At 41.0% G+C, this 58,504-nt stretch overlaps 5 protein-coding genes across 9 annotated transcripts; 2 read left to right on the forward strand and 3 right to left on the reverse strand.

Annotated features, from left to right (window-relative positions):
* The first annotated feature begins 1,096 nt into the window (after window positions 1–1,096).
* On the forward strand, window positions 1,097–12,970 carry LOC120803777 (oxysterol-binding protein-related protein 2-like). Its single transcript, XM_040152653.1, has 14 exons — window positions 1,097–1,233; window positions 1,547–1,693; window positions 1,823–1,934; window positions 3,673–3,748; window positions 4,262–4,396; window positions 4,902–4,999; window positions 5,114–5,296; window positions 5,865–5,972; window positions 6,064–6,153; window positions 6,245–6,371; window positions 6,889–7,008; window positions 8,790–8,913; window positions 9,064–9,154; window positions 10,330–12,970. Exons 2-14 carry the CDS (start codon window positions 1,657–1,659, stop codon window positions 10,430–10,432), a joined length of 1,404 nt encoding a protein of 467 aa, XP_040008587.1. The 5' UTR covers window positions 1,097–1,233; window positions 1,547–1,656; the 3' UTR covers window positions 10,433–12,970.
* A 1,844-nt stretch (window positions 12,971–14,814) lies between these two features.
* LOC120804200 (proteasomal ubiquitin receptor ADRM1-like) lies at window positions 14,815–25,113 on the forward strand. 2 transcript variants are annotated; one of them, XM_040153479.1, is made up of 10 exons: window positions 14,815–14,903; window positions 17,229–17,453; window positions 17,537–17,653; window positions 18,888–19,011; window positions 19,159–19,245; window positions 19,366–19,465; window positions 21,408–21,649; window positions 22,494–22,651; window positions 23,135–23,237; window positions 24,690–25,111. In XM_040153479.1, exons 2-10 carry the CDS (start codon window positions 17,244–17,246, stop codon window positions 24,791–24,793), a joined length of 1,245 nt encoding a protein of 414 aa, XP_040009413.1. In that variant the 5' UTR covers window positions 14,815–14,903; window positions 17,229–17,243; the 3' UTR covers window positions 24,794–25,111. The 2 variants fall into 2 exon arrangements, with proteins under 2 accessions (XP_040009413.1, XP_040009414.1); XM_040153480.1 differs by having other exon boundaries at window positions 14,822–14,903; window positions 17,190–17,453; window positions 24,690–25,113.
* A 91-nt stretch (window positions 25,114–25,204) lies between these two features.
* LOC120804199 (CDK5 and ABL1 enzyme substrate 2-like) lies at window positions 25,205–35,185 on the reverse strand. The gene is made up of 9 exons (XM_040153478.1): window positions 34,627–35,185; window positions 33,962–34,054; window positions 32,084–32,161; window positions 31,829–31,928; window positions 30,606–30,774; window positions 30,404–30,501; window positions 29,050–29,156; window positions 28,668–28,872; window positions 25,205–26,997 (listed from the first exon to the last, which is right to left on the reverse strand). The coding sequence occupies exons 1-9, from the start codon at window positions 35,178–35,180 to the stop codon at window positions 26,857–26,859; spliced, it is 1,545 nt and encodes a 514-aa protein (XP_040009412.1). The 5' UTR covers window positions 35,181–35,185; the 3' UTR covers window positions 25,205–26,856.
* A 3,047-nt stretch (window positions 35,186–38,232) lies between these two features.
* Window positions 38,233–44,872, reverse strand: xkr5l (XK related 5-like). Its single transcript, XM_040153175.1, has 3 exons — window positions 44,337–44,872; window positions 41,842–42,041; window positions 38,233–41,577 (listed from the first exon to the last, which is right to left on the reverse strand). The coding sequence occupies exons 1-3, from the start codon at window positions 44,870–44,872 to the stop codon at window positions 40,622–40,624; spliced, it is 1,692 nt and encodes a 563-aa protein (XP_040009109.1). The 3' UTR covers window positions 38,233–40,621.
* A 2,131-nt stretch (window positions 44,873–47,003) lies between these two features.
* LOC120803735 (ras-related protein Rap-1A) lies at window positions 47,004–57,558 on the reverse strand. Of its 4 annotated transcripts, XM_040152560.1 has the most exons (10): window positions 57,440–57,558; window positions 55,831–55,995; window positions 54,107–54,149; window positions 53,621–53,708; window positions 52,758–52,826; window positions 52,572–52,628; window positions 52,334–52,474; window positions 50,985–51,128; window positions 49,711–49,818; window positions 47,004–47,730 (listed from the first exon to the last, which is right to left on the reverse strand). In XM_040152560.1, exons 4-9 carry the CDS (start codon window positions 53,675–53,677, stop codon window positions 49,729–49,731), a joined length of 558 nt encoding a protein of 185 aa, XP_040008494.1. In that variant the 5' UTR covers window positions 53,678–53,708; window positions 54,107–54,149; window positions 55,831–55,995; window positions 57,440–57,558; the 3' UTR covers window positions 47,004–47,730; window positions 49,711–49,728. The 4 variants fall into 4 exon arrangements, with proteins under 4 accessions (XP_040008494.1, XP_040008491.1, XP_040008492.1 ...); XM_040152557.1 differs by lacking the exon at window positions 54,107–54,149 and having other exon boundaries at window positions 57,440–57,557; XM_040152558.1 differs by lacking the exons at window positions 54,107–54,149; window positions 57,440–57,558 and adding an exon at window positions 57,276–57,432.
* Between the last annotated feature and the right edge of the window lie 946 nt (window positions 57,559–58,504).

The raw sequence follows: 58,504 nt of genomic DNA on the forward strand, positions 1-58,504 counted from the left end.
GACAAAGGGAAGCACAGAAAGTCGATAAGCTTTTATTTTTAAAACTCACCATTTTTCTTTTCGGGTCCATCTGCGAGTCCTTTGTTGACTTTACGCAGCGGAGTGGACGTCGCTGCCAGACACAGCTTCCACTTTCTGCTTTGAAAGTCTGATCAACTCTGCATTTGTCCCTCGGTGAATTCAACTGTTTATTTACTCCCTCACCGGTTCGATGAAATACTTACCTGACTATATCCCAACAGTCCAAAAAACTTTTTGCTCTCTGCCCATCAACGGATCCTGGAGACAGCATGTGCAATATTCGCACATAAGGTCCCTAAAATAGGATTCTTGTTGGGATTTTAGATGTATTCGCTGTGTGTATTTCACATTTAATTTCGAAATAAACGTCCAGATTTTGAGTCCATTTCGGAGTTGACCGATCACAGGTGTAAAGCTGCCACCTTGTGGATTACTTGAGCTGCATTTAGTAGTTTTCTAACTTCAGCGCTAATTCATCTAAAGTGTGGTCAGAAATTACAGGGTGACTTTGGCTCAGCCCCCTTTATCTGCTGGTTTATTTACAGTGGTGTAAAGTAAATAAGTACATTTACTCGAGGTCTTTGCTTAAGTACAAATATGAGGCACTTGCACTTTACACGAGTACTTTCTTTTCATGCCACTTTCTACCTCTACTCCACTGACAGCTTTAGTTAATTTACAAATTAAGATTTTACATGCAAAACATACGGAGAGCTTATGAAATATGACGCCTTGTCATAAAACATACTCACTTATTTGAGTAATTTTAGGGGCCCATACAAACAGAGCTGAAACAATTGGTCGATTGACAGGAAATTACCTGGCAACTAGTTTGATAATCTCATTTAAGTCATTTTTCGTGCAAAATGCCAATCATTTAAAGTACAAGTACCTCAAAATTGTACTTAAGTACAGTACTTGAGTAGATGTACTTAGTTCCTTTCCACCACTGGTCACGTCCTCCCGGTCTCTCTCAAAGTCCTGTGTGGCCTTTTTTTAATGTCACATTATTTATTCGGTGTTGAAAATAGCCGCTGGACTCAACATCTGCTCTTCGCCTTCTATTTCTGGACGGCTGCTGGCTGCGATCTGATTGGCCGACGGGCCCGTCAGTCGCGGTGTCCTTGCCGCCCACTTCCGCCCCAGGTTCGCAGGCAGTCCACTCCTCGATTGTTTATGTCACTAGCGCACTGACTTGACCTTAATTCACAGGTACATCTCATTGCATTGTGTTTAAATCTTCGTGTTTGTGCTGGTATGTGTTTGTCGGTGTCTGTGCCGGTAACGTTAGCTAATCTGCGCCGCCCAATCCCCAGCTGACGTTTTAACTCAGTGCAGCAGCAGCAGCAGCGGCAGCGGCGATGCTAACGGCTAGTCAGCTAGTCGGACAGCTAACCACCAGCTCCGGGGAGCAGAGCCAGTGACAGCTGTTACTGTTTAATTCACAGCATGCACTAGAAAATGTTTGGCTTTGGCGACCACAGCCAGCTGCCCTGTTCGGTGTAACGAGCTGTCCGTGTTGCAGGTAGTGTGTTTGGCTGTCTGTGATGCTTGGAGAGAGGCTGGCTCTGCAGGGACAGGCCGATGGTGGAAAGATGGCTTCTGAGTAACGCTTAGTTACTTTCTCTGCTCAGTATGAACAGCGAGGAGGAGTTTTACGACGCGGAGACAGGTGAGACGGGCTTACAGAGGTCTCGTGCAGTTAAACATACTTGCTTCTCGTGCCCAACAATGGATGAAACGTATTTTCACTCTCTTCGTCCCCGGCCCCTCCGCTCTTGTCCCCTCTCGTCCCCACCAGGGCTGGAGTCGGATGATTCCTGCGAGGTCAGCTTTAAAGATGCCCTGGTGTTCGACGGCAAGCAGGTGACCGACGGCAGCACCACGCAGGAGAATGGAGTGGGGGAGCGCAGGTGAGGGACCACGCAGATGTCTGGCACAGGTGTATTTGGACAGTTTACAGAAGTGCAAAGAAGTAAATACAACCCCCGCAGCAAACAGACATTATAAATGAGCCTCTACTCAAATGTTAATGCACACTGCTTGTGAAACACTCATTAGGCCTCAGTTAATTTGTTAGTACTAAGGCAGGTCAAGAATTGTCATTAGTAGTTGTCAGCTGATAAATTCTCAGACTCTTCAACCACGGAGTTCCTTAAGCCACCGAGCGAGGATCTGAAAATGAAGCGAACCGATGCCTTCAAGGCGGGGGAGGCTAAAAAAAAGATATCGAAGTGCTTCCAGCGTGAAATTTCAGTTGTCTGAATTGTCATTAAGAAATGGCAGCAAAGGGAGAACTGTGGTAGTCAAGACAAGATCTGGAAGATCAGAATAACTTTCAGATAAAACTGCACGTCTGCTGAGCAGGAAAGAAAAAAAAAAAAACCCCAAAAAACAAATTAGACTGCAAAGGACCTGCAGGAAGGTTTAGCTGACACAGAAGTGGTGGTGCACCATTCCACTTAGCAGCGTTGATGACCAAACATGGAGGAGTCATCAGAAGGAAACCTTATCTGCGACGTCATCACAAAAGTTGACGTCTGAAATATGCAAAACAACTGGGTAGGAGTCATGTTGAAAACAAATGCTGTGGATGGATTCAGTTAAAAATGAGCTCTATGGCTACAATCAGCAGAAAAATAAAAAAAGGAGCAGCATTTGATGGAAAGAACAACTTGCCAACTGTTAAGCATGTGGGTGCAAATACTGTGCTGCTTTAGGGTTGTGTGGCAGCCAGTGGCACAGGAAACGTTGCACAGATAGAGGGCAGAGTGAATTTTACTTAATATCAGTAAACTCCTGATGCATTATGTCCTGCAGTCAGTCAAGAAAGTGGAACTGAAAAGAGGCTGGTTTCTACAACAGGACAATGATCCAAAGCATATCTCAAAATCCACCATACTGTGGTTCAAGACATGTAGGCTAAAGCTTTTGGAACGGCCCCCACCGTCCCCTGACTTGAACATCGCTGAAAATCTGTGGTTAGATCTTAAACATGCTGTGTGTGCAAGACAGCCTAAAGATATCTCAGAACTCAAAGTGATCTGCAGGAAGAGATGGTGAAAATCCCTAAATAATAGAAAGACTGTAAGCTGGCTATAAAATCTGTTTGCAAGCTATGATGTCTGCCGGGGGGTGTGTGTGTGTGTGTGTGTGTGTGTGTGTGTGTGTGTGTGTGTGTGTGTGTGTGTGTGTGTGTGTGTGTGTGTGTGGGGTGTTTACCAAGTACCGACTTAGTGTGGTGTCCAAATGTCTTTTGCTGCAGGGATCGTATTTACTTCTTTTCCATTCAAAAATCGACGAAATATCTTACTTTTGCTCAGGGGTTCCCAAACCTTTGCGTACAACTGTATGAATGCATGCATGTATGTTACCACATGACCACTGTAGTCTCTAGGTGTGGGGTGTAAGGATTTCATCACGCATCCACTCACAGGTAGAGGCAGACGAGGACAATGCAACCACATTTTTAAGATGTTAGTTAGTGAGCCCCTCCTCTGCTGAGCAGGTCGGTGTAGCTACAGCCGTCAGTCACATTACTGACTAACAGCCTTCAGCCATTAAGATCCAGCTGTTAACAGATACACTGTCAAAGGTTTTGTCTGATTTCACGAGATCTTTTAAATCTGATTTGGTCCAAATGTGTACCAGGAAAACCCTGCCTGCTGAAATGATCTCCAGAAACAATTTCAGTGTGTGGAGTATACTGAAGAAATGCATCGGCATGGTGAGTCCCTAATGCAAGTATGAGAATAGAACGCTATTCAGGTAATCCGACAATCTAATCTGATTTTCTGACATCCAAGTTGATACGAACAAGCCGTAATCAGATTCTGGCGTGGTGCAACGTGCGTTTTTCAAAAGAATTGAATAACTTTCATGTTTCAGCTTTTAACTTGCCGCAACAAGATCAGTCTTGACTGAACTCTGTGCTCTTTTCTCTGCTCACATGGCTATAATTGGTTTGGGAAATGCATTCTCTGCAGCTGTCAGAAAGAACCAAAACAACTTAAAAGCTGAATAGTCATGTTTTTGTCATTCCCAAAATTGAAAGGGAGTGCATTTATGTTGCTTAGTAGCTAAATAATACGACGCATGAGCTGTTTGAGTAAAGTATTTTGTTCAACAATGCTAATTCACTCGCCTCAGCTTGTTAACTGCTTATTTTTCTGGTCTGTTTTTCGACTTGACTCCTCTGATTATGATTTTTTTTTTTCTTTGATTTGTTGGGCGCTTACAGGAGCTGTCCAAAATAGCGATGCCAGTTGTGTTTAATGAGCCGCTGAGCTTTCTCCAGAGAATCTCAGAGTACATGGAACACACTCACCTCATCCACAAAGCCTGCAGTTTATCTGACTCCATAGACCGCATGCAGGTAGAGGGAACAGATGACTCTGATGTCATGTATTATTAAATTATTGTATTAATTTTCATTTCTGCTGAAGTAAATTCCCTGTGTGTATTACCATTGTTCTAAGTCCACCTGGATGTATAAATGTAATAGATCTTACTGTAATTGAGTGTGGCAACTAAATATTATTTTCTTTATCAGTTCATCTACCAGTTATTTTGTTGGTTAGTTGATTAATTGTCTGGTCCGTAAAATGTCACAAAATGGTGAAAATTACCCGCACTATCTCATATAAACCAAAGTCAGATCTTCAAAATGCTCCTTTTGTCTGAGCAGCAGACCACAACCCAAAGATATTCAGCTTATTAAAACGTAGAAAACAGAAAAGTGGCAAATCCTCACAAGCTACAAGGGAATGTTTGGCATTTCAGCTTAAAAAAAAATGACTTCAACGATTAAATTTCTGTCGATCGGTTAATGGAGTAATTGTCGCAGCTCTATTCTGATTCACTTCACGTCTCTGTGACAGGTTGTTGCTGCGTTTGCTGTTTCATCTGTCGCATCTCAATGGGAAAGGACTGGAAAGCCATTTAATCCTTTACTGGGGGAGACATACGAACTCGTAAGGTATTAGAGAAGATTGTTGACTCTGGAAACTTAAATTGCGTAGTACAGTCTTGCCTTGATGATAGAAAATCTTTTTTTACTTTCATTTATGAGAGATTTCAAATTTTTTTTAAGAGAGGATGAGGGATACAGATTGATCTCGGAGCAGGTGAGCCACCACCCCCCTATCAGTGCCTTCCATGCTCAGTCTCTGAAGCAAGAGTTCGAGTTCCATGGCTCCATCTACCCGAAACTCAAGTTCTGGGGCAAAAGTGTGGAGGCTGAGCCCAAAGGCACCATGACACTGGAGTTACTGAAGTGAGTATTTGTGTCATTAATGTGTGTAGATTTCTGCATGCTCGCACTCTCTGTTGTTGTTGTTGTTGTTGTTGTTCTTTTAACTGCATTTGATGTTTTAATGATTTCTTAGTACTCAATGGCTGCATATGGGAATACTTTGAATGTTCCTGGCTTTTCCCCTAAAATTTAAGTTTTTCTTGTTTTCCCGCTTGATTTGGCATGAAAATGTAAAAATTCAAGCGGCCACGACATCAATATAGCCAAGTAATCTTTAAAGGAATGGTTCCACATTTTTAGCAAATACGCTTATTTTCTTTCTTGCCAAGCATTAGATGAGAAGATTGATACTAGCCCCGTATCTGCCTGTTAAATACGAAGCTACAGCCAGCTTAGCTTAGCTTAGCACACAGACTGGAGACAGACGGAAACTACTAGCCTGGATCTGTCAGAAAAACTTGGCTTCCTATTTAAGTGACAGATGTGAGAGTGGCATTCCTCTTCTCATCTAAATGTCGGCAAGAAAGCGAATTAGTGAATTTGTCAAAATGTTGGACTATTCGTCGACGAAGCTGTGATTTTCTTACAGACATAAAGAAGCGTACACGTGGACAAATCCAATGTGCTGTGTGCATAACATCATCTTGGGGAAACTCTGGATTGAGCAGTACGGAACTGTGGAGATATTCAACCACAGGTACAAGGACAAATACTTTATTGCAGGATTTAAACTGTTTATACCAGTGCCAATTAACTGACATATATATTTCTTCCATTTATTTCCACAGCACGGGAGATAAGTGTGTGTTGAACTTCAAACCATGTGGGATGTTTGGGAAAGAGCTGCACAAAGTAGAAGGTCATATCCAAGACAAAAGGTAAGAGCGTGACCACCACAACACTTTGAAGAGCCAGTGGCTGGGATTTATTTTCTCTGAAGTGAGATTTTTGTCTCTGCTGTGAAACCAGTAAGAAGAAGCGGCGAGTGATCTACGGGAAGTGGACAGAGTGCATATACAGCATGGACCCCAAGGATTATGAAGCATACAAGAAGTCAGACAAGAAGACAGGAGGAGACTCAAAAAAGCTGAAACAGGTGAGTGAAGCTCAGATTTGACTGAAAACTGATGAGCAAACTGACATCTAACCTTCCACTGAGATGAAATGCTGCTTAGAGTCTGTTCTCACATTTGTCTCTGACATGTTTTTCTGTCTTACAACGTGAAGTAACGTGTGAATTTTACTCCTCACTCTAAAATGTGTTTCTCAAATGGTATCTTTTCCTTTCACAATAACATGCAGTGGCATTAGTAGAAGGTAAGGTAAAAGTGTATTTGATATCTGTAGTGTGCTACTGCTGTTGTCTAGTTCGAGTTATGTTCAGAGTGCAGTGTATGATTAGATCATTGCCAGCACTAATCCATAATGTCTTGCAATGACATGCATTGTTGCTTGAGAGACGTGTTGAATTTGTGGCAACTGTGTAAATCACCTGTTTGCACATGTACTCTATGTACTGTAAGCTTTAGCTACTTGGTTCATATCTGATAATGTCATTTATCTGGATGGATGGATGGATGGATGGATGGGTGGGTGTGCGTGCGTGTGTGTAGGAACATAGTTGTGAAGGTGAGGAGGCAGATGAGATGCCAGAAGCTCAAGAGACTGTGACTGTGATACCAGGAAGTGCCTTACTGTGGAGGATAACGCCGCGGCCTGCTCACTCAGCACAGGTCATTATCTCTCACTCAATCACTCACACACACACACACACACACACACACACACACACACGCACACGCCATGTGCTGCACAGTCAACTCAGGCTGGAAAAACCCGAGAGTTGAGAAGTATCATTGTATAGCTTTGATTTCTAGCTCAGCGTCGGATTTCCCCCGTTGATATCAACAAATACAGATAACTCTGCATGGCAGTAGATACAATCATGGAGGATTAAAACACAATAAAACCTAATAGGCTCATTTCCATCGTGGTCCTCCAACATACAACAAACATAACAAAAAAATTAACCCATATCACCAGGGACCCATTCTTCAGTTGTTGCTTAACTAATTCAGGATCAAACGCTGTTATCAGGTTAAAATAATCCTGTTCATTCCCGTCCAGCTAGTTTGGTGCCCTGAATACAGTTTCAGGATTCATGTTTTTTAATCCCGGATGACCCTATCTTGCGCTATAAATAAAGTAGAGAGCTGTAAACATGATCAGCATTCATTTGATTGGCCGTTACACGGGTTAGGTTTATTGCTGTGACCCTCCCAGCATGCACTGGGGGATTAGATTCATGGATGCAAGTATAATTTTATCTTTTCACTGTCACTGTTAAAACATTAGATATTACCAGTGGATGTGGTCAGACGACAATTGATCTTGGTGCATGACTGGTGAAGTTCTCCTGATGGACATGCAAGAGACTTCTTAGTTATCATCATTAGCGTCGTATGAAAATGAAACATTTCTAAATTCTCTTAAAAAGAAGATTTAAATGCATAAACAATTTCCAGCAAAGTGAGTTCTGCAGTTAATCACTAGGTAAGATTCAGTGTTCAAAACACTTATAATGGACAGTTTGCCATTTAATCGTCAAATTAAGTGCCATGAGTTTATTTCTTTTTGCAAACACAAGAAACGAGTCACAGATTTTGCTTTCCTCACGTGGTATCTTTGTACCAACTGTGTCCTCGCCGTGTAGTTACATTTTTGAGGAGGTGCACAACAGTTACACCTAACCGCATAACTTACAACTATAAATACAACTATACATACAGCTTTAGAAGATGGGGATAAATGTGTAATAAATGCCTTTTTATAATTTCTTTATTCACTGACTTACTTCAAGTCTGCTAGATTTGTATTTATTTCATTTTCAAGATCATTCTGTATGTTTTTTCCTTATAAGTGGGCTCACCCAGTGTACAATAATACATATTTTCTCACTCACTTACCTCGAGTGGTATCTAGCTGTGTAGATAGTTTTGATTTTATCTGCTCAGATTTTAATTTATACGCCTTCAGCCCAGTGCAGTAGAGGTAAATAGGATTTGATTTACATTTTAAGATTTAGCCTTGACAGGCCTCGGAGTTAGCAGTTTTCGCTGGAAGTGCTTTTCCTCATGAAAAAATAGTTTCTAGGAAAACTGTTGATAAAGTGGATTAACCAGTGTAATAGGGACATCGGTGATGTAAAAATTTTTTTAATGTAAATCTTTTTAATGTTATAAATGCTACAAACAGAATTCATGTTTTTTCATAGTTTTTACGTGAACCAACGCTTTAAGAGTGGTTATTAAACTGTTTGACTTGTAGTCAGAGCTGCTAAAACACTTTCCTTGACAAGTTTGTTTTAAATGTGTGTTTTGATACACAGAGATTTATAAATGTTCTTGAATAATTCTTTTTTTAAAATCCATATGATGTCACAAAAGTATTAAAAATATATGAATTAAAGATATTTATTCTCAATGTAACCTTTGCTGTGTTTCCTCCTGTGTAGATGTATAACTTCACCAGCTTTGCCATGACACTAAACGAGCTGGAGCCCGGCATGGAGAGGCTAATGGCACCGACAGACTGCCGGCTCAGACCCGACATCAGAGCCATGGAAAATGGAGACATAGGTAACACCAACCTCACATGAACATGAGGGTTTTGACTTTGAAATGCTGAGACAAGCTAAAACTCTTCCTTCCACACACACATTGAGGGCATTACCAGGACCCTGACACGATTCCGTAAGGGCTTCTTCATTTTTTTTTTTTGTTTTACAGACACAGCAAGTACAGAGAAAGAGCGGTTAGAGGAGAAACAAAGGGCCGCACGTCGTGAACGCTCTAAGGATGAGGAGGATTGGTCAACCAGGTGTGTGTTAGTTATGAATCTGTAACTTTTTTTACAAGGTGTATCCTCAAGAGCTCGTAACTAGAGCCCCTCTCAGACATGCACCTCGTTACATAAATGTGATGGCAATTTAACGTGTCGTCTCATGTTGGAATAACACCCGAGTCGCTTTTACATAAAATGTACGACCTACAGTAGCAACATTTCCATATCACTGGTGTGCATTAGATGCTGTCAGATTAATTTAAAGGCTGCAGCACAACATTAAATACACAGACAGAAATGAATTAAATAAATTTAATAGTCCACATAACACTGTAAATTTTAAGATATTGAAGATTTAACCCCTCATAGTGTGGGAAAGAAGAGGTTAAAAAATTTAAAAATTTGTTCAGCCATACTAATAATCAGACCAGGACTCCCTCTCAATATTTTCAAGTTTCACTCATACCAGTCGTACAGATGAATGAATTGCTATCCAGCAACATGCATTACATGCAGCGTGTGAGCAGATAGGCATTAAACAAAAGCCCCAAATAATAGTATGACCACGTAAGGCCGGTTAAATTTGTAAACGCATCTTTTTCTCCATTTTAACCCTCCGTCCAGACTAAAACAGCATTTTTCTTGTCTCCAAAACGGCCTCCAAATTGTGTAAATCTCATTTAACCAAGGAGTGACTGTTTAATTAACTGTATCATCTGCACACAAATGAATCTTTGCTGACTGTATGTTCTCTCCAACATTATTAATAAAGCTAGAAAACAAAACCGGTACCAGTAGAGCCTTGTGGGGATATCACTCCCTCTGAAATAAGTGGCAAATATTGCACGAGCATCGTTGCTATTTCTGTCAAGAATGTCTGAATAGAACCATAAGGAACATGAATGTAAAAATCAACTTTGTCTCAATGACAAAAAGTCTTCATTCAGCAGATGGATGAAACCAGCACCGTAACGTATTCCACCTCTGAAAAGGGCTAATGAGCGTCTCCCAATTCCTGGAATTTTGCCATTGCACATAAAATATAATTTCAAAAAACGTCCTAAAACGCAGCCTTTCCCAAATGAATGCAGAAAATGCTCCACAGACCATAATTTTAAAATGCTCCCGGGAATGTACATTGCCCCTGTTACGCAACATTTCCCTTAATCCTGTAATTTAAAACAGGTCGTGCTTGTTTTATGTCTCTTCAGGTGGTTCCAGCTGGGAACAAACCCCCACACAGGAGCCGAGGATTGGCTGTACACAGGTGGATACTTTGACAGGAATTACACTGACTGTCCCAACATTTATTGACACAGGAGGGGCTCATTGTGAAGATCTTCTCTCTGATAGGATTTACTTTGTTTCTCTCAGCATCTAAGATTTGTGTCTTTGTGACATCCAGACGTTCACTGGTACTCTGTCTTTGTTTGACTCAATGAAAAGCTGATATCAAAATGTTATCAGACAGTTTATCAGACTATCTGCAACTGACTGTGAACGTTGTCCACAGGAAAGAAACCTAATAGTAACATTTTTAGAGTTTACTTACTGTAAATGTTGACATCAAACATCTTCATCTTTATATTCCCTTATCATGATTCTGACAATAATAGTCCACATGTATGTTACTCACCTGTTGAGGGTTTTAAACTAGTCACCTGTGTGATCTCAGTGATGCTGCTGCGGGACACAAAGCTCTGACTTCTAAAGGATATATTTCCAGGTTTAGTTCGGGTACTCAACCATAATCTTGCCTGTAGACACACCACACACTTCTGTCAAGTTGCATTCAGATATCAGGGGTTATTTAAACACATCTTCTACTTTTATATATAACCTATTTGAATATTAGATGTCTATTTTAGTTAGCACTAAACATCCCTAAAACATCACAAGTGTGATAGTTTTCTGTGAATAGAGAAATACAGTAATAATGAAAGCTGCTTATAACCATGTTTACTGCCACAGTAAACAGTTATTGTTGGTACATTATATCGTTGTCTGCTGTAACATAGATAATGTGTATAATAACTGGTGCATGCATGGTCACCAAGATGATTATTTACACACGTTAAAGCCATAAAAACCTTTTCTGCACTGACTATAATACTGTAAATGCATTCACATAAAACTTTAAAGCAAAGGGATACAGAGCGTAGTGGTTTAGAAAACAGGGGTTTTCAAAGTCTGACACTGCGGGCTCCACCCCCAGACAGTTTTAAATTGTCAGTCTTTTTGTCTAGATGTTCACAAGTTCTCAACACACACTCAATACCTGTACATGAATGGATAGAGGAGAGTATCAGTGTTCCAGGAATATAAGAACCATGTTGGTGAGACATTCTGAGCCTTAGTACTGTCAAAAATATTAATAGTGAAACACAAAAGAAGTTAATATTATTGGATTTTGTAACTCATGTTATTATTCTTTGCCTTACTTGATTTTAGGGTGTAGTAATGCAAGTTTTGAGCATTACAGCACCAATAATGTGGGGGCTTTAAACATTAAGTATAATGTTGCCAAGGATACAGTTGGTTACCTATTTTTTTATCCTATATTTGTTTTCATTTGGCAAATTGGCACCATTAAATGTATGCCAAATTAGATATTAACAGTTCCTTTTTGCAATTTACCCATGGATATACTGACCTCTATTACTAGATTAATTTGATACTGAAGAAAACTTAAAAATGTGATGATTCTCAGGCAAGATCTGGGGGTTACAAGGAGAGTCTTTGTTCTATCATTTCTAAGCGGACTTTTGGACATTTTATTCGCAGTGGATTAAATGATAAGTGATATCTTCGGAAAGTGTAAGTCAGACTGGATATAAAAAAATGTGGGTCATGTCTGTGTGTTCAGATTTGACTGCTTTATGACCCACACCCTCAACCCCTCTTTGGGGAGGTGAGGTGCGCCTCACACTTTGAAAATCTCTGGTTTAAAGAGAAAGCTGTGTCATATTGACTCCTAATTACAGCCATTGTCTTCACACATGGACAAGTAACTCTTCAGGTCCTCAGCCATTTTTCAGTAACTCAAAGCTGTGGTTTTTTGGACTAAGTAGGAACAAAAAGACAGGACACTGTGGGCATCATGAACCTATGCAAACTGATCCACCCAGTCTCCCTTCCTGAAATGTGAAAAATAAAATTAAAACACTTAATTCCTGTTTAGCTAGTAGCCAATGTGTGCTTCAGACACTACAGATGCAGCACTTAGTGAATGTCGTGCGCTGATGATGTGACGCTTACATACATACTGTACAGCTGTGCGGTTGTTAGACAGTGTAGAGATGTTCCTTTCTGTTTCCGAGCACTAACCCTGCATTAAAGTGCACACGTGACCGCTCACAGTCCTGTGCACATATTGTGTAGTGAAATGTTCAACATCATGTGTCGCCCCCCCCTCGACTGCTCTCAATTTTACTCTGAATTCAAAGCACTTTGCGACGCCTGCAGACACTCAAAGGTGCAGGTTCAGTCTGATGGTTCTTCGAATCTCACACTCTTTACCCTCTTGTCTCTCTGTCTAGCATCGATTTTGAAAATGTTTACATTGTATGTTCATTGAATTCTGTTTTTTCTCCTCCTCATACTGTTACCCACACATAACCATATAAGTACAAGGTATATTTAAGAATTAAATTATGGACTGTTGAAATTACCAGCCATGTCATTGTTTGAACAGTCAGATTTTGCTTTCAGTATATCACTTTCACAGCATCGTATGACACCGCTGTTGTTCTATACCATTGCTTCCCAACTTAGTCTTTACAAGATGATTTATTGGACATGAAAGAAAACAAAATATGATTCTGCTACACAACAATGCTTTTTTTTCAGGCCTCTGAAATTATCAAAAAGAAATAATTTGAGAACGACAAACTACTCTCAACTCTTTGACAAAATGCAGCATGTGACAGTAGAGCTGAAACAATTAGTCGTTTAATCGTTTTAAAAATAATCAGCAACTATTTTGATTATAGATTAATCATCTTCAAGCATTTTCCAAGCAAACATAGTGAAAAATGCCAAATATTTGCAGATTTCAGCTTCTCAAAGAGAACATTTTCTTCCTTTCTCTGTCATTTATCATTATGAACTGAATATTTTTGTGTTTTTGGACTTTTGGCCCAAACGAAACAAGACATACAGTGGGGTTTAATTGGTCTCACACTTTTGGACCCCACTGTCTGAAGATGTCACCTGCAGCTCTATGAAGCAGTGAGGGGCAATTTTTGACATTTTTTTGACATTTCATAGACGAAATGGTTTAATTGATTAATCGAATTGATAAAGACTTTAAGGGATAAGGCTGGAGTGACTATGTTTTGCATATTATGAACAAATCCCATGAAAGGACCAAAACCAACAATGTGTCAGTCCATCTTTAAACACATTCTGACTGACTATAGATGTAAGTCTTAAGAGTCAGAAAAATATAATTTCCTTTTTAAACAGGTTGAATAATTTCCTACAACAGAGGGATACTGTAGTTTTTAAACATTATTCCGATAAGAAAAATAGTGCATTTCATATGGACTATTTTTTAAAGTGGATCTGATGCAGTAGTGAGTATAAATGGCAGACCCGTGTATGTGGGATTGACCTAAAATAAACACCACTGTGTGTGTGTGTGTGTGTGTGTGTGTGTGTGTGTGTGTGTGTGTGTTCCTTGTAATGAAGTTACATGTCACTCAGTGCAGCAGTGTGGTTCATTTGTGTGTTTTTAAAGTTCTAAAGGAATGAGATATATCGGACTTTGACTGGCCGCTCAGACAATTTTTGTTAGTTTGATCATTGGTTGGTTATGGTCTTTTCATGGGATTTGTCGACAATGAGGAAAAATGTACAATATCATCAGAGTCATTCTTTAAGGCTGTTCCTACTTTATTCCCTGATTTTGCAGTTTGCATTTGAATGGATAAAGTCCCTGTGTTAAGAGTCTAGTTTTGAGACTATTTTATTACTTTGATTTAAAGAGACACACAACTATGGCAAAGATTCAAAACAACCAAAACTACTAAACACAAAACTACTACAAAGACACAAAAACAGTTAAGAGACAAAAAAATGACTACAACGATACACAAACCTACTTCAAAAAGACACAAAACAACCATTAAAACACAGAACAACCACAACAGCATCAAAACAAAAACAGAGGCAAAAAATCCAGTTTAGAGACAAAGAACTAGATCCAAGACACAAAACCATTACAAAGACGCAAAACACTACCACAAAGGGACACAAAACAACTACAAAGAGGGGGGAAAAAAAGTTGAGAGACCCAAAATGAATACAAAAAGGACACAAAACTACCACAAAGAGACAGAACGACTACAAACAATGCAGCCGCTTCTTGCCTCTCTTTCAGTCTGGGTGTCTGGGGGCTTTTACATGTTATTGCTGGTGTCTCATAATCCATCCCTGCTTCCTTTTAATACAAAGTTTGTACACCTGCTTTTAAAAACTATAATAGATTTCGGGTAAGTTTAATTTATTATCTGTTTACTGTTGAATCAGACTATTTCAAAAAAGTCTTTCCTTCGTCGTGTATCTGATCCACATCTATGTAAAAAGCACCGAACATGCAGGTTTAGTACAATAAACAGGCGGTGTTGTGTCATCTCTACCGAACATGCGTAGGGATTTAAAGCCCTCCTTATTGATACACGGTTCGACCAATCGCAGTGAAGCACCGGCGCCAGTCAGCCAATCACGATCTTCTTCAGTGAGTTTGACCGTCCTGCGGCTGAACGATAATTCAGAGAGTAATGTAAGTACAAACATCTTATTTTTTTATCTATGTTTTGAGTTCGCAACATAGAAACCGGATGCATGTGTAGTATGTGTGTGTGAAATGTAAATTTGTGGCTCAGTCGTGGCCACATTGAGCTGAAAACAGGCTGCTGGCTACAGGATGCAGAGTCATCTGTGGTGCGTCTGTAGCTGTAGTCTGTTCCAGTAGCTGTTTTACTATGGGAGCACTGGGATGAGCCTTGTTCCAGTTACAATTTCCATATTCAAATCGGCTTCTGGATAATAGTATCTGTTCATTTCATTGTTCTAGGAGAACCTTCGTATCCCTGAAGTACTGGAACAAAAATAATAGCTCTACATTCAGTATAAGCTTGAAAATTGTCTAGAATGAATTTCCAAACAGGAGTTTCCATTTGTGTTTTACATAAATCAATCTGCTGGATGAATATGTTTATAAATAGAGTGGAGTGACACGGCAGGAAAAAAATAGTCTAAAATCTGGGGCCAGAGCTACTCTCATTTCTTGGCTGTTTGATCAAGAGTGTTCTGTCCTCTGTAAAGCATAAGTTTAAAGATCATGGGCTGCATTACCATCATGTTTAAGGCCCTGATTTCAATGTACAGTGTAACAAGTATTCTGGGATCCACAATACATAGTTCCTTCTACTATTGGTGTGTCACAAGGGCGTCCTCATATATGGATTGCTGATTGGGCGAAACCGGATCGGAGGGTCATGGGGCTCCTTTGACCAGACCATATTTAAGTGACCATTAATATTTCTTGTTGTTGAATTAATCACACGGCTACAGAGAGACGTAAAATGGCTACCAAAATGCCTAACGAATACAGCGACGCAAAACAACCACAGAGAGACCACAAAAAGATGCAAAGCACATTGAATGACATTGAGGTTTTTTTGTGTGCTTTTGACTTCTTCTTCAACTGCAAAATGACTACAAGTGTCTCTTTAAGTGCGGAGGTCTTTCTATTATGTAGGTGGGGTTCGGGGGACCTTTACATGTCTGAGCTCAGGGGACCATTGTCTCATAATATGTCCATGGGTTTCTTTTGTCAGCAGTTCCCAACCTGGGAGTTAAGACCCCCCATGAGGGGTTGCATTATGATAACCAGGATGAGAAAGAAGAATAGAAATTGTTTTCTACATTTGCTATATTTCTACTCTTCTGAGTTTCCCTAACCTATGCTTTTCTGGGAAATATTGCATAGTATTATTGCCTTATATTATGGGGTCACATGGGAATCACTGTCCTATTCAGTGTTTCCTCTTTTTGCTATTTGTACACTTAAACTCCCTGTTTAAGTATCTTTATCATAGGGAAGATTGTTTCCTGAAATGGCTTCATGTTTTAATCTTAATGGCTGACATTGTGATTTTGGAAACATCAGAAGAAAAATGAATTGAAACACTTGAACGTGATGAAGCCTATCACAGCAAATATGGCATGCTTGTAAAGGAGAGCAAAATGAAGTTCATGCTAATTTTGGGCTCTGACAAAAGTTGGCTGTTTTTACTATCAGGTTTTGCCATAGGTTCTGCTATCTTGGTGTTACATTCACTTGTGATGGAGTGACTTTGTTGAAAGTACATGTCGATGAGGAAGCAAAACACTTGAATAGACTAATGATCCTTTTAGTCATAATTCATTCCCCATTTATTGTTTAAAAAAAAAAGCTGCCTTCTCCTTTGCTGTTTTGTATCGACATGAGGCTTGGCTCAAAGCTTTGACAAAATCTTCTGAGTCCATCTACATGGCCAGGGGGGAAAGGTTGGAGTGAGGACCTCCACAACCTGACCTGTTGGTTAGAGACAGGGCTTCCATCAGCACCGGCTTTAGTGGGAGGGAAAACAGGCCAAATTTGTAGCACGGGCATTTGGTTATGTATCCAGACTGAAAAATAAGCTCAGTATGAATTCAACTCACACCTGGATCAAGTGATGGAGTTGACTGATCATAACAGTACTGACCAAGAAGAGATGATAAAAAGGCTATGAGCTGAGGAGGAAAGCAAATACCAGATATCTTGTGAAATAAATCCCGTATTAATCATCAGTCCACTGTATACAAACAGGTGCGTACCGTTATGTCCTCAGACTCGTAAGATCTGAGTAAACACTGAGCATAATCAACTTCAATCTTAATTCACTGATTATAGACACAGATTTAGTCTTTGTTATGTTGCGCAATTGCCTGAAAATGTTGGAACATGACCATGTTTATAATTTTATTTATGTGCTTGTACATCAAATATTCTTTGGCCCTAATGTTTTTACTTATAAAGTCAGACAGCGCCCCTCCCCCCCATCTGTCCCCACACCAGTGTGTCCGCTTCATCATGGCCTCTGGAGCTTTGTTCCCAAGCATGGTGTCAGGGTCCCGTGGCTCCTCCAGCAAGTACCTGGTGGAGTTTCGGGCCGGTAAGATGACCATGAAGGGCAGCACGGTGACCCCTGACAAGCGCAAAGGTCAGGTCTACATCCAGCAGACCGACGACTCCCTCATCCACTTCTGCTGGAAGGATCGGACGACCGGGAACGTAGATGATGTAGGTGACACTGTCTGCATGTAATACTGGCTGGTCTGTGTTTGACCTTTTTAGTTTTAACCATTTTCATCTCCATAATTTAGGACCTGATCATCTTCCCTGATGACTGCGAGTTCAAACGGGTGAACCAGTGTACCACTGGACGGGTTTATGTGTTGAAGTTCAAAGCTGGCTCCAAAAGGCTCTTCTTCTGGATGCAGGTATGCAAGCTGGATGATCTACTCCACACACTTAGGTTTTCATGAAGCTTTTATTTTCACTTGATAAAAGACAGTTATAAAGGCACATTTACTAGAGATAAACATTTATTATGCAAGCACATCCTGTCTTATATTCAAGCATATATTTAAATCTTTGGAAAAAATCACCTGTGGGTATGTAGGAAGATGCACAGGAGTGTATTTTGCATCATTTTACATCATATATTAAAGGATAGAGTTTGTGATATTCAGTATTTTTCTTACTGTCAGCAAATCCCAAGAAAAGAAAAGTCCAAACCCAACAATGAATCATTTCTACTAACAGCTATGTGTCTGTGTAGCCAAATGCAGGATATATCTTCTTCCCCTGTGGCACAGAGCATTATTGTTGTCCAAAAGCAATTAAACACACATAAATGAGCCACACCATTTCACTGGGTGACATTCATTCATTCATCTTCTGCTGCTAATCCGGGGTTGGGTCGCGTTGGCAACAGATTAAGCAAGGCAGCCAAGACATCCCTCTCCCCAGCAATGTTTTCTAGCTCCTCCTGGAGGATCTCGAAGTGTTCCCAGGCCAGATGAGATATATAATCTCTCCAGCGTGTTCTGGGTCTACCCCGGGTCTCCCATTGGTTGGACGTGGAAGGCGCCCAGGAGGCATCCTGATCAGTTGCTCAAACCACCTCAGCTGGATGCTTTCAGTGCGAAGGAGCAGCGGCTCTACGCTGAGATCGCCGCGGATGTCCTAGCTCCTTACCCTATCACTAAGACTGAGCCCAGCCTCCCCGCAGCGGAAACTAAGTTCAGCCACTTTTATCCGCAACTTGATTCTTTCAGTCACTTTCAACAACTTTTCAACATAGATCAACTGGTAAATCGAAATTTCTGCCTTTCGGCTCAGCTCCCTCTTCACAAAAACAGTCTGGAACAACGCCCATTTACTGGTGGCGGCGCGCCGATTCGCCCATCAATCTCCCGTTCCATCCTACCCTCAAGACTCAGAGATACTTAAACTCCCTCACTTGGGGCAGACACACTGTCCCAGCACGAAGGGAGAAATCCACCATTTTCTGGCAGAGAACCATGGCCTCAGACTTGAATGTGCTTACACTCATCCCAGCCGCTTCACACTTGGCTGCAAACCGCCCCAGTGCACGCTTAAGGTCACAGTCTGATGAAGCCAACATCGGGCTGGGGTGTATTGTGAGCTGTTTTCTGTTTCTGATCCCAGGAGCCAAAGACTGACAAGGATGAAGAGTATTGCCGCAAAGTGAACGAGTATCTGAACAACCCGCCCATGCCTGGTGCTCTTGGTAGCGGCAGCAGTGGAGGACATGATCTGTCTGCTCTGGGAGGTAAACCATGCTCATATTCCCCTAATCATGCTTTAACTCTGTCATGGGTAAAAAAGAAAAACAGAAAAATGGCATAGAAAAAGATCAGAAAACAGAATTTCACTCTTACGCTGGGTGTGACATGTTGTCCTCTGTTTTCATGTAAAGGGGAAGGCGGTCTGCAGAGCCTTCTGGGAAACATGAGCCACAACCAGCTCATGCAGCTGATTGGACCAACTGGACTGGGTGGGATCGGTAGGTATCTTCTTAAATGAGTCCTGAAGCTGCAGTGCTGACAGTGTGAAAACATGATCCGATATATCAGTTCTTAAGTGAAAAACGTCTCGTTAGATCCTTTTTTCTTCTGATTATCAGGGGGTCTAGGAGCGCTGGCCGGTCCAGGCTTAGCCAACCTCCTGGGCAGCAGCAGCAGCAGCAGCAGCAGCAGCGTTCCTGCAGCCAGCTCCTCAACAAGGTATATCGTGTATATTCCAGTTAAATATCAAAAGAAACCCTTTAAATATTCCCTTCAACACTTTTTGTTCAAACACAGCTTATTGGCTATGTACCTCAAATTTTTGAGCCTATTTGCTTTTTTTTTGTGTGTGTGTGGGGCATATTTTTCTCATCACTGCTGCTAAATAGTCAAACACAGAAGACGAGATGTTGCCAAGAAATATCTGAGGGGCAGCTATGACAGACAGGTGGTCGGTGAGCATAAGCATTATCCGCTGCCTAAAGCATGAGGAGTAAACGTTTTAGTGTCAGGACAACAGGGAGAAATCGTCAGTATCAACCTTGAAAATAGCAGTTTGAAAAAGTAAATACTGAGCACAAACTCACCTCCCTGGAAGGTGTCTGGAGCTTTTAGCTGAGAGATTCCTGAAGAAACTGAAAGCTCCAGAAAATTTCCATTAGGTGGATCTGCTGCTGAGGATTTATGTGTTTAAAAAGGGTGAATTTTTTTGGGAAAGAGCAAATACCAGTTTCTCCCAAAGATTTACGTCTAGGGCTGCAATCAACGGTTTTTTACATTATCGGTTAGTCTACTGATTATTTCCTCAACTCAATGATTAATTAAAGCCCAAGGTGATTGCTTTTTTTGTCCAAACAACAGTCCAAAAAATATTTTTTTACTGTCACACAATACAAAGAAAAGCAGCATAATATAATGTTTAGCACTTTTGTTTAAGAAAAAAATTACTTAAAACTATTCTGCCCAATGCGCACACAGCGCAGTAACTGCAAAGGCAGTGAAGTTAATAAGATAAGGATTTAAGGTTTTAAGGCTGGAAGACAAATTATAAAACAGATTAAAAGGTTGTAATGCTTTCATTTTAAGTCTTCTCAGGCTAATTATTTCACTCAACATAAATCATTGCCGTAGAACCCACACATTAAGGAATCAAGTGTTTGTGTGTGCAAGTTTCTGTCTGTCTGAACACTATTAATATTTATATTGAAATCATTTGAATACATTCACTTACAATTTAATACATTTAAGTATGTTATTTAAAGGTAGCTTAAGCATCAGATCACATGAAATTCACTAGAATCAAAAAATTAGATGGCAGATACTGAGATCTGCTAAGCTAGCTACCTTTAGCAGGAGTTTAGATGTTTTTATTTTCTCTTCTCACTTTAATCAATTTATGTGCTGCCTTATTTAATTATTTGGAACGGCAAACTGAATAACCAAACTGTCAGTTCATCAAAATGGATATTTTTTCATTTACAGATAACAACTAGGGCAAAATTTAATAGCTAAACTTGGCTTTGGTTTTAGCTAAGACTCGCCACTGCTATCTCACAAGCTAGCTTTCATTTGACATTGTCCTCTGATTTTAGATGTGTAGTAGCTGTGTGCGTGCGTGTGTGTGTGTGTGTGTGTGTGTATGTGTGTGTGTGGGTGCGAGTGTGTATATATGTGTGTGCTTGCGTGCGTACATATGTGTGTGTGCGTGTGTGTGTGTGTGTGTGTGTGTGTGTGTGTGTGTGTGTGTGTGTGTGTGTGTGTGTGTGTTTGTTTGTGTATGTGTATATACCAGAGAACAAGATTTACCAGTTGCCTCCTGTGAATAGTTTATATTTGTAGGGTAGAATTGTCAAAAAGTCTGCCCTACAAATATAAAGTATTCACAAGAGGCAACTGGTAAATCTTGTTCTCTGGTTTGCATTATATCACTGTTGTTCTCTACAGCCTCATCTACTAAATATATCCAGTTCACTCTTCCTTCTCTGGTGCTGTTGAAATGCATTCCTGCAAATGAAGGAAATAACTGAAGCAGAAGTGGATTTGGTTCATCACAAAATAACTATAAAAATCACAGGTTGATAGTTTTTATCAGAGCCTCGTGGGAAATTTGATTCAATAACTGTTCAGTGATAGAGAAGGTGTTTTTTCTCTCTCTCCTCAGTCCGTCCACAGCCGTCACCCCCACCTCTACCTCTACTGCCAGTCGGCTCAGCTCCACCCAGGTGCCCACCACCCCCATCACTCCCTCTGCCACCTCAGCAGCCTCCCCCACAGCCACCACCCCCTCCACCCCTGCTGTGTCCTCCCTGGCAGCTGGGGCAGCCAACCCCACGCAGCCCATCCAGCTGAGAGACCTGCAGAGCATCCTGGCCACCATGAATGTGCCTGCCAGCGGCCAGGGAGGTGAGGCACCGACCATAGAAAATGTAGCCTCAGGCAGACTAAAAACTATTCTCCTCAGAGCTGAGAATAAACTTAAATAACCACCAAAGGGAAAATGCATAATTAGGCCTAATTGGTGTAATATAAATTAAGTTATGCAGGAAATAATTAGCATTGTGAACACAACAGTTTCTGTAATACTGTGTAATTTTAACCTAATAAATTCAGTTTGTTGCAGAAGCAGGATCTCCCTGCAAACACTGCAGTCTGTTGCAGTTTTGAATTATTTTTATTGTGCCACACTACATGAAGCACAACTCTTCATTCTTCTTGTTTCATTTACACTGTTTATCACCATGTCCCTGTGTCGCTTTCAGCTGCAGCAGGCAGCAGTTTTCAGAGAAAAAACTCTGATGTACATTTGTGTAGATATATGTATGTGTATGTATATGTATGTATGTATGTATGTATATACTTATGTGTATACGTGGATGTATATACATATATATGGATGTATACATGTATATGTATGTGTGTGTGTGTGTGTGTGTGTGTGTGTGTGTGTGTGTGTGTGTATATATATATATATATATGTGTGTGCATGTGTGTGTATGTATGTTTGCCAGAAATTTTGATGACTGTTACAGCAATACTTGCATTCTCTTATTATATATATGTGTGCACTCCTAAAACTACGTTATTGTTTAAAGCTCTGTGTCTAGAAAAATTGAGATTCTGATTGTACTGATGTTCATGAAAATCAAGCTGCCAAGCCTGAAATGGAAAGAAGTGATTTATAACTGTAGGCAACAACATGTGGAGGATATGTTTTTATTCAGACTGACTAGCTTTTGGTTACCTGTAGTGGACCTCGCCAGTGTCCTGACGCCTGAGATCATGGCTCCAATCCTGGCCAACCCTGAGGTGCAGCAGAGGTTGATGCCCTATCTGCCCTCTGGAGAGTCCCTCCCTCAGAGCTCAGAGGAGCTCCACAACACACTCAGCTCGCCTCAGTTTCAGCAGGTAACGTGTTCGCCCTTTTCTTCTGTAGTTTCAAATCACCTTTAACTCAGTATCATTTGAAAATGGATTTCCTCCATATTTCTGGCAAAGTTTGTGTTTTGAATTTGAGTCCTCATATCCTCATTTGCCAATATCCTCAATTCAATTTTTAGAGATAATGTTTTTGGTTTCTAAGTGTTACTATTACTCAAAAATGAGATTAGAGGTCAAATATTATTATAACAGTTCCATCAAATTAGCCTTGTATTTATAGCTTGTGTCGCCCTTTCAGTCTGTTTATCTGATAAGCACACAAACCACTCTTGGCTCTTTTTTCCAGCCTGGTACAGTGTTTGACATTAAACATTTTACTCTCTCTCAGCACAAAAATCGCATGTGAAACGCGGGACACTGTATTCTCCTTTGAGCAGAATTCTGCTCATGGTGAGGCCACCTTTTGTTGGTATTTTGCCCTTACTCTTGATATTTATCATCTCTCTGCAGGCTATGAGCATGTTCAGCAGCGCTCTGGCGTCCGGGCAGTTAGGGCCCTTAATGAACCAGTTCGGCTTGCCTGCAGAGGCTGTCGATGCCGCTAACAAAGGAGGTCAGTGTTTTACCCACACAAAGCAGAGACACCGTAACCGTATGTTTCATTGCTAGAAAATTCATTGTTTCTTTATATCTACACAGTAGATGCAATGCACTGAGAATACTGAAATGTTACGGTGACATTACTTTATCAGAGATGGAACATTACATTTACTTTAGTGTTGTACTTCAGTACAATTTTGAGGTACTTGTATTTTACTTTGGACTTCTTAATACTTCACCAGACGTCAAGGGGAGATATTGTGATTTTTAATGCACTACATTTATTTGACTGTTTTAGTTGCTAGTTACTTTGCCGATTAAGATTTTACACGCAGAACATTTGATCATATATAATAAATTCTTACACACTAATGCACCAGTTTTAATTACTGAAATATAAGACATAACAAAGCACTGATAAGGGCAATTTTTTTTGCTCAAGAAGTACTTTCACTTTAACACTTTAAGTACATTTTGCAGATACTTTGATGTACTTTTACCTGTAGTGGAGTATTTTCGACATTGTGGTTTTACTATTTTACTTAAGTACAGGATCTGAATACTTTTTCCACCACAGCTTTTAATGGCTGACCAAGGTCAGAACACAACTGGGGATGACGGACAAAGGGTGGCGACCCCTTAGGTTGACTCAACTTTCTTGAAAGTATGAATTGAGTATGAGGTTTCAACACCTCAGTGTCTCAGAGAGACTGAACCGGAACCGGAGTCTCAGATTTTAGGCTTTTGTTTAACTAGGTAGACTCCGCAAGTCTGTTGAGTGCTATATGTTCTGAAACAATTAATTTGATAAGGAAATCAGAAATATTTCGGCGACAAGTAATTTTTCAAGCAAAAATGACAAAATGTTATTGGTTCCAGCTTCTCAAATATGAGACTTTGCTGTTTTTGTTTCATATCATTGTAAACTGAAATATCTTTAGGTTTAGGACTGTTGGTTGGACAAAATCATTTTATGTAACAAAAAACCAAGGGTGAATACAGTGATCCCTTACTATATTGTACTGATGTTTTATAAACTTTAAAGGATAAGTCTGGTGTTATTCCATATTTTTCATATTTTATTGTCAATGCATCCCATGAAAAGGCCAAAACCAACAATGTATCGGCCCCTGTCTGTGGTTCTCAGCCCTAACCCCATTGATTCCAACTGACGACATAAATCTTTAAAAAACAGCTAACAAATATATAGTTTCAGGTTTTTAAAAAAGGCTATATTCTTCCCTGGTTTTTTAGCAAACATTGCTCAAACAGGAGTAAATGTTGGGAACTATTTTCACTATTTTAAATACATGTCAGTCGGATCAGTCCATTGTTGGGATTTGTTGACAGTAAGAAAAATATAGAAAATCAGCTTTATCCTTTTAATGATTAATTGGAAGAATAAATAATATTGAAGACAGTCGTTATTTGCAACCCAAACTTCTGGACGTTTTTGTCTTTGCAGATGTGGAGGCTTTTGCCAAAGCCATGGAGACGGAGACAAAGTCAGACCAGGACGGAGACTCCAAAGACAAGAAAGATGACGATGAAGACATGAGTTTGGACTAAGAACTCTTGACATTATTATTTAATGTATTTATTTAGCTGCTTCTGCTGTTTTATTACTATTACACATTAAGGAATGTGGTTAATATAGAAGAAACTGTGACTAAGACTCCCTCTCAGCTGATAGTGCTGTGTTCATCCTGCGACAGTGTGTTAATTTAATATATACTGATTTATCTGAATGAACATGTATTCTTCCTGCATGTCAGCTAGTATCCCATGCTGTCCTAACACAAGGGAACAGTAAAGTGATGAGAAACACACTCGTCTGTTCTGTTTATTTTCCAGCCAAGTCTACAGTAGACTTTATCTAGGATCTGTGTCGCCCTGGAGGGATAAAAACTGCTGTATAAACACTAAATTATCAATGGTTGACTTGAAAAAAACAAACTCAAACTCCCATGTCTTTTCAGTGTCTGAAAATATATTTAGAAAAAAAAATCACTTCACAATATGAAAACAACAATGAATACTTAGTAATTTGACATCAACCGTACAGATACATTTTCTGCAGTGACACAACTCTATTTGAATTTGTATTGTGACACATTTTTCAACACTGCGGACACACAGAAAACTGAATCACCATCTTGTGACTATAAAGACTGTCCAGTAAGTGTTTGTGATTATCTTTCCCAGACAAGAACAATCTCAACATTTAAAGATCTCTACAGCAGCAAGACAAAGAAATGTCAACGCTAAATATCACTTATGATAAGATGGTTAACCGTTTCACTGGCACTGTAGTTTCAGGCACTTTTTTTTTTTTTCCTGTTATTACTCCACCTAATGGCACAAAAATCTGAAGAATTACAACACAAGACGTACTGCAGTCAGGTTAATACCGTCTGGTATTTGCCCAAGCAAATCCATTCACGTCCATTCATATACTTCACATTAAAACGACTGGATTTCCCGTTCCATCAAAGCACTAGTTACCTAAGTTACCTTACACTGGCTTGCAATGGAGAGCAGGTGTTTTTAGCGATGATAGCTACGGTAACAACTTTTAAACTTTTCTTTGGGTTAGATTTTATGAGCCATTCAAAGATATGCGAAAGCAAAATTCCTGAGAACTGAAAAATACGACAACTATTGAGGAATAAATTCCATTGCATTTAACAAAAACATATCCCTGGGTAATGACATAAGATTAAAAAAAATAAATAAATTTAAAAAAAAAAAACAAAACAAAACACCTTTACCATAAATACTATGCCTCCATATCCTGTTCCCTTGCATGTGACACCACAGACACTGTATATTTGCAGTTTTTCAACCATCATCAACAGTCTCAACACAGAGCTGCCACATAAATATTCTTTCTATTCAAGAACAAGATAAATGAATGAATGCAGCTGGACTGTGGTGGGACATACCGTACAAAAGAAACAAATTCAAGGCCACTTCCTTCTCTTAAAAGACGAAAAATTAAAACCAGGTTTCACACCCACAATCTACAGTTTCATGTTTAAGTCTAATGGCTAAATATTTCAATGTCACAGTGGGTTTAAAAGGCATTTACAAAATCAACAGTGTGGATTGTAATTTGTAATAAATACTATACAGGCTGTATAGTAATGAGAAAGGTGCAAGTGAAGAGTTTTCCCACAAACACAAACATCACAGCAATTCATTTTAACAGAGATGAAGATTACTAGGACGTACCAAAAAATGGGTCACGAGGAAAACCAAAATAAAAGCACAAGTAATGTGCTCATTGAACATCTCTAACATAGAGCTCATAACTGGATCAACATCAGAACGTCACACGTACAAACGCTTAAAAAGACACTCAGATAGACACACATGCCATCAAGTCTTAAATATTTGCCAACGAGTGTAAACTGGTTATTCTTTAGATACAGTGAGTGGCTTGAGCCATGACTGACAGGAAATAAATAGTACCAGAATTATTATTTTCACACACATAACAGCTTATAAACTGGTCAATCCACCACCCACACACCCACACCCACAGTTCTGATTGAAAAATGACTTAGCCACACATAAATGCTGGTGTTATTAATGAAACCAGCGGAGTGTCAATCATCACCACATCCCGTCTAACCCTGCTGCACCAGTCTGCGGTAGTGTGGCATGACCTTGCTCTCGGGGAGGTAAAGTCCCATCTCCAAGGCAACCAGCACAGGAAACTCCAGGGGAATCAACTCCCTTCTGTTTATACGGAAACGCTCCTCCAGCTTCTTCTCATCCACGGGGAGAAAAATAGAGGAAGGGTTTAAAGGGATACATGTTACGATGTGGTTAGAGTCTAAAAATGTTAAAAAGATGCAAGTGATCATACTCAGTGAAATATTAAAAGTGTTGAAGTAAGTTCTGGTGTTTCTCTGTCTCTGTTTGATGCTCATGCAGAGTCCGTATCCAATGGAAATATTTTTTTTGTCAACAGTAAACGTGATTTGTGATACATGGACAGTTGTGAATCAGTTTTTTGTACGCAAAGTTTGAAAGAAATATAAATTCATTGACATTGCGCTAACTGTGGAGGAGCCCACCACAGCTGCATAAATATGAAGTGTAGTGTTTGTCCGATCAGAGCACTGAGGTCACACTTGTATTTTTATTTCCTTAACATTAGTGTCTCTGACCAAAGTTAACTGTCTAATGTTTAAGTTATTTATGACCAGCAATTTTTAGCAATAGCTACTGAATGTATTTACATTCTATAATTACCTCTCTATATAGTAGATTTCAATGTTAGTGGCGGAGTCCGCCACTCAGATTTGCCCTCACACGCACAAGGGATTCACAGGAAATGATTCATGTCTGTAATACATTTTACCGTTTTGCAATTTTATCTCTGACATCAGCCTCAGTGCTTACCGTTGACTTCCCTCCAGTCATATCAGAGCTAGATTAAGTTACTGCTGAGGATTACCAAACATTTCCTACTGCTGCTAGTTCACATTAAAAGCATTCAACTGGCAAAACATGGAGTGGCTTTTATTGTGAAGCAGTCACAGGAAATTCAGTGCATCTGTCAATGAGGGTGGTTGCAGACAAAAAAATGCCATGAAATTTAAGTTGGACTTTAAAACAACATGAGTTTGTTTGACTGATCCGTAAACCAATATACCAGTTGCCTGTCTTGTGCTCAACCTGTAGTATTGATGAGTAATACAGGGGATAATACAAAACAACAATAATTTTCTATACAACAAAACACAAAATATGTGTAAAAAAAAACCAAACAAACAGCCTTTTCTGCTAAAAATTAGCTTGAATCTGTTTACATGGATTTGAAAGTTTGGTTCAGCTGAATTCTCTCGTCCCTCCCTAACTGATAAAATAGGCAAGACTCTGAGGTCTACTACACCGTAACCACAGGTTTCACTAAATAAACACCACCAAACAGGTGTCACCAATTCACCACCTGTGGATTTGGTGATCTTAAGGATTGCAACTGAAAACTGTTTCCTCTCCATATGTAAAGTATACATATGATCAATGTTTAATGGAAACCTTGTTAAAATTTAAACGTGTGGTTACATTTACACGTCAGTCATCAGCAGCTGAGTTAGAGAAGCTGCTGTTCTCAGTGTGCTATTATGAACACATTAACCAGCTTCCATAATTCAACTTCTATCCGCACGCTATTTACTAACATGGCGACATTACGTAACTTCTATAACATAATTGTGAAAAACGTGATTCCCAATTGCGACCCTGAATAATATGAGGTGTTGAAAGCATAATGTTTGGTAAACAAACTGAGCTAAGTACTGCGAGTGTTACAGGTATTTCAACTTTGTCCACACCTCTCTGAAAGGCTTACAAGTCACCACGTCCTGCTTTGTTTTAGGTTTCTACTCTCTTTAACAGTGAGATCTGTGTGTGTGGAAACTTTACTCACATCAAAGAGCTGTTTAACTTCTGACTTCCGCAGATCGCTGCTGATCTTTGCAGCCAGTAGCACGCATGCCGCTGCCACCAGCTTCCTGTTCTGCTTGTTGAGACGACCCTGCAGCACCAACTTCTCAAAGTAAACAAAGGCCATCGCTATAGTGACCGGCTGTAAAAAGGACTCTTCACTCACGGCCCGCATTTCCCTCTTCAGGCTGGTGGAGAGAAGGGAGGACAGTTACTGATCAGTTTTCTAAGAAAGACTGAATTGTGACTTCTTTGAACCAGATTTAAAAACCACAAGGAAAACGTGAGGAGGCACAACAAGGTTGAACCTTTAAAAGGCTCTTATAGTAAAGTTTTAAAATCAAACTATTTTAGTATATCAGTACCTTCTTATCTTGCTCAGTGTCAGCTTAATGTGTGGAAACTTCTCCTTGAAAGTCTCATTCATGTCCTTCTTCAGGTCAGATGGTTTCACATACCCAATAACAGTCGTCTGCAGAGATGGAAAAACAAACCAGCATGTCAGTACAGAAGTGCCTAAGGTCAACATGAATTATAGCACAACAAAGCTTTACAGTTTTGCTTTCAAACCGTCTCTTTAAAGCTTGATTCAAACACACTCAAGCTAAAGGTTACAGTCTTGTGACGTGATCCACTGAGCAGCAATACAATCATGTGAATGGGACATAATGGATGTATTTGTACTCTCTAGTAGGGCTGGAGGTAGGTTCAGATGTGGAGAACTGCTTCTTTTTACAAGATAATATCAGAACAAATTAAATGGCCCTGTCCCTGATTTCGGAAACCAAGGACAGCCCGTGTGAGACAATTAGCATGTTAACATGCACTTCAAATCAGGTTACTTACCAGAAAAACCAGGTTACACAGGTAAACAGAACACATTTGAATGCACTGTAGTAACCTGGTTATTGTAAATCCATGTACACATTGAGCAGGGCAGTCAGTCAGGGATCACATGAAGAGACAGAAGACACTGAGACAGCCTAAATCCACAGGAGAACGGAGGCACGCTCTCAAAGATGCTTGGAACAACCTACCTCCCAAGTGGCTTTAGAAAAACTGTGTGCAAGGGTACTGAGAACTGGTGCTGTTTTAAAGGCAAAGGGTGGTGATACCAAATTTTGATTTAGGGTTTTTCTGTTTACTGCACTTTGTATGAAGTTAAATGATACACTAAAACTATTCACCATTATTTTTAAAGCATCCTTACTTTACTTTTAGTATAGTACCTAGGGAAATCAGGTTTCTCTAATCCCCTACCCCAATTATGGAAACCAGATTTCTCCTTTACATGACATTTAACATTTGATGTTGTGGCAGCATTAGTGAAGTGTGTCTGTGCTTCTTACACTCTGCTCAGGTTGGGAATATAAGGCCTGTGGTAGTACCTTTTGTATGGAAAACACTTTGGAGCCAGGGCCACAAGTCTGAAACATTTCTAAGTATACAGCTGTTGCAGTGACATGGGGATCCTAAAATGCACAGATAGAATCAGGAGACTTAGAGCTTCAAACAATGTATAATGTGTCTTGGTTATGTGAAGATTGAGTCCAGTACAGACCAAAACACACCTAAAGTAGCACTACCAAGGCCAGAGTGTCCCATGGGCGTAGGACGGTGTATTTTAAAGGGTTAAGGGATTAGTTTACTGGAGAAAGCTGACTGTAACCTGGTTACTTGGGTGCATGTAAACGCACTGAATGAAATTTAAATTCTCACCACATATGATGCAAATGTAAGAACCCTCTTGTGTCTCCCACAGGGCCACTGAGGGTCACTGAGCAGGTTAGGGTCATACTCTGCCACCTCTTCTATATCTAAAAACACACAAAAAAAACAAACAGTGTGTGTAATAACATGTGAGGTCAGTTAAAGAGTGAAGGAGCAGGTGTGTGTCTGTAAGATTTAATTTGAGACATACATGGGTCCTGTGCCACGCTGTTGTTCAGACGAGCCGGGTTGAAGTTCCTCTGCCCGTTGCCACGGAAACGGGACTGAGGGGTCTGAGTCGTGCAGCTCTCTGGCATGCCGCCGCTCTTCTGCCTCACCAAGGCATTGGTCGGATAAAGAAACTTAGCGTATGACACTGTCTGATGAGGAAAAACGAGACAGTCAATGACATTCAGATCAGGCAGATTTGTCTGAGTAATGCCAGGGTTTCTCTTTAAAGCACTATACACTCACTGAGCACTTTAATGGGAACACCTATACACCTGCTTATTCATGCAATTATCCAATCAGTCAAACACGTGGCAGCAGTTCAATGTTCACATCAAACATCAAAATGGGGAAAAAATCTGATCTCAGTGACTTTGACAGTGACATGACTGTTGGTGCCAGACGGGCTGGTTTAAGTGTTTCTGAAACTGCTGATCTCCTGGGATCAGCAGTCTCTAGAGTTTACTCAGAATGGTGCTAACACAAAAAACATCCAGTGAGCGGCAGTTCTGTGGACAGAAACGCTTTGTTGATGAGACAGTTCAGAGGAGAAAGGGCACAGGCTCACCAAAACTGAACAGTTGAAGAGTGGAAAAACATAGCCAAGTCTGATGAATCTGGATTTCTGCAGAGGCACGCAGATGGTAGGGTCCGAGTTTGGCATCAACAGCATGAATCCACGTACCCACCTGCCTTGTGACAACAGTCCAGGCCGGTGGTGGTGGTGTAATGGTGTGGGGAATGTTTTGTTGGCACACTTTGGGCCCCTAAATACCAATCAATCGTGGTTTGAATGCCACAGCCTATCTGGGCATTGTTGCAGACCATGTGCATCCCTTTATGGCCACAATTTACCATCTTCTAATGTCTACTTCCAGCATGATAATGCACCATGTCACAAAGCAAAAGTCGTCTCAAACTGGTTTCATGAACATGACAACGAGTTCAGTGTACTTCACAGCTTTCGGATGTGGTAGAACGGGAGATTGGCAAGGTGAATGTGCAGCTGACGAATTTGCAGAAGTGATGTGATGCAATAACATCAACATGGAGCAGAACCTCAAAGGAAATTTTCCAACATCTTGTCGAATCCATGCCACCAAGAACCGAGGCTGTTCTGTGAGCTGAGGGAGGCCCTACCCAGTATTAGCATGGTGTTCCTAATAAAGTGCTAGGTGAGTTATTATATATTAGATAGACTTTAACCTTGCCATAGGCGCCCAGCTCTAGTCCTTCCAAGGAGGGAAGCAGGTCCGCAGCCACCACAGAGGACAGCCTTTGTCTTTGAGCCTCCAGCTTAGGATCACTGTTAAGAAAGAGTCACATTTATTTGTCATTTTCGACCAGATGCTGCACACACACTGACCTTTTCGGAGGATGATATGGATCACACAGGAGGATGATGAAAACATGAAAGGGAGGAGTGGGTGCGCTCTACTTGGGATGGTGCTTTCTTTGTACCTGAGGTGAGCACTCTCTCCATAGGGCAGCACTGAGAAAGCAGCATATAGCGACCGCTTGGCACAAATCAGCATGATCCTGCAGAACACAGCAAGTACAGGCAGACAAAACAGATGGTGTGTCAGTCTACAAGCAACAATGATAGTCACTGCTACTCAACAGCTACTGTACACATGATATTCATCAGTGCCGGAGCTGCAGTGACAGCGAAATCAGTCACAGGGCCACTTCGGTTTTGACCAATACCAAAGCTAAACAGCTATCAACAACAACCTAAAGCTTAAAGTGGAGGAGGGAAATCTGAGACCTGGACGAGCCCAAGTTAGTGCCTCTCAAGAATTTCATTTACATTCGAGTCACAAAGATAAGTAGAGCTGAATGTTTAGTCAACCAACCTAAAATTAATTGACAACTATTTTGATAATCAATTAACTGTTAAAATCCATTTTTAAGCACAAATTCTAAAAATTCTCTTGCTACAGCTTTCTTATTCCAAATGTGAATATTTTCTGGTTTTCTCAGTTTTCTATGATAATCAACAGGACATCTTTAGGTTCTGTACATGTTCTCATTATCAATTAATATGCTGATTATTTTCTCAATTAATCAATTTGTTGTTTGCTCTGTAAAATGAAATAGCTTTTATTGTTTGACCAACACTTTAAAAACCCAAAGATAGTCACTTTACTATAATGTAAGCCTGGAAAAGAGGCAAATATTCACATTGGAGAAACTGAAACCATCAAACTTTTGGTCATTATTCATGGAAAAATGACCAAATGGCAACCCAGGCACAAAGTGGGTGCTAAGAACTGGACTAGGTAAACACCAAGGGCAGGAAACTACCAAGACACAGTACACTTTTTTCACTAGAACTGACAAAAATGTGGATAAACTGATTGCTCACAGTCTACATAACAGCACTACAACCAGTGAATACAACAATGCTTTTTGGGACTAATAAAACTGCACAAACACCAGGGGCTTCAGCTCCACACAAAACACCAATCAATAACCTACAGTCAGTAGTCTCTGCTGTGGACACTCAGCAGTAAACACCCAGGTCAGACCTTGAGGGAAGGGTATCAAATCTCTTTACAGGGGACAATATTGCAGCAAAGAATCGATTGGTGTTAATTAGCTTAGTTATATAACCTAGGTAGCTTTGCTTCACACAGGCAATGTGTGACTGCCTCAAAAGAAAAACAGAAAGCCACACCTTTGGGGCCCTACAACATTGTTTTGCACACACCAGCAGAAAACACATGACACATTGACACATAGGTGGATATGAATAGGAGGTTGTCTTAGATGTTAAAATGTGGAGGTGAAATTAAAAATGGGGAGACAAAAGTGGAGAAAAGAAAAATCCATATGACATGTTTTTGTCAGTGACTAGACAGTAATCATTTTCCAGAAAACAGAATCCCGACAAATACATTACACCACTCTTGTTTTCTTCTCTTGGTTTTTTCTTAACAAACAACCAGCAGTGCGATATTTCAGTCCAGTCTCGCGTTGGGGTTACCTCACTGTTGATGCAATAGACTGTTACATTTCAACACTGCACCTCTTTTGGCTTTTGCTAAGCTTCCAAGGGTGATTATATTCACTATTTCAATCGCCACTCGGCGGCTGTGCCACTGTTACTCGTCTGCAGGCCAAGCTATGTCTCTGCTGGAGTTAAGCAGCTTATTACAATACAAGCGGGAGAAGTATAACACTGCTAGTGAAGGCCTATTTCAGAGTCTGAAATAAAACAGCCTTTGTTTTTTGAATTTTTCCGACAGGAAAAATTGGTATAGTAATTCATGTATTCCTTCACTGTATTTTGTGTGCAAATGTATTTGTATATGTAAATACATATTGGAGACTCACCTGCATCCTCTGGTATCATACTGCCTCATACTCTTGATGAAGTGGACTTTCTTTGGCACCTTGGGTCCAGGAGAACCAGAGACATTTCCCAACCTGAGCAGAGTGTAAGAAGCACAGAGACACTTCACTAATGCTGTCACAACATCAACTAAACAAATACCTTCACATGATATATCTCCCTCTGCAATCCAGACTTTTAATAATATAAATCTCTTTATATTTGTTTGGAGGTAAGACCAAAGTACAGGGTCAAATCCAACCCTCCTTATAAAAGAGGGGCAAGATTTATTATGTTTACTCTCCAGACAAAACCTCACATAATAAAGCTGTTAACTGATACAAGAGTTATCTTATTTTAAAGCAGGCAAGTGACTGTGATTTATATCAAATACAGCAATAATACGGGACACAAAGGAGTAGTGTTCACCAGAGGAAAACCCTATAGTAAATCTACAGTGAAATGTTAAAATATATGATATTGTGCTTACTATAAGAAAGATAGATAGATAGATAGATAGATAGATAGATAGATAGATAGATAGATATTACTATAAGAAAATGAAAGTGAATTCATCTGACAATAAATACTGATGGTTTCATTTTATGCGAAAGTCAGTAGCCTGATTCAAGGCCCGTGGTGATACCCCGGCCACCAACATGCTCACCTCTGCCGTGAATCCTGAGAACTAACGGCCGGGACCGGGCTCAGTGCGGCGGGCGTTGATCTGACACGGGAGCAGGGCTGGTGTCCGGTGGAGACAGGAGACAGAGGGGTGTCCGGGGTTAGCGTCTCAGCCGCACTGCCACCTTCCAAAAATACTTCGCTGGCCCCCACAGCACTTGCCCCGGCAGGTCCCGGAGACATTACCAAAGAAGGTCGGGTAGGGCTAACTACCCCCGGAAAACTGGAGGACGAGCCACTACCGGCCGCGGCGGGTTCCGTCACCTGGGCGACCGGTCCTTGGCTATCCGCCGGCGGGGGCACGACCGCGGCGGCGCCGTCTCTGTCCGCGAGTCGGTGCTTCTCGGCGGCTTTTTGATCGGTACTTCCATCGTCAAGCTGACACTGGGGCCGCCCGTCGAGTGAGATATTGTTGAGGAACAACAGAGCCGCCTGCCTCCGTCTGGAGTCCCTCGCTTTCCTCCGGTGCTCCCGGTGTATCTTCGCCGGTTTACTACTACCGCCTGTGGACTGAAGACCGCAGACAGCAGTCGCCATTCTAGTTTGAAATGTGGCCGTTGAACGCGAAGGCAACGAGTGACCGGTACCAGAGCGTCGGCCCCGCCCACTCAACGTGCTGATTGGCTGTGATGTAAATATGCAAATTGTAATACGCTTATCTTGTAAATACTCGGAGGCCACTTGACACAGTTTTTTTTTTTTTTTTTTTTCCTTAGTCTTACCCTAATAATCCAAATATCTGATTTATTCTTTTCTTTCCAAATCCAAATGAATGTCTCAAATCTGATGAATGGTATCAAAATCCTTTATAAAGGGTTTACAAGTGGTAACTAATGGCTCTATTGATAAATAGTCCTTACTGGGAAAAAGCACTGTTTCAAAACTAGTCAAATGACTATGGATAAGATCAGCCTAGAACTAACGCTTTAAGGAAAAGGTTCCTGTACAGGGTGGAGATTTAGTGGAATAATTCATTTATTTAGAGAATTTTATTAGAGAATCTCTGAATAAGTCTGCTTGTAAAAATCTGTTAAAGAAGTCCTAAGTCATAAATAGACTTAAGACTATACTGGGAAGTGTACTGTTCTACAGAGACTGTTTAGTCGTGAACATTAATTGCAGTGTGTATGCTGCTGTATTTTTACCTTGTTTTATTCTATTACCCTCATATGCAAGTTCATGTATTTATATATGCTCACACGCATACGCGTATGTATGTAATCTTATTTTTAATTTGCCTCTAATTTATATAATTGATATAATTTCATGAATTTGTCGTAGCTACTTTTTCCCTGCGGACCCAAGGAAGCGTAGCCGTTATATCAGTAAAAGCTCATTAGGATCCAAATAAATAATAAAAATAAGAATGAATATATTATTAATGTAAGGGTGTAGTAGTAAGGGGGAAAAGTGGAACTAAGTAGCTAGGGCCCCAACATGGGTAGGGCCCTCAAAAAGCTTGGAAATAAAAGATTGTTTTTATCTGCAATTTTGAAATTTCACAGTATTAGCATTCATAGTAAACTATTACTGTTTACTGAATAAATTCTTTGACAGATGATTTCTTGTATCTAAAACAATAGATCCAAAAGTCAGTCAGTCTGAGAGTGATAACAGCTTCTAATCCTGTGTTTTCAGTTTTACTACTCGGGCCACCTTTTTCTGTATTTACATGAATACCGCCTTTAGGGTTTCTCAAGTTTTATTATACTACTTCTATGTTGCAACAGTCTGGGCGAGAAGTTGATGGAAGCAAATAAAACATGATTCCTGTGACGTCTTACCATGTTGTCTTTGATTATGAGATACAGTAATCCTTTCGCAGTGTAGGACCAGAGTTGTCTTATGCCCTGGGTCGGATAAAGACCTAAAAAAACAACGACACTAATAATGTTCTATGATGTTGTAAAACATCGCAGTGAAAGTTTCACACAGTAATTACGGTATGTTGAGAAAAGAAGGCTGAAATATACTGAGATTGTGCAGAGTGTCCTAAGTTCATTGTACAGGCTTCACTACTGATTCTCCCACTAATCAGTACAGATGCGTGTGTGGAATTGCTTATTCAGTTATTGGTGCAGGCGTCACAGTGGATGTATTAAAGGAGGACGGAACACACTGAGGCCGCTTGTGCACAGGACCCAGATTTTTGCTCTACACCACTCATTAATGGTTATTAAATCATTTATTAGTGCTTTATACATCAGTTATAAGCCATTAATAAGGACTCTTATGGTTTGCAGGTTGCGAACAATCCCTTTGGTTAATTTTCATGTTTTTTATTTGGTAATAATGCAGTCATAAATTTTGGTTATCCATAAATAAATTCTCATGGGTTTCTCACTTTATAATAAGCTCTCAAGTCGGTGTTATTTATGAGTATTAATAGGTCATTAATAAAGGGTTTTTGTAAACAATATTTCATCCAGTCTTCTGTTGTACCTTCAAACGGTCCATTTGAAGGCTCTTTCTGATGAATTTAATAAAAACTCATTTTGACAACTTTTCAACCACAAAGTTGTGCTTATCAATGGCTTATAGCTGATCTATAAAACATTTGTAAATTTAGTAAATGTAGTAACCATCAATAACCCATTAGTTGGTACTTACAAATCCTTTAGAAAGTGTCTTATCATAATGAGGAATCAAAAATGACTTTCACAAACAAATGAACATTGCGAGCTACACAAAGGTAATATTTACTATAACGCATTGCATCTGATTGTACTCGTGTTTCTATTATTTTTTTCCACCTCCTGTGTTTCTGGCAGCATAAGAGATGCAGTTTATATCTATTATTAAAATTTCTCCTCCTCTAAATGGGTTCCATTAATTATGATTGTCTTTTTTTTTTTTTAGAACAAAACAGTTTAATTGAACACAACCAACTCCAACTCTCTCTGATGTTTTCACATCAGAGAGTTTTCCTTTTGAGAAAATGGCACCAGCTATTCTACCTATTTAGCATTTGTGAACGAATCAGCGTGTGATCAAAGAGGAGCCCCAACAAACAGCTCGGCTGCTTGTTCTCTCATTTTACCACCGCAATAGGAGTTAATGGGACCGTTCGCGCAGGGTATTCATTTTTGCTTTCACACCCCATTGACGTGTAAACATGAGGCTTGAGTGGGTCTGTTTCTCCGAGACAGTCCCTGAAGTGTGAAAGCTTTTCCATCTCCTGTGTGGGATAGACTGATGGAAACCCCGCTCCTTATTTCCTTCACAGTTTTGAAGAATTACAATGATAGGAGCGTGTCAAAGAGTCAATTTTGTATTAGGGAAAAGGTTCGTCCGCTGAGAGGTCACTGACCTCCGTGGATACAGTCGGTAGCGGTGACAAGTCCAGTGCTGCTAATCCACTGATCCTTTCAGTCCAGTCTCAGTCTAATCAATCAGGCAATCAACCAGTCTATCTATCTAGTTGTCTCTCAGTGTCTGTGTGTTCAAAGTGTCTTGTTTCTCTGTGTTAAAAAGGCAATCCCAGCAAAAGTCAGGTAATCACATTGCTCTTTATTGTAGCAACAACAACACAATGAAATTGTCTTCACCTTCTTGTTGACCCTTTTTTTTTTTCCTGCTCTGAACAGCAACAGTCTGGTGTGACCAGGTTAAGGCTTTTTGATTCTAGCTTTGTGTTTGTGTTTGAGGTACGGCCCCCCGCCCCACTCCTGCCACAGCAAGCTCATTTTATGGTTCACTGTGTGGTTTTTTCGTGATGGACTCAAACAGTTAGCACCATAATCGAAGCCTCTCTGGCTTTGTTTCTGCAACAGGGGGCGGTAAAGGTGCTCCGCGGGCTTTACTGTTAACTTTACTGCTATCTGGGAAAAACCAGCTGAATGGACAGTGTTTACAACAAAACTGTCATTTCTCAGTGACACAATTTCAAATTAACTTAAATGCACGTGGCTGGACTCTTTGCACCCCCACATACACCCATACACATGCTGGTATGTGAGCTCACACACACATACACACAGACACGCAAACAGTCACAGACACACACACAGTTAAGAAATTTTCCTCTTCTATAGAAAAACAACCCTGATAAAGTATGGAAGGGCTTTATTTTATGGGTCCATAAATCCCTAATACATTTCTAGAAAGGTTCCTGGAAGGAAATTTGTATTTTAGAGCCAATTATATGTACTGTATATTACTGACAATAATAAATTGGTAAACTACTAAATAATCAATTCCAATTAGGGCTGCATCCAACAATCATTTTCATTATTGATTTATCTGGAGATTATATATATATTTTTTTGTGATGTTTCATAGACTTTTTTCGAAGTCTATGAAACATCACAAAATTGTAAAACAATTTCACTGAGCTGAAGGAAAAGTCACGAAACCCCCAAATATTCAGTTTATAATGATATATGACAAATCTTTTCTTTTGACGGGTGGAAATCTGCAGGTATTTTGAATTTTTATCATAAAAGTAGTTGCAGATTATTTTTCTGTCGATCTACCCTAGACTCTTTTTGTCAGCTGAACAGGCAGAAATGTGCAACTTGTCTACGGGCAGGTATGCAATTTAACATTTATGGAGAATAAAGTTTCCAAGAATCAGTGAATGATGGATAAACTTTTTCTTGAACTTAAATGGAGCAGTTATTTTGACGAAATCAACAACTGCTGTTAAATCTAACGCATTTAACTAATCAGTGGTCAAAATTTGCCCCCATTTTCATTCCAAAGGACATATTTCTTTCTAGGAAGCTTTTGAGGAAAATATAAGGAAATAACGGACCGGTAAAATAAAGTGTTACCAAAAGTACCACATGCCTGTACCATCAACAATATCAAAGCTATTCTGTTAGGGGTCTGGATTCTGCAGCTAATTCTATTTTTACATTTTTCAGACAACACAGTATGGATACAGTACAATTACAGACAGTGCTGTCCCTCTGTAACTTCCACGTCATTGTACAGTTTAATTTACATGGAAATGAATGTCTGTCCTGTTGCCTTTGCTGTGTAAGCTGGGTACAGTATGAAAATACAACTGTCGAAAGTCCTATCTGTAGAATACATCCTGCCAATGTAATGGAAATCATAATGTAGCTATTGTTCAGTACATACACATTCTGGAGGAAGGTGCATCTGGCTAGAATAATAGTGATGGCATGTCCCAAAATCAACAGATTGCTTGTAAACACACACAAATCTCTTTTTTTTTTGTTCAAGCTTACCTCAAAAAACAAATATAGTACCAAAGGAATTTTGTAAATCCCACGAACAGCATGGAAATGCTTGAAGCCTTGTCACAAATAATCACATTTTCAACTGTTTTTACATTCAACTCAAATGTTGCTTTTGAACTGCCCTTCACATTTGAAGCAGCATTTCCAGAGACCCCTTCAACATGAATGAATAACTATGGAAAATTATGATTACGATGATCTGTGGTACCTGTGTTGTATTTATTGTAGACTGTGTTTAAAATGACAGTGCCCATCTTTAAACGCCTCCCCTCCAAATCTTGTTCAGTGATGTTTCATTTCTAGCTGCCATAAGTAATCATGCATGTTGAAGGCTGGCCTCTGCTGTCGACCCGCCTTGAGAGGACGTGCTGAAGCAACGTCACTGGGGAGGACTTTCCGCCTCTGATTGATAATCACACAGCTCCACTTCTCTGCCTGCCTGTGCTCCTCTCTAAGTACGCTGGACAGCGAGCTTTGCCGCTGACCTCAACCTCTTCCTGTACCACATCCTGACCTGAGAAAATGATACAGAAACTAAAATATGCACCATCATCAGACAACATCACAGGATTTTTCCTTTGTAAAAAATAAAGACGCCACACTCCGTCCCTTTCTGTGCCCGTTTGTCTCCACATCCTGACAGTACAGCGAGCGATCAAGTAGGTGTGGAGCTGAAACAGACTGCTCAGTGAGAGTCATCCGCCTGCCATTTTATTTAAGGCAGGATGACCACATGGCAGCGAGCTGAGTCACAGCGCCTTCAGCACGTCACACGGTGGTCTCGTACTCCATCACTTCTTTGGGTGTGCCCAGACAGCGGTACTGAATCCTCGGTGTGACCGGGGCAGCGCTTTCGAGCACCAGGATGGTTTTACGCAGCCGGCGGTCAATGAAGTGAGCGTCCCAGGCGGGGTACTTCTTCCTGGGCAGGTCTATTCGGATGACGGGCCCCTCTGTCCTGGGTGTGAGGTGTGGCACTGGGGCCTGAGCTCCCCGAGGTGGTCGTACCTGAAACACGTCTCCATCTACCCCAGGCCCCTGCTCTCTGTCTGTCCCTTTAGTTCTCTGAAGGGTCCTGGGGGGGCTGCTCACCAGGTCAGGGGGGAGGCTGGAAGCCGGTGAGGTCAGCGACTCCACAGGCACCTCCTTCTCCACGATTGAGCCCCACCCTGAGACCGGGCCATCAGGGTGCAGCAGACAATAATACACAAACATGAAGAAGGTGCCCAGAGCGTAGCTGCTGGCCACCACGCACACCATGATGACGGCATAGAAGTCTGAGGTACGAGGGCCGCGGTACAGGTACCAGGCAGTGGTGAGAGCCACATTCTCGGCGAACACAGTCAGACTGTAGATGAGCATCCTGCAGTGAGTGCGCCCCTCTCTCACACTGAACCAGCAGAAAACGTACACAATGCCCACCATCATGTTATAGATGATCTCCTCCCATTTGGACATGCAGAAGTCTGTTTCGCCTTGAATGATCCAAAACGTCATGATGCACCAGTGGGCCACGATGAAGATGCCAAAGTAAAGCTGGAACACGGAGGCGAACAGGGCAAAGGCCAGAGAGCGGGCCCCGATGGTGAACAGGTGCCACAGAATCTGAACTACGACGGCCTTGTACGTCATGGGTAGCTTATCGTCCCGGGAGTCCCTCAGGACTTTCTGATAGGAGGAGATCATCCAGGAGAGGGATATCAGTGAAGCAGAAGCTGAAAGCCCTGAGGAGACAGTGAAGAGGAGGCAGGAGGAGAGAGATGGAGAAAGAGAAGTTAGACCGGATGGAAACGGCTCTGGGCTAACTCGTCTTACCATTTAGCACAGCAAAAATATACATTCCCCTGCTCTGTGTGGGCCTGACGGAGGCAAGCACGAGTGAGTCATCATGCGCAGCGTGGGCTGCAGACGAGTGATTGACTGATGTCGTGATTTATTCCTGACACGGTGATGATGGCTGTGGTGATTGGTCGTTTCGGGGCACTCACCCTGAAGGGGCAGCACCTGACTGGCCTGGATCATGATGCTGAGCTGCAACACCAGCTGAGGGGCGCTCTTCAGGAAGGACTCAAGCAGGCGCAGCATGCTGATGTCAGCACTCTCAAACATCATGCGCCAGTAGTAGTGACGGCGCTCGGGGTCTCTGTGCCAGCGGCTCTGCACACCCAAATACAAGGCGTGGACATACCTGTGTATCAGAGGAAGACGCAGTTCAGACACTGTCATCAGGGTATTAAGTTTTGTTGAAAAAAGTGAGATTGAGCAGAATTTCAGGTTTTAATACTCTGCTTCAAAAACTTTTGGACATCAAACACAGACTCTCAGAAGTCATAACTCATTATTCAACACTCTGGGAGCAGTCAGTAGTTCTTGCCAAAAAAGCTGGTTGCATACTCCTCTGGGATTTAGATTAGACTGAAACTGAACTAAGCAGCTCTGTGGTTTTAATTTTAGTACAGGCATTGGGGGTTGGCGGGTGCAGAGCTTGTCTGCAATCTCTCTTCGGATAAAATAAGTCCGAGGGCTGCAGCAAAGGCAACGTATGATGGGGTTGCGGAGAAAAGAAATACAAATAAATGCTCTCAATCCAGTCTTCAGATCGAAGGTTAAAGAGGAAAAGCTTGCTGTTAATCCCTCGGTGAACTCCTGGGCTTTGCTGACATGTATCGCCACCCCCCCTGTCTCAACTTGTCCTATAATGACCTTGTATAACACTCGTGTGCGCTGTGCAAACATATTTCTCCACAAATGTGTTGACATGTGACATCTATTTGCGCTATGCATATATACAATGTGTAAATCATTGGCTTGATCATTACACTTAACTGTTTGAGAAAGACTGGCGGTTGCCACGGAGGACTGAAGCTATAAATGTCTCAGTAATTGCCTCAGGGAGAAGGGTCAGTCGAACCTGGTGTCAACAAGCTCACTGAACCACAAGGGAGTTTGTGTAATTTTTTTTTTTTTTTATTCTGGCTTGCGCTACACAAAGTGTGCCTGGGGATGTAACACACTGAGAAAATAGAGCATACGTGCAGTAATGAGGGTCAAAAGCTCAGCCACACAGGAAGACACACACGCAGCTAAGAGTTTTCGTCGCGCACACTCCGTCTGTAACACAACCCCATATCCCAGCTCGTGTGCGCTGACATTTAATTCGGGTAGCCGGCACCAAACTGATCTCGGTTCACCTGACTAACAGTGTATCAGTGACGGATCACTCCTGAGTTAACAGCTGAGGGTAAAACACACAGTGGTAATCCTCTTAATGTGCAGACACGCCGGTCTGAGAGCAGCGGCAATAAACGGAGCGCGCACAACAGCTTTAATGGCATTACCGGTAATTCTGTGCTGCCACAATTTTTTAATGTGCTCCTGGACACACTCACAGAGTCCCGGTCTCTGGGAGGAAATAGGGAATCAATATGTATTACCCACAGGGCGGTCTAAAGTGGCAGGAAGGGAGAGCCCACAAGAAAAAGACACAAAGATTATGCTGTCTACAGATAAATCAAACAATTGGTGTTCATCTGATTTCATCATTACGCGAAATTTGTCCTTCCGTAGCATCCCTATATGTCTATAAAACACAACTCGCCTTTGACTTTGACCATATGTCTAACCCTCCTCCCACCACGGTTCGGCTGAATGCCTCCTCCGGGCTGGCAGCAGTTCAAGCCTGTCAAAACCTATCAGAGCACTCCAAGCTTGAGCACCGCCTCGCCATCACCGGCTGAGTAGCTGACCTACAGACCTACTACCATCCATGTGAGAGGGATTGCACAGAGTGCACACCGGTTTGTTTTTAGTCTCTCCGAGCGTGCCTGGTAATTAAACACATTTTTTGGGCTCGGCTGTGAGGAAGCAGACTCTAAGGTTCGGGGAGGTTTGAGAATATGGATTTTACAAGTATAAGAGCAGGAGCCTCAAGCTAAGAATTGGAAATGCACACACACACAGACAAAAAAATAAAATAAAATAAAAAACAGGGAAAAAACTCTCATGACTTCTATGGCTATTCATATGTCCTCTTCGGCTGTAAGGCTACTTCTCGCCCAAACCACAAAAGACAAAGGGATTTTTTTTTTTCTCTATATAAGGCGATTGGTGTGGATGAGTTGATTTTTTTTTTTTCCTGGGAGATGATTGACCTAAAAGCGCGTCAGGGGGTTGGGGGAGTGGGTGGGTGGAGTCTATTTCTCCTTTTCCAAACCGAGGAGAAACGTTAAAAAAAAACACACACACACACACACACACAAAAAGACATTCTGGCATTTTGGGCACAGTCCTCCCTGAATGATTACGTTTCATAAGCGTTTAGTTAGAGGGAGTGATGCTGGGCTTTGGGGGACGCATGTGCACACAGATGCACACACACACACACACACGTACACACGCGCGCACGCACACAAAGGCAGAAGCAAAATGTGTAGTCCCCCCCCCTCCCCTCCTCTCAGATCACGTTATGAGCGTTCAGACTTACCTCCAGACCTGTGCCAGCTGTAAGATGTGAATGATGGCCTGGAAGAGCCACATTAGGGCTCTGCAGCAGCCCCTGGCTCCTCCCGCGGTGGCCGGCCCCGGCTGCACGCCGGCCCCGGCAGCGTAGCCAGCGCCCCGCTCGCCGCTGTCCTTGGTGCTGAAGTCGCTCTCCTCCGCGCCCGACGCCGCCACCACGGCCGCGGCAGCCGTGCCGCTCTCGACGGTTTCCGAGAAATCGTAGGCGAACCATCGGAAGCTCAACACTTGCACGACCACGGACGGGACTATCACAAAGACCAGAGTTAGTGCAAAGCACCAGTAGTACCTCCTTAGGTAGTAGTCCGCGGCCAGCCACAGGTCTGAGGCCCCGTCCGAGAAGAAGACCAAAAGGGCGCACAGCGTCCAGCAGCAGTCCGGGAGGGAGTAGCGCTGCTTGGCGGGACGGCGCCGGGGAGGCCGCCGGTCCGACCTGGAAGGACACTCGGGTGGGATCTCGTTTCGTAGAGAGACAGGTGCACCATCAGATTTCGCGGCCATGTTTGTTGTAGGGAAGAGAGTGAGTAAGAGATGGGAAAATGATGGAAGGGGGGAGGGGGTCGCGTAGCCTGACGGTCTGTATGCGTGTGGGAAAGAGGGAGGGGAAAGGAGGCAGGGAGGAGGGCCAGGGTAGGTGACAGGGAGACGGGGAGGCACCGCCGCTCGTCAGTCAGCGGGGATAATGTAGAGAAGTAAGATTGAAATGGCGATGAAATGAAAGCTGCAGGCCTGCTCTGATGCCTTCAGAGGGAATATTGCTCAGCATCAAGGGTGGGGGCGGGGGCGGGGGTGGGGGTGGGTTAATTGTTTGGCTACAGCTGGCGCCCGAGGTTGTTCTCGTTTCAAGAGGATCAGAAATTCACTTCCCTGTACCCGCGGTGGAAGAAGTACTCAGGCCCTTTACTTAAGTAAAAGCACCAATTCAGCAGTCTGAAAGCACTCCATTACAAGCAAAAGTCCTGCATTCAAAATCCAGCTCAGGTGAAAGTACACAAGTAAAACGAAAATGTACTTCAAGTATCGAAAGTAAAAGTACCCATTCTTCAGAAAAAGTGGCCCCTGGGAGTGATTTATTATTATATATTGCATTATTAATCATGTGTCAATGTGAATATTTAAACAGCATTTGACTGTTGCAGCTGGAGCTGTTTTATCTACTTTAAGGTTAGTCAAGTGGATCCCAGCCTAGGGGCTGGTCCCCCACGAAAGGGTCACAAGATAAAGCTGAGGGCTCGAGAGATGATTCATGGAAGAAAGAGGACAAAAAAAAAATGTTCTGCTACACAAATTTGTAGTAATTTTTTGTACTTTTCTTTAACCTTAGCTTTCTTGTGAAATGTTGGCTACTTAGATTTGAGTCTTCGGGCCTGACAGATATTCGAATGAAAACAATTGAGAAGTTTTTGGGGTCGAAAACGTGTCTTTGTTTGAACTGCTGACAATTCAACAAGGAACACGACAAGGGGCCCCACGCGGACGCTGCTTTTTCCGTAAGAGGGTCACAAGCCAAAAAAAGTTGGGGAAAAGGAAGTTTCACCCAACTTTCTTTTGCAGGAACACCCTGACCACACACAGTTACACACCGGGAAGTACATCCACAGTCCGACTTGCTTCGGCCTCACTGAAGCAGTTGGGGTTAAGGCTGGACTTCCAACTGGGCAAATCGGGCCACTGCCCAGGATCCCTGAAAGCCCCTGGTTTGCTCCATACCCTTTCTGTCTACATAATTTGCTTAAGCACAACTTTGTTAAAAACTTGTGCCACTGACGTTCAAAATACACTGCAAAGGCTTCTCCATCTTCTGGCCCCAGTCCTGCAGAGGGACCCTGGAGTCATCACATTGGGCTCTTGAGAAACCGGGATGGAGATTTTTCACTATTTTCTGACATTCTATAAACTAAGCGATTAACAGAAAAAATAATCAGCATATTAATTCGATAATGAAAATAGTGTTTAGTTGCAGCTCTGAAAGGCACATAATACAATTGGAACTTTTCACGTCAACATGTCTACAGATATTCAATTTTTAGCTGAACGCTCAAACGCTTTACATTTTATACTGACCGGGATTTTTTGCTGTTATGTTTGGATGTTATCACATTTTAAAGAGGCCTTTTTTTTGTCTCACCATCACTCTGAGGCGGAGCAGCTGAGTGAACCTATTCCACCTTCACTTGCCCAAGTCTAGCATCTGATCAGTTTCTGTTCCGCCTTCTACGGCCTTCACTTCACTTCACTTCCTCGGTGTGTCGGCCGCTGAGAGTCTGGAGTCACGGTTCCCCTTTCTCTGCTCTGAGTCAGCTGAGTTCACTCCTCTGCTATAACTCTCGGGACTTTGGCTCAGGCAGTCATTTCTGCCAACAGGAACACACTCTAGTTACACTTTTAGCTTGCCGAGGCTCTCTTGGAGACATCGATCCTCTCACATATGCGTGTGTCCTACAACAGCGAGACAGGAACTCTAACAGTACGTTCGCGACTTTTGTCTGCTGTGGAGAAAACACGATTAAAAAGAAAGTGGTTTTGTTCGTACCTTGCAGCTTTAGCCCACATACTTTGAGCAAATCAAAGACTTACTAACAATAAAAACAATTAACACTTTCAATAAGAAAAAAAACAAGACCAAAAATAATGAAAATGTACTAAAATTTAATCATTCATAAAAGCTGGAAAATCATCTGTGACAGGGTAACACAAGAAGCAATATTAGAGTTGGTTTAGTACAATATATTTTCAGCCTCAAGACACAAATCGGAACGCACCATTTTCCCCCATCAGTCTATAAAATACTAATTTCCTTAGCTTTATTATGCAAAAATGGAAGAATATATTATGGGAAATATGGAAGGCTTGCAGCTCTCAATATAAAACAAAGTCACTTAGGAAAGATGTTATCTCGTCAGTACACATCCTTGTAAGTAGGATCAAGTAACTTACGGACAATGATGCATCTCCGTATACACCGTTAGTGCGGAAATGTGTGAACATTTCACATGGTTTCTTTTGCAAACGTATCGTCACAATATGCCAAAGACTGATGTTACTTACTAATAAAACATTTTAGTTCCCATATATGGATTTTATGGTCTCTTCTTTTACATTGATATTTCCAAAAGAGAGAGACTTTGAACAAGAAAAAAAAGACAAAAACAGAGTTGTCATCAGGCTGACAATACAAAAAAAAAAAAGAGGCGAATTTCTTTGCCATTCAAAAGCAGAAAAGAGTATTTGAAAGTATGTGCCTTCTCCCGCCATTTTGCAAGTGGTGAAGTATCTCTGTCAGCCTTTTTCAAAACGCTCTGGAGAGGACTTGGAATGCTGGCACGATCCACTGGGAAACAGTTAATCATTACGAGTTTCTGCAAATAAGAAAAAGAAAAAAAAAAGTCAGTACATATCGTCAAAAAATGTGTTTGCATAGCCTTGGATTAGAGCAGAGGTCTCAAACTCAAGGTTGTTCTCTACTAGGTGTGCCACTTGAACACCTGAAATAAACCCAGTGCATTTTAAGCCTTTAATAATTCTTAACTTTAACTTGAGTTAAGTTGAGCAGGTAGGGTACAGTGGGTCTTTAGAGCCTTTTCCATTGAAAACGACGCTATGAGAGCGGGGCAAGCAAACTAAAACACTGAAGTTGCCGTTTGGACAGCTAAACAATGAGCTGAAACTCAGCAGCAAGCCCAATAACACTTACAGAACAAACGGTACTAGATGATCAATGCCCAAGAATGGACAAGCCATATCTGTCTCAGACATCTGTCAATTAACCTGTTATTTACCTTACCAGTGTTTTTGCACATTTTAGCCCCTTCGTACCATTCATACACTTAAAGGATAGGTTCACATTTTTTCTGTCTTAAAAGAGTAATGAGGTGCCCATATGAACATTAAAAACTTTACATCACAAAATCCCTTTCTAATGTGCTTCCATTGTGATGAGGGACAAAAATCCCAGGCTTTGTTCTGTGGTTAAATGTAGCGCAAAGTTTTATCTGAAGCTAACCTGAGACTTAGGCTGACAAATCAAGTGGTTATCTGCCCGAGTCTTTTTTAGTGCAAAAATCCCTCCTGGTGTTTACCCAGACAACATTTCCTTGCTGAGGCATTCTAACAAGTAAGGAATTTTGTACTAAAGAGACATTGTTGTAACTTTGGAAGATCCCCACGAGGACTGTGGATTCTGTCCATCTCTTACACTGGAAGTGCATTAGGAAGGGATCTTTTAACAGCCAGTGTTGACTTAACGAATGATTACGGCAAGCAAAACTTGTTTCGATGTTCATACAGGGATCTGAGTATTGTTTTAGGACAGAATTGAAAAATAGTGAACCGATCATTCTCTCATTCCTTAACCTATTCCTTTATCCTATCAGAGTTTGTTTTTTCTGCCCTCTGCGATTTGAACCTGGTAATCCATCGCAGGGAACGTTACGTCGACTGGAGGGTTTAGGGATAGAGGTGTTGTATGCTGTAAAGTCCCCTGAGGCAATTTGTGATATTGGGCTATATGAATAAAAATAAAATTGACTGTCTGATTTTACTGATGTCAAGGTAGGATTATTAGTGTGTTGCAATGCACTACAGTTTAACATAATAGATGGATTACATACTCAACCGACCTTTAAGTCTCCAGAGGCTGATTTTGATATCAAAGTGAGAAGGCTGTAGGTCAATCATTCGCACTCATAAACATGTAAATTAAAAACACACACACACACACACACACACACACACACATAAAACACTATGATATGCTCTGAGAAACATTGGCTGCTAATGTCAAAAGTCTAGTAGATAAGTGCAGTACATTGTTTGAAGTAAATAGGCCTTAGCGTGCATGGTTCAACTGTACAATTACAGTTACAATGCTCCGACAGCAGGTGGAGCAACAACATTCATTAAAGGCCTACAACTTGACAAATTTGCATAGAACATTATAAACCAACTTTGATCAAATTAAAAGGTGAAGCCGTAAAATGGATTTGCCCACATGTAATTTATGATGACGCTGCTTCTAACTTTATCAGTACATCTTCAAACGGAAGATGGTGCAACCGACTGGCACCACGTTACTAAAAGACAATTGAATTAAACAATTCCCCCCAGCTTTTAAACCCACAGAGATACTTTAGAGTCATTATTTCAAAGACACCAGGGGTACTTTCAGTTCCATTTGCTGAGTTACCCTGTTACTGCAACACACTATTTGCTAGCTTTCTGTCATGATTAAAGAAATTACCTTAATAATTATTGCAATAGATCCCTAAATGTTCAGAGCTCAGTGAGCCGCGGAAGCCCTGCACATGTCTGGAATAAATTTTGTTCTAACAACCACTCACCTGGCCTGGGTGGGCATTTTAGAGCAGTGTGCAACCTGACTTCTTTTTTGTCTTCTCCTTTTCCATCGGCGTTTTTCTGTTGATCTGTCGCACCAGATCATAGAAAATCTACGACAGAGAAAGTTCAGTGGTCTCAACATTTTTTCTGCAGCAACTGCAGAACTAACATCTGCCAGGGAAAAGTCACGGCTGCCATTTTAGCCTCTTCCTCATAAAATGGAAGTGGAGTACATTAAACGTTAATATGAAGAGAGTTGCAGCTCTCAATATAAAACAAAGTCACTTAGGAAAGATGTTATCAATACAAATCCATTTTTGTTGACACACTTAAAGCAGTATGAGACATCCGACATATTACATGGTTTCTTTTTCAAATTATCCAACTCTTTGGTCTCTCCAATCAAGCAACATCTTCAACAATCCGGTCTCTTATGATGATGTATAATCGTATAATTATAATTCTGAACAGAAGCCGATAAGATCACACCACTTATATTCCCAAGAAATAAAATTTGTTAAGCTTTAGTCACTTCAGTAACACATGGCTCATCTGTGGGGAATTATAAGAGCCCTTTTGTAAATCCTCCTTTAGACAGGTGGCTTTTTTTCAGTGGAACATGTGGAAATCTTTACCAACAGAACTTAAAGGGGATCATGACGGGATTAATTTAAATTCAAACTGAGTCTGGAATTATCTGGTGCATGTCATTGAGTTTTACAGTGATTGTATTTTATCATTGTTTCTAAGCTGTTTTGTGCTGTTGAACTGAAAGACTAAAAAAAATGTTTGAAATGTAAATACTAAAACACTAAACAGCACCATCCTCCACTTTAAGGCAGTCTCTTCAGTCTGCTCACTAATTCGTCCGCTCCTGCTGTTTGTTTTTCTGGAAACGGGACTGGACTTCAGGCCAATATCTCCAGACAGCTAGTGTTACCTACTGCACCCAGGAGTAAGGGAGGGACAAAGTAGAATCCCCACACTGTTCAGCTGACCGCGGAGGCTTTGTGATAGCCAGAGGCAGCTAGCCAGCTGGAGTCATCACAGTGCCATAAAATGTGGCGTGTCACACTTCACGAGACTGTCATGACTCATGACGGCTGATGTAGCCAGATATCATCTACGTTACTTTTGTGAAAACTTTTATGAAAATTGTAATAACTCAATTTTCAAGTTCAAATTAACCAAATTAATTTGATTTATCCCCCAACCCTACCCTATAAAAATAAACATTAAATATGTCACAGATGCTTTATGTAGTACTGGAACTTACCTCATTAACATTGATCTTTGATTTAGCTGAAGTCTCTAAAAAGGCACAGTTGTTCCACTGACGGGCCAGATTCTGACCCTGCTCCTTGCCAACCACACGCTCATCCTCCAGGTCACACTTGTTTCCCACCAGAATCATGGGAACCTGATTGATTAATAGAAGCGTCAAACGTTCAACCTTGTTCATGGCAATGTCTTGACTTATACAGCAGTTACACCGCCAAATATAAATCAATCATGTCTAAAATACAAAGTTTTCATCACTTTCATCATTATATAGAGCTTATGTTTTAGCAAAGTGAGACCTTAACCAGGGCACGCAGATCAATCAAGCAACTTGCTATGAATAAAGAAAAGCACGCGCTCAGTGTGCTGTATTTCCTCGCTCTAAATCAAGAGATGAAGAGACCAAGAATGAAAGTGGCAGATAGTATCTAACAAAAGCTCTGACATTTCCACCGTGTCACAATGTTCCTGCCCCCCCTTCGCTCTGCCCTCTCTCCCACAGAGCCGACTCTAATGAGGCAGTGATGAGTCTTGAGAGGTGACACAGGCAGATTATACAGAGAAACACCAAAGGTCATCACTAAAGAGAAACTCACTGACACACACCGAGGTAGTGTCTTATAGCCACTGCAGGGCCGAGTGATTAAAAAAAAAGATAGCAATGTAGTAGTAATATAGTGTTGTTAACATAGTAATATAAAATATAGTGTTAGACGTGTGTAACATAGTGTTAGATGTACTACTTCTATGGCTACTACTCCCATATTAGTTACTGTTGTTATTTCTACTACAGTAGTAATACAAATACTGGTAATATACTGTATAATTGAGGACAAGGTGCAGGTTTATGTTTGTAAAGTGCCTGCTACAATGTGCAACAGTAAGCCAAATAACGTTAAGGATTAGATGTTCCTTTATGGGTTGAGGAAATTCTCCTACTTTTTATGCAAAATAAAACATTTAAAAACACAATCTGAAAATGTGTCGTCACAAAGCTGAAAACAGATCTTTTTTTCATTAACTCATGAAAAGTTGATGTTTTGGACATACATGCTTGACGGTGCAAAGTAATGATATGCAAAGTAAAGTGAAAAAAACAATTTAACTGATGCCAATTTTTAATTTGTTCTAATTCTTCACATTTCAAAAACTTGATTGCCAATCAAGACAGTAGTATTTTAATGTGATACTACTATGATGCCATGTTTCATATTTCCTCTGTGCAACAACAATCACTGTTTAAAAGCACATCATCATTTCTTGACTATAATCACAGAAAGTGTGAATGAGAAAATACACTAGAAAAAAATTTAACTTATATCGTTTTAAAAGTAGAACACTCACATCCTCAGTGTCCTTTACTCGCAGGATCTGCTCCCGGAGGTCCTGTAGGTCATTAAATGTTGACTGCGCTGTAATGGAGTAAACCAAAGCAAAGCCCTGGCCATTCTTCATGTACAGGTCCCTCATAGCCGTGAACTGTTCCTACAGAACGATAACAGACAGACCAGACCATCAGCAGCCTGTTTGCATTTATCTTGTAAGACCCCTTCATTTGAAACCTGTGTCCGACTTGACTTACTGTTCCAGCCGTGTCCAGGATTTCAAGCATGCATTGCTGCCCATCGACCTCGACTTGCTGTTAAAGATAAACAAAAACCAGTAAATTTTTATAAGACAAGTGGAGGAATTTAAATCGTCAATCACGGAGTTACTGAAAAAGTTCACAAAGTCATATTAAATATTTAAAGTGGGTTTCTGAGCTTACCTTTCTGTAAGAGTCTTCTATTGTGGGGTCATACTTCTCAACAAAAATGCCTTGCACAAACTGGACTGTCTGGAATGGACAAATGAAAGAATTGTGAATTGCGAAAATAAGGATTTTCACATCATTTTGGACCTTAAGCAATTCCATATGTATAAAAAAAACAAGTAGTTTTTTTTCACAATAAACTCAGACATTGGCAAGAAGCGCTGTGTCCTGACGTAATCCTTCACATTTTTGTGAGTGGTCCCGCTATGTACCATACAAAATAACACTGGTAGAACAAGATTTTTAGTGAATGGATTCTAACTGAAAGTCTCTCATCATCCCATAGCCATCCGGCAATTCCTCAATTCCTGTCTCCCTGTCATTTCTCTCGCATAATTATTTTCTCTGATAATAAAAATTTTTCACAGTCTTTTTGAGCTCATCATGTGTGACATCTGTAATTCATTGCTACACACACACAGAAAAACATTCACTAGCCTAGCAATATAATAAGGCTACAAATAACCTATAATGCAACACTCTGTAAAAGACCATTGTCACACTGGTACTCGTTCCATTCAAAAAAAACATCTGTTGTAAAGACTGAACACGTAATTGTCTAGTCCTGAAATATAGGACAACCCCCACAACCTAAGTTTCACAAAAAAAAAAAAAATGTTTTATATTAGGGTCAATCAGGTTTAATTTCTCCCCAGAGAGGTATAAAACTCTCAACATAGATGTTTCCATTCATTCAGTTTAGGGACTGCACAAAAATGCTTAGGTGCTGCGCCTGTCTTATAATGGTAGGGAAAACCCTGTAATCAGTATATTGACTTAGTTCGGTGCTGCTGCTGATGGCAGCAGCTGTCACTTACCAGTGCTGATTTTCCAACGCCTCCTGATCCCAGCACCACTAGCTTGTACTCACGCATGGTAGGCAACTTCACTGGACAGCACAAGAGTCTATGAAAGTAAAGAGGAAGGATGATAAAGTGAGACAGAGAGCGGCTGTGTCACTTTCGCTTACAGATAAAAATATAAGCGCCAGCTGAATCTAAACAAGCCTCAACTTTTTCCAAATTAGCCTGTGCCAGGAAAAATATTGGTAAGAAATATTTTAATAACCTGACTGAAATTATCCCATCCCTCATCCATAATTCATTATTACAATATTTCATTTGAGTCAAGGTGTTGATACAAATGTTTAGTGTCAAATCTCTTGAACATTGCTTTTAGACTGACATAAACACGATCAGTAACTCATGGGAAGGCCCGTCTGTTAGTAACTCAATACTTTTTTGCTGCAGGACACAGAAACTCTAGTATCACCCACAATGTATACTGGAAGAAGTAAAACCTACCAACTTAGCTGGTGGCAGTGTGAACGCCTCCGTAGTACAGTATCTACACATATGAAAAAATTGCTGTTGACATCAGCAGAATAACACGTCATTTCTCTGCCAAAAATTAGCTCTCTCCCCCACCCACTATCATGGGACTCCAGTTGTCATGATGTCAGGGTGCTGCCTCTTTTTTATAATTATACTCATACTTAGATTTATATGTAGAGCTTAAAGAAACTATAGCCTGGCTCCTTAACTCCAAGAATGCAGACCAGTTTAATCCAGTACTAACACTGGATAATTAAGTGCATCCATAATAAAAACCTGCAAAATTTGACCCAAAAGACACACTGTGGAGCTGTGGACCCATAAAAGTGCAAAAAATCCTGAAAATGGCAGTGCAGCTGGTAGGTAGGAGTTCCAGTGCCACAAATAACTTAATCCCATTACAAAATGGAGGAAAAAGGCCACAGAGAATGACCCATCATCAACTCCCTCAGCCTGACACAATTTAGACAGTGTATGTGGCCTAGAAAATATTGGCATTGAAAAGAACTTTCACAGGCATGAAAATGTTTAGGATGAAGACAGACATTTTTTCAGACATTTGTCATTCTACAAAAACAGTATATTTTATTTTTGTGTTTGCCTTGCCTCGTAAATGCTAAAAATGTGTGCAACAATAAATGCTGGGAATATCCCCACCTCACATTAATAATAAAAAACCTGTCATTGTTGTGGGTTTACCATGTGACTTTTCAGATTATTTTCTGAGGAAAACTTGAGTAAATCTTCCTAATTTGCTGTGTAGTTAGAGTTGACTGAACAGGAACATGAAATTGGAGAATGTTCCTCACAAAAAGCAGTACAAGATATATGGAGCAGCCAACAGTCACATAACAATACTTTAAACAAATATATACAAAGGGGCACACGTGGTGAAAAGTTTTCAAGCAGTGCTTTCGATGAGCTTTGTTTTAAATGCTATTCTGATATGCAAATGTAATCTTCACTTGATGTACAAATGTCAAAAAAGGGGTGATGCTCAGTAAAAATCTAATTTAAAAACCTTTTCGAATCCACTAATCACACTACATCTGTGGGACCTTTGTCAAATGTTGAGACAAACAATACAAAAACCCCTCTGTCACACTCAACCGGCATTTGCAATTCTAACTACGACGTATGAAGCACCACCAGAAACCCACAGTGTGAGACAGGCACACGAGGCTCTCTACAAAGCGCCATTGTGATAACCCTCCTCTACTCAAGTACAGCATACAAACAGAAAATAGAGATCAGAGGGTGCATGCACGACCATTGCACTGAAATCATTACCATTGCGAGGGAGTGCACTTAGGGGGGTGACGCCAATGTGTACCTGATGCATTTGTTGGCCGGAAAATTTGCGCAAATCATGCTGTGTTTAAAATGTAAATTTATGTGGGTGTCACAAATTTGTGATAAGAAACCCAATCCTTCCACTTGATATGAGCCTGAACATTTCAAGTATCAAACACTCAGAGCTGACACCTTAACCAATCCTATTCATTAATTTTTGCTGGCTTTGCTGATGAAAGTGCCTCCTTGTAGGGGGACTGCAATGCTAACAGCTAAATAACACTTCATGTCACATGCATGATGAAGAAGTAAAAATATAAACAAATGCTTAGTCCAGTTTACAAATGCACAACGCCTTTCATTAGTGTAATGTACAGTGAAACAAGAACTGCTTAACCTACTGTGTACACGGCTGTTGCAGATGACAACTCCCTCTACATCTGGGGAGACGGGGAGGGGGGGACCAGTAGATCCTCAGGTACACTGATGTCAGCGGGCAGGTGCTGAGTGGCGGTTGGGAGCCAGAAAGCAAGGCTTCACCAAACTGTTCAGACAAGAAACTGGCCCTAAATTAAAGCAATGAAACATTCATGTCAGCTCTATGCATAAAACTGGATTATTATACTAAAAAACTCTGTGTAGAAATGAAGACACATGGCAGGCAACTAGAATTATTATTAACACCACCTGCCAAGTTTTACATGTGCTGTGTGCACACTTGCAGGATGAGTTAATGACTTTTTGTTGCTGTGTGGATCTATTGTATCGAGTCAGGAGCTGAGTTGTCACATGTTACATAACAAACTGAACTGTTAACTTATTCCTAGAAAGACCTGTTGCTGATCAACACAGAAACAGTTAAATAAATAAATAAATACATAAATAAATAAATAAATAAATAAATACATACACAGGTTGGTCTTAACTATTACTCACACGGTCAGTAGTTTTTAGCCTGTTATGATTAACAGGGCGACTCAGACTACTCTTCAGTTCAAGTCAACAAATAGCAAGTCTTGTGTCGAAAGGAAAGGGGCAAATGGATTTTAACTTAACCGAAGGACACAAACACACTTCTGGTTGACGTCCGTTTAAAAAATCTATCTTGTATAAGTGCGGGTTTATATGTTACAGAGTAGTGCATCGTTTGCGTCTGGTACATAAAATAAAGATTAACTTCTTTTCGCGACAACTTAAAACGTAGTTGGTTTCGGAAGGAAGGGTGTGGTTATTAGTTTCACAAGGCAGTAGACTGTGACTGTTACATCGTTTAAAATGATCAGCAATAATCATAATCAGCATAAAATTAACATGAATTTCTTCTAAGTTTAAGAGGTGGTAGCAAAAAGTAGCTTGATTAAGACTAATCTTGACAACTCTAACCTTAGCATTCAGCTATCAGCAATGTTTGGTCAATGCTAGCTAACGTTATTGGGTGTTAGCCTGGAAAAGAAACGGCGACCTGGGAACAGACAGGCTGCTAAGTTAATTAACGTTAACTCGGCAGAGGGGGAAAAGGCTCAGCTCACAGTTTAACGTTGCTTCTTATCTGACAAACATTAAACTCCATTCTAAGTTGCCGTAACTGTTTAGCGAACACCCGGAGCTAATAAGTTAGCTAGCCAGTTAGCATCAGGCTGAACTCTCAAATAATTTTTTTTTAAATTTCTTCTGACTTTTAAGCTTTAAGCATTTTTAGCATGTTGATAACCTGCTACACATCTGAAGGAAAATGAGGCAAAACAGGGTATTAAATTAGTTGAACCACAAACGGAGTTTTTCGTTAGTTAGTCATTAGCTGACGTTAGCTACTCATATAGCCTAAAAGCTAAGCTATTTCACCCACAAGAATAATTCAGCAAACACTGGAGCCAGACGTCGTTTTGGTGTCTCGTCGGAGGCACATAAATGTTCAGAGACTAATATTTAAACCAATGAAGTCACAGGCCGGACGATTTGCCACCACATTGGTAATTTTACAGAGAGGTAAAGCTTGAGGAAGACACTCACCGCGTTCCGCTGTGTGTGCGCTAAATCACACTGTGAATGTACGGAAGGGTCGGGACAGCGGCCGGTGATTGGGTGAGGCTCAGCCTATCACAGCCAAACAGGTGAGGGTACAAATTAACCTCACTCTCTCGTTCTTATCTCCAACTGTTTTTATTACAGCTGTGTCAGGTATACAGTCCTGTCCAAACGTTTTAGGGCATAGCGATACCATCAGGTAGGCGTCTGATTGATGCAAAATTTATTCTGCAGCATGCGACATCGACGCCAAACATACAGCCGGAGTCACAGAGACCTATCTTCAGAGACAAGAAGAACAAGGAGTCCTGCAACAGATGGTCTGGCCCCCACAGAGTCCTGATCTGAACATCTTGGAGTCAGTCTGGGATCACATGAAGAGACAGAAGACACAGAGACAGACTAAATCCACAGGAGAACTGTGGCGAGTTCTCCAAGATGCTTGGAACAACCTACCTGCCAAGTACCTTGAAAAACTGTGCACAAGGAGAACCGGTGCTGTTTTAAACGCAAAGGGTGATCGCACCAATTGCTGACTTGATTCAGGTTTTTTTTCTGTTGCCTGCAGTTTGTATGAAGTTCACTGATAAATAACAACTGTTTGTTGGATTATTTTTGAAAGCATCCTCACTTTACTTTTCGTGTCTGAAACTTTTCTCACAGCACCGTATGATGTTGAAAGCATCCGTCTGGGTCGCTTCTGTTCCTGTTTCTTTGTATTTCTAGATGAAAATCATATGGTGTTCTCCCCTCGCTGCTGGATGGATGAGGCTATGTAAAGCACTGCTGTAACGTGTGATCTGACCTTTTGGTGTAGGCTCACTGCTAAAATGAATTACATACACTCGCCTTATTAACTGCATCTGTCAGAATTAGTAATCTGATAAGGCAGTACACATTTAACTTTTATACTACATTGGTGATTGCACACAGAGGTGCTGCGATAACCTAGCTGCGTTCAGCCACACCCCCAGCTCTGCGGCTGTGGTCACCGCGGTGTGTCACATGAGGTGGAGGCAGCTAACCTGAGTCACTAAACATCTGTCCTGC

The sequence above is a fragment of the Xiphias gladius genome, chromosome 18 (genome assembly GCF_016859285.1).
Source record: "Xiphias gladius isolate SHS-SW01 ecotype Sanya breed wild chromosome 18, ASM1685928v1, whole genome shotgun sequence".
Taxonomy (NCBI): domain Eukaryota; kingdom Metazoa; phylum Chordata; class Actinopteri; order Istiophoriformes; family Xiphiidae; genus Xiphias; species Xiphias gladius.

What these genes read in the sequence shown, in the direction of transcription:
- LOC120803777 (XM_040152653.1), top strand. Translation starts at nt 1,657, where the DNA reads ATGAACAGCGAGGAGGAGTTTTACGACGCGGAGACAG. An exon ending in GAGACATACGAACTCGTAAG is followed by an intron (nt 5,000 to 5,113) that starts GTATTAGAGAAG and finishes ATTTTTTTTAAG; the next exon opens with AGAGGATGAGGGATACAGAT. An exon ending in ACTCAAAAAAGCTGAAACAG is followed by an intron (nt 6,372 to 6,888) that starts GTGAGTGAAGCT and finishes GCGTGTGTGTAG; the next exon opens with GAACATAGTTGTGAAGGTGA.
- LOC120804199 (XM_040153478.1), bottom strand. Translation starts at nt 35,180, where the DNA reads ATGGCGACTGCTGTCTGCGGTCTTCAGTCCACAGGCGGTAGTAGTAAA. An exon ending in TATGATACCAGAGGATGCAG is followed by an intron (nt 32,162 to 33,961) that starts GTGAGTCTCCAA and finishes TGTGTTCTGCAG; the next exon opens with GATCATGCTGATTTGTGCCA. An exon ending in TTACATTTGCATCATATGTG is followed by an intron (nt 29,157 to 30,403) that starts GTGAGAATTTAA and finishes CCATCTCTGCAG; the next exon opens with ACGACTGTTATTGGGTATGT.
- LOC120804200 (XM_040153479.1), top strand. Translation starts at nt 17,244, where the DNA reads ATGGCCTCTGGAGCTTTGTTCCCAAGCATGGTGTCAGGGTCCCGTGGC. An exon ending in GCCTGCCAGCGGCCAGGGAG is followed by an intron (nt 21,650 to 22,493) that starts GTGAGGCACCGA and finishes GGTTACCTGTAG; the next exon opens with TGGACCTCGCCAGTGTCCTG. An exon ending in CGATGCCGCTAACAAAGGAG is followed by an intron (nt 23,238 to 24,689) that starts GTCAGTGTTTTA and finishes TTGTCTTTGCAG; the next exon opens with ATGTGGAGGCTTTTGCCAAA.
- LOC120803735 (XM_040152560.1), bottom strand. Translation starts at nt 53,677, where the DNA reads ATGCGTGAGTACAAGCTAGTGGTGCTGGGATCAGGAGGCGTTGGAAAA. An exon ending in GCGTTGGAAAATCAGCACTG is followed by an intron (nt 52,827 to 53,620) that starts GTAAGTGACAGC and finishes TGTCCATTCCAG; the next exon opens with ACAGTCCAGTTTGTGCAAGG. An exon ending in CAAAGATCAATGTTAATGAG is followed by an intron (nt 49,819 to 50,984) that starts GTAAGTTCCAGT and finishes TCTCTGTCGTAG; the next exon opens with ATTTTCTATGATCTGGTGCG.
- xkr5l (XM_040153175.1), bottom strand. Translation starts at nt 44,872, where the DNA reads ATGGCCGCGAAATCTGATGGTGCACCTGTCTCTCTACGAAACGAGATC. An exon ending in CAGCTGGCACAGGTCTGGAG is followed by an intron (nt 42,042 to 44,336) that starts GTAAGTCTGAAC and finishes TCTGATACACAG; the next exon opens with GTATGTCCACGCCTTGTATT. An exon ending in TCAGGTGCTGCCCCTTCAGG is followed by an intron (nt 41,578 to 41,841) that starts GTGAGTGCCCCG and finishes CTGTCTCCTCAG; the next exon opens with GGCTTTCAGCTTCTGCTTCA.